Raw genomic sequence first — 62375 nt, forward strand, 5'->3', positions numbered from 1 at the left:
GTTTTAATGGAAATTTTACAAATTCTGTAATTTGACAGAGGAGAGAATTGTTGGAACCAGGTCGTGCAAACACTGTTGTTTCTTGATATTCCACAGTAAGCACAAAACGTATCCACCTGGCGAGATATTCCCAATATTTCCCCCAAATAAAATAAATTGGTTCATTTCACACTTGCACCGGATAAAGTCTAGACGGTGTGATATCTCTGGAGAACACAAGTCCTGCAGCAGAGGAGAACTTTTAATGACAAAATATATTAATTCTTCTTTCTGTCAAGTAAAAATCCAGATGCTATGCAGGAAAGACACAGCATCACGGTTTTATTTATTGAAATGTAAATAACCATTAATTCTGGTACAACCTATTCAAAACAGAGGGGATGGGGGGGGGAATTCAGTTATGAATTAGCTTTGCTTAACATTTATTTCATTTTTACTTCCACTTCTCTGGTGCTACTCTGCTCTCCCTCTCCTTCTCTCCCTCTCCTTCTCTCCGTGCATAGAGCAGGGATTAAACAGCTCCAGCTTCTTCTCGCTGACCGATATTGTTTATGTTTCGCTCGACTGTGATTCGCCTCCCACAGATGTTCTGGAACTGTCCAGGGTGTTAATCACGAGTAACGTCCTCCGTGGTGTAGAGGAGCCTGGCATGGTTTCAGTCTTCACCACACCTCTCTAGCAGGCCGGTGTGTTTTTCTCATCCAGAGGCTAATGAGTTCATTAGCACTTGAGACTGAAAAGGGGGGGGCCCTCGTGAAGTGTCTGGAGTAAGAGAGTTAGTGCAACCGAAACTGTCTCGGTCGCTATACATGCAGCATCCTCTGACCAGAGGGTGGAGGGTTGGATTCCAGTTTTCTCCATCTGCCTGCCGAAGTGTCCTCGGGCAAGATACTGAACCCCGGGTTGCCCCTCAGAGAAAAAAAGTGCTGCTCATAGATGCACTGTATGAATGTGTGTGTGAAAACTATGAAGAGCTTTGAGTGGTCATCGGGTTCGAAAAGTGATTTATAAATACAGAGTATATAATGTTTTAATTTCTGTCTGTCTGTCTGTCTGTCTGTCTGTCTGTCTGTCTGTCTGTCTGTCTGTCTGTCTGTCTGTCTGTCTGTCTGTCTGTCTGTCTGTCTGTCTGTCTGTCTGTCTGTCTGTCTGTCTGTCTGTCTGTCTGTCTGTCTGTCTGTCTGTCTGTCTGTCTGTCTGTCTGTCTGTCTGTCTGTCTGTCTGTCTGTCTGTCTGTCTGTCTGTCTGTCTGTCTGTCTGTCTGTCTGTCTGTCTGTCTGTCTGTCTGTCTGTCTGTCTGTCTGTCTGTCTGTCTGTCTGTCTGTCTGTCTGTCTGTCTGTCTGTCTGTCTGTCTGTCTGTCTGTCTGTCAGTCTGTCTGTCTGTCTGTCTGTCTGTCTGTCTGTCTGTCTGTCTCTCTGTCTGTCTATCTCTCTGCATAAATTACTCAAAAGCTGTCAAGAAGTTTAGTACAGGGGTGCAGACTGACCCAAGGAAGAATCAAAACTATTTGGGATTAGATCTTGATATTGCAGGAATATCTCTTCCCTTTCTTTTTTCACATGGTGAGATATGGAGTTCACCCTGACTGAGATGTGAACTCTCCAAGTGCCTTAATTCGACATTTTTCAAATGTTTAAATAAAAAGTATGTCTCGTCAGTTGCCTACTCATTTTCACAGTTCTTAATTATGTAGTTAGCCAAAGTTGTTGTTACTGAGGCAGCTGAGATTAACTGTATTTTTCTTTATAGATTACTGATTGTTTAGTTTGCTGCTTTTGGCTGTGCTCACCTTTTTTCTTTTACTTCAATTGCAAGATAAATACTTTTTGTTTAACTTCAATTTTTTCTGGCAGTGGACATCCTTGGAAGTGGGAAAGGGGAGAAGCCATTTATATTTTATGCTCAGGTGTCCTGTCATAGCAGTTTTTCTTTCAAATATATTAATTTGCTAGGTTTTTGTCTCAATTATTTCAGCTATATATTGTAGTTGTATAGATTTCATCTCCGAAAAAGTCTTAACTAGAAGGCTGCTCACCAGGTTTGCCCTACTTGTTGAAGAAAGTGAGAACAGAGATCACATGAGAAAAGAATCTGGATAGAGAGAAAGAGAAAAAGCAGTGATGAAAACCTAAGTAGGATTATTTGTAGGTCAGCATGACAGAACATTACATTACAACAACAATGTAACAGATTTAGAAACTTTTCAGAACCATTTAAAAAGTATAACCTCTTAAATGTGTGCAGACCCACAGATGGATCCCCATGCAAGCCTTGCAGACAAGCTTGAGTGAAACCAAATTCAACTCAATTCAAAGTCTTGTCAAAGTCTGATGTGTGTGCTTCTGGATAACGTCACAATGAGCCGACAATTGTCAATGTTGTTTCCATTTAATGTGACTTACAAACACATGGCGTGCTGTGTTCGAATATTTCACAATAAGCATCTCATTTCAGTTAAACACTGGAACACGCAGATGCAGTACAATGAGATGATATTTAACATTGTGGCTCTGGAGGAAGGAATTTTCAGATTTTCAGTCAGCATCAGTCCAAATAAAAGAACTCAAAATCTATAAAATAACAGCTGTAATGTGAAGATGAACTAGAGTTTCATTTGAGCTCTATTGTATCATTTCAAATTTGGCCAGTTATTGGGACATTTAATGAGAAACACCCCAATAAATAATCTTAGTCTCGGTGTTGACGAGGTGAAAGATATGAGCAGCTGTGTTTGTGTGGAACTTCAGCACCGCACAAGAAAACAACCAGAGTAATAAGGTTCCATTTAAAATGGCGGGTGGTGATGATGTCAGCGCAGAGACAATTCATTGACTGTATAACTTGTTACGCAACCTCCACATGTATGATGCTAATCCTGGTTGCGTGAGCAGTTTCTGGAAACCTGCTCTCATTAGGGAATGATTGTAAATAAAGATGGACTACTTGTCAGCTCCCAAAAAGTGAAGCTAAAACATCTGGATCACCCCCTGGTGTCTGGCTGCGGTATAGGTACAAGTGTCCTCCTCCATGTGAGTGGATAGGACTTGCGCTAAATTAAAAGGTGAGTTACGCGATACATGCATTTTCCTCAATGATGGCGTCTGTCTTTTTAGGTAGTTCTTATCACATTGATTTATCTTCAAGTTCTTATTTTTCCTTTGGGTATGGTTTCAGTTATTTGATGCCATAAAACCAGGGTGAAACCTCATGATTGACAGCAGAGACTGACTCGAGATTGGTCGGGTTTGTGAATGGGCGGGACCTCGATACATGTTATGAGCACTACTGTGCAGAGTCCAAATGACCTGATCAGTAAAAGATGGCCGCACTGTATATTTCGGCTTTAATTTTGTGCATTGGGAGAAAGTGGAGACGCATCATGTACAGTCTACTGGTTGAACTGGGATGTAGGGAACACAGAGGATAGATGTAATGGCTGTGGGAAACATAGGAAGACTGAGTGGATCTGCAGAAATATGTAGCTTTGAAATACATTTATTTTCTATTTAATTGTTTAACAATTAACTCAGGAGGGCTCCAGATGTGCCCATGTTTCCCCTTATGAATTTATTTAATTTAGAACCGGACATTACGTTACAGCATTGATTCAAGAAAAGATCAAATTCATCCGTCAGCCACATGTAAATACTAATTATCACATGCAAGTGAAAATGTGCGATCTATCAACAGCAAAGACCGAGGGAATAGTGTTTTGCTCTTTTGATGTTACACTCTGGACATTCTCAAATTTAATGTGACGTTTTGTTGCGTGTGAAAATTAGCCGTGTTGTTTAGCAGCTATTACGGGAGTTTATAGCCCGCAGCATGCATCTGTTCAAATTCAGCTGTGGTGCATGTCCTGCGCATTTCCAGCCATTATCAAATTGCCAAAAACCATTGACACTCCATAACTCTTTTATGAAAGAGATTCCAGATGGGACGAGGGCATCTGCAGCTATTTAAACGCTTCAGCTTGTCACATATTGTCAGTATCTTTGATACGATCAAGTAGGTCCAGCAGTATCTGCTGAGAAAACATCCAGTGTACTCTCATACTACAGAGCATGTATTCAATGGACAGTAAACGACAAAAGAACAGAGGTGGTGGGACATCTCATTCTGTTCACTCTGTAGATTTATGGCTCTTTAGCTCGTCCTCATGTGACCGCCTTTCCAAGGACAACCTGTTTGTTGTCACGTTAGGAATCTCCCCCCTATACATTTTGTTTTAATCCAGTTGCCGAGGGAAAAATCGTTCTTCTTGAGCTCCTTTCAGCTTTGACAGCGGACACACTTGGGGTTCCCCACTGGAGTGACAGTGATCTTTGAATGAGATATAGGTCTATCTCATCCTGAAGCACGTCTTTAGTTTCATCTTTAGTTTCACTCGTTGGGACGGTCTCGCCAATCCTGACTTTCATGATTTCTAGCCTAGTATTGTATTTCTTGATTTTCAGGTTCCGGTCGGGGTTCGATGTCGATGAATGTGCGTGTCAGTCCCAATGAAACTGGCCCTCCCTACATGTATAAAGCCAGATGGTTTCAGTTCTGATAGGCAGTGATGTGACACCCGGGTGTACATGCTAAACTTTGCCCTGTGACGTCTTTCAGAGAACACAAACACTGTAAACACACACCTGCCCAGTATGGGGCTTTTAAACCAGAAACTGTGACTACACCTATTTGTATAACCTTCAGTCCATAGGCTACAGACAGCATGACATGGCTACGCTGACAATAGTAGCCATGTTAGCTAGCTGCTAGCCACCATACATGCCTCCTGAAAAACACATGTACCAAACGGGGATCAGGCTGTATGGCAGCTAGCTCGATAGCTTTCTGTTGTCTCACCTGTGCCCGAGGTAACTTAAATAAGTTGTTCTTCTGGTTGTGTGTTTAGGGGCTGATTTCATATAGGCCACACGTTTCTGAGAAGACGAAGGTAAGAGGGAGGTCGATGGAGCATCTGTTTCATTTCAGAGATGCTGGTTCTTGTGCAACATGTAGTTAATATCGTAATTTAATGTTTAAAAACTGGTTAATGTCAAATTTTGAGTTGTTTATCGAAGCTGGCATGAGATGATAAGCGATTATTGCTCGTTTTTTTGCCAGGGACCAATGTGTTCCATTTTTTACAAGCAACTCAAGAAAACTATTTTTGGTTAAATGAACGAATGAACTGTCATCTGTTGTTTTAGGGATAAGTCCATCCACAGCTTTGGTCCAGAGTGAGGTGCAACAGCTATTTAATAAATTGCCGTGAAGAAGGAATTCTCGATCCCCAGATGATAAATCACTCACAGAGTTATTGACCCATGAGTCACGATGAAGTTGAAATTTCTAGTTCCAAGTGAATATCTCAACAATCACTATGGTAAGCATCTGACTTCTAACTTTGATGATCATCTGGTCACATTTTAAATTCATACAATACTCTAGGTTATGACAAAATACCTGATATCCCCTAATTGTAATTGTGCATGTATGACCTCCAATTACACAGACATTCTCCACATAAAAGCTAACTATTTATGAATAAAAGCATAAGAATTCGCTAAGGAAACAATTGCATCAAAAAGAGCGTAACCTTTATCATTTCTTTGTGTTTCAAGCCTCGGGGGGAAGGCAGCGGTGCGATATTTCTTCATTTATAACCTCAGCTGTTAATCATAGGAAACACTTCCCCTATTCACGCGTTGTTGATAATGTAGTGATAAGGAATGACCAACAGTGATGTGGAAATGGTTCCACTCACCGAGTAAGTTTCCCTGCACTTAGTCGAGAGGAGCTGTGAGTCACGTTAATGCTTTTCGCAGATAAGAGGGGAAAAACTAAATCGCTTCTCTGTGGGGTGATTTTATCCTTCCTGTCCAACGCTTTGATTTCCGTGCCCGCTGATGGTCACTGATAACACGCTCAGTTCCTTGCTCAAACATGCTAGACGTGAAGTTCCAACATTTTTCAGGCTGTTTTTGAGACACGTTGTTCTTTCTACGGTGAGGCAATGCATATTTCCGACCCCTCACATGCAATAAAACATCTTTCAAAGTCTCTGTTTAGAATCCAAGTGAACGCGTGTTTCTTATCTCCCATCTTCAAGCAGCTCTGAAGGCAGCACAATGCAATTTACCTGCGTGTTGCGTACTCTTGACAACTTGTTAGGATTGGAAAGGCCATCGAAGAGAACTCTCCAAAATAAACACATTTTTGTAAGTTAAGTCCTTTCTCTTGGTTGAGCCAGGAGCAGCTGTCCAATCTGGCTGATGAATCGAAACCATCTGAAACAACTCGTTTAGCCTTAGTTCAATAAATACACCTTTCAGCACATTTACAGGGAAAGCGTGGGGTCACTACACAGGCTATCCTTTTGGGATTTTCTCTACTTGTGACCTGCAGCAATATCAGGGATTAGGTTGCTTACTTATTCTGAAACACTTCAATTATTAAGAAGTTTATACATGTTTATAGATCTTTATTAGGCTTTTATACGATTTGTATTAACTGTCAGAGACATTTATTCAGATCTCCAATGACATTGCAACAGAAAACTTCTTTACAGAATATTTGTACCAACAGGAACATAATGGGTGGTGGTGGTGGTGGCTTCTCATGAAGATGACCTAGAAGTTAGTTCTTTGCTGTCAAGTACTTGAAAGTTTCTCCCTCTTCAGATCTGAGCCGTTGACTTCTAACTTCTCTCCTCCTCCGACACAGTTTTATCATAATATATATCACGTATTTGAGGTGTAAGAAAAAGGTTTTGCTCCACCCGACCAGACAACAGACATAAAATTTGACTGATGACTCAAAATTTCTGTTTCTAATATGACCACAGTCCTATTAGAGCAGATGGATCACATGTGCAACATTGAGGGCAGCAGGTTTAATTAGCATCTGTCACCAGCTGAATAACATAAAACTTTTTTAGATTTACAAAAATGTTTTGCTGTTTATCAGGTGTGTATCATTATCTACCCATGGAGAAGAGTTTAAAACCTCAACTTTCATTTGGCAGCAGAAATAAGTCATAAAACGTCCTAATTTGTTGTGATCATTTTCCGTATCAACCGGCTGATATTATGGTTATGGCTTAAAATGAACCTAACCTAAACCCAAACCTATACAGGGGTGCTTATTGTGACACAACCCCTGAGCTCATTACTTCATAGTCACTCTCACTGAACTCAAATACAGTTGAACAGTGTATATTCCCCCTGAAACTCCAGCTTCCTAAACCAGAAGTTTCATCGCTGTAATAAAGAATAATTCTTTATATTTTCCACAATGAATTTCAGGGATAAATGCTGGTTTTTATTGACATCTAAGTCTTTTTAAAGTATCCACATTTCGGCATTAAGTTTGAACTTGCTGAGGCTTATTCTTGCAGTTCAAGCCACAGACTATCATTTAGTTTCATACTTCTCACAGGAAGTCATACAACTTACATGGTGCAAGAACAGGCATTGGAGGTGGAGAACGGGAAGGAGAGAGGCACCGTGTTCCTTATTAAGCATCATTCTACCATCAAAACGATTATGAAACTGTAATTTTAAGGTATAATTTGTGCATAATATTGTATTAATGGGTTTTGTTTCCCATGTGTATGGAAATAAAACAGAAGAGGAGTTGCGTGCTGGATATCTGACTGTGTTAGTGATTTAGTATGTCACTGTGCAGTAAACACCATGACTCAAAATCCCCTGCCGCACAGAAATCAGAAATAATCACACACCCACTGGAGACATATGCGCCCCCGATGGCAGTTTAATAAACACGGCACATTTGCTCTAACCTCTCCTAAACGACCCTCCAGGAGTGACTCTGATTGGATTTGTGTGTGAGTTTGTGAGTAGAGGAAAGAAAGAGACAGAAAAGAGGAAAGAAAACCTCTGATAAGATTCGGTTTCCCCCGCAAAGGTCTTGAGAGTCGGTTAAACTGTCTACAAATTGCTCACAGCACAATAAGTGAGCTGGAGTGCGGCAGAAGGAGACAGACCCTATGGAGGATCGAATAACTGATTACTAAGGAAAAGAAATCGAGGCTGCCAGTGGAGATTTGTTGAGAAACCAAACGATATGGCGCAGACTGGGAATTTCTCTAAATCAAATCTTGGTTGTTTGAGATGAAAGTTTGGGGAGAAATATGTCGGAAGGATGCCATCGCTGTGGTTGCACATTTGGTTGCACAACTTCTGTCGAAGGCTAAAGACTAGAGAACGGTCAGTGTTCACCTCCTTTTGGTTCTTGCTTCTTCGGACAAATGCCTCATTGTCTTATTTTCTTTCTCCTTCAATGGAAATGTTGCGAGGGCGTCGTGAGCAGGACATTCAAACATCTGTAGAGGCCATTTTATTGGGGATGGTGGTCTTTTGGGGGGAAATTGAAGCATCGTCGACCCTCACGAAGATTATCAATAAGTGTTGATCATACAAGATGTGGCTCGGGCCTCTCAATCAACACAACAACTAAAGATCTAGTTTCATGATGTTGTGAAGCTGCATGGGATCATGGGAGTTGCTGTCTTCACCACCTTTACAAATGAAAATCTTTCAAGTGGCAAATTATTTCGACGGATGAGGTCATGTGTTTAAGTTTTATTCTCTTAATCGTGATCCATTATGAGTGAACAACAAAAGCAGCCGACTAGCTAACTGGCTAGCAGTGTGCGTCTCTGGGTTTGGACATTGTTGGAAACACTTTGGATAATGTTAGATCACAAGTCAACAAAATACACAATATAGTTAAAGTAATTTTAAAACATCATATTGAAGAATTGTTGCACGTTATATCTTTGACATCAGAATATTGGTCACAGATTGAACTGCGCAATTTTTTCATGCATTTTTATCAAATCAGGACAAATTATGTCTTAACGAGCACCAAGGACAGATTTACTTTGGAGAGGTAAAAAGTGTCCTTAGAGAACTTTTTGTTTTGCAGATATGAATTAGCAGATGTAATCACAGTCAACACAAGGAGATTGGGACATAAACGAAATCCCAGACTTGCACACAGAAGAACAACAAATAGGACACTGAGCTTGGTCTCTCGCAAAATGCATCCCAGCTGTCTCAAATGGAACCAGTATTCTGCTGCTAAAGACAACATTTAATATCCTGTAATGTGGGTTTGATAGACTGCGAAAGCATTCTTACATGTCACATGTGCAGACCCTTGACCCGGTGCTTCCTTTAGCATACATGTGTGCTGATGTTATCTGTTGGGTGGTCAGCATGGGTCAGTGAATTCCACTTCTTGCTCTGGTCACTAAAATCTCCTCTCTGGACGAAACAGTTCGGGACAGCTGTGAATCTGAGTGTTTTAATGAATCGTTGAAAGAAGACACCTCGTTATTGTTGAATTGAAAAAATTGGAATGGCTGTGCTTGCTAGGGGTTAGGAGAGGTTGGGTAGTGACTTTTTCTGCTTCCATTCCTTCCAAATAAAAACCTGTATGATATTACACATAAAGAAAATCATATTTCTCCTTGTAATATTGAATGTTTTTCTTTATTAAATGGTAATAAGGTAGAGGTAACCATAAAGGTCTTTACTAATGTTGGGCATTGGATCATCAGTATTTTTATCTTATTTGAAACTATGGATTAGGTTTTGATATTAAAATGTTGTGAAAATAAATGCAGAAGATTACACCCAGGGCATGTAATAGTCAGATTTTATTTTTGCCAGCAGTTGTAACATCAAGGCTGCATTATAGAACAAAACCATAAAAGCGTTCAAGCAGTGGTGAGAGAGAAAACAAGTTCCACAGATTCTTTCGTTTCACATTCCTGCAGTGCAAAGAGGTGTAGTTCACACATCCTATCTGCTCGCTCAATTTAAATATTTTTGCTGTGTTTTAAGTGCTTCTTAATTTTTCATGGCCCTTCCAGCTGATCCCTTCCAGATGTGATTACAGCGGGAGGTGAGTGAGGAAGCAGGGGCAAACACACTCTGCCCTTTACACGCACTGGGTACAAAGCTCATCCTTTTCTAATACAACAACCACTTCTGCTCAGAAACACATTCAAACACACAAAAGGACACATAAGCACAGAGGCGAGGGAATGGAACTCATGTCCAGTTTTTTCTCTTTTAACCTTAAGGAATCACAGATAAACAGAATGGATGGAAAAAGGAAATTGATTCCCACAGCGACTGACAGACCACAAACTCTGCTGCTGGGCCAATCACTGTCAGAACCGATGTAGACATGTCTTATCTTAATCCATCGGAGAAAACCTCCAGGCAACTTGCTGCAGTGTTCAAATCCCTTTTCCTCTAAATGGTCCTGGAACGACTGAATAGTGGGATGATCAGCTCAGAACATTGAGGAGGTCATGGCCACAAACACATGGAAATATCCTCACTCACAACCACAGCTTTATTTCAATACAGCATGAAAATGGATTGATATGGTGCATTCTTAACCAGCAAAGAATTTTAGGTTTGGTCAAAAATAAGTTGTTCTTCAGTCACAATGTTGAAAAGAGTCAAATAGATTAAAGAATAAAAATGGGCAACTTCCCATGATCCTTTTCTCAGTTTTCTTGTTTGCATTTTTCCGCCTTAGCTGTGATGGATTTTCTGGAAAACAAAGCGAAGGGAGTTTTCAAAACAGAATTTCTTGCAAATAACAAAACAGCATTTACAAGAATATATTACAGATATGAAATCTCTGAAAGCTGCTCTCATGTCCTGCCTTCACTGAAAAGCAGATCAATGTTGAGCTGAAAAAAAAATGTGTTTCATGAAATGCATGAGATGGTCTGATGTATGTTAACGGTAATTTTGAAGCTTCAGTGTCTCTGCACATCAGGAAGTAGTAACATATTCATGTGGCCAAATCACACGAGGATAATATGAGAAGATAAGATAGATAAAGAGGAAATGCTTAATGGAGAAACATTTACCCAATACAACCTGTTATTCTCCAAGATGAATGATGCAGTAGATGAACAGCTTTAATTACCAGATACTGCCAAAAAATGTCTTCACAAAAGTTGTAGTTATATTTACCTTCAAACATATTGTATAACCACACAGAAGAAATGCAGTCAACGTGTCAATACTGCATCCAGCATTAATCGACTGGAGTTTTAAATAATCTCACATCCATCGACACCGAATTTAATGATGCACAAATAACGGACTGTTTTTGAAAGTAGGTGAGGCGTGAGAGAGCCCATAAATAGGCGACCAGGCCCAGGATTTGGCGGAGTTTCAATGCAACACAACCCCAAAACAACAGAGGAGCAGTCTGAAGTGTCTCCTAATACAGAGCGAGAGGAAAGGCTTATCGAACTTAGTTACACCAAAATATCGGTGCAAAATTTACGAGACTCTGCACAGCAAGGAAGTCACGGGGTAATGCCAAGTCGGCTGTTCTTGCCCAGATAGAAAACACCATTAGGTCGTTTCAGTCAATTCATCAAAAAACAGGGGATTTAGGGCGAGTTTGTCTAAGTTACAGGCCTTATCATGAGACCAGAGAGTGTTGTGGTTGGCTCGGGATGCCTCAGCGCCAAAACCGCAGCCACTGGCAGGCCGCTCCTTTCTTGTCAGGTCAGGTCGAACTGAAACCTTCAGAGAGGAAGGGCAGGCCAGTAAAAGAACCAAGGTCAAAGTGCTCTTGAGAAATATGGCACTAATGAGCAGGCCAACGCCATGGAAACAGGTTTTTTAGTTTTTTACATCCTACAGACACATCAAACCCACTTGACAGATGCCGAGTCAGGTAGTTAACGGACACGAATCTTTAAAGAGCAGAACCTAATTTCCTCGGCTCAGTCGACGCAGGGAGTAGAGTCAAGCACAAAGACGAGTGTGGAGAAGGGAGGAGGAGGAGGGCTGGAGGGCGCAAGGGCTACATGGGAACTAATAATCCCCACACAAAGGTCTGCACGTCTGGGTTCCGATCCGCACCACAGAAGCTCTCTATGGTGTGGAACATTCCTTCAGACCCAGGTTTAGTTCCTCCTGGAGACAGACGCAGGTCGGCTCTTTATCCCAACTCCCCTGTCGAAGCCAATCTCTCAGGTCTCATGTAGCTCGTGGCAGGAGGCCGGCAGACTCACCGCTTATCATTTTCAGAACATTTTTAGACGACTATTGTGAGGAGTGACCAAGGCAGTCAATTAATTCACCGGACGTTTTCGCACCATGTGTTAGGGGAGAATTAATCTGCCCCTGAGGACCATCGCTGAAGGACTGACTTGTTAATCTGTCTTGGTGCCAAAATGTTATCTCTACATTCCTTTTTTCTACCGTATTTATATATAATACTCAAGGCTCCTACCAAGATTATGTAGAGGCAGTTTGGGATGTTTTATGGTTCATGCCACTTTGACTTATTTTGTGAAGAACAGAGGAAGACTGGTCCAAAAGTGAACTTGAGAAAGCTATGCACCCAAACCCGTAAGTTCCTCTGTGAGAAAATTTAAATTTATTTTAGAGTAAAGATTATTTTGACCGCGTGGAAGACGTGAACTTTCTGTTCATATATATATAAAATTTGAAATGTGAACTAAATTAACTAACTGCAGTGGGAGGACTCACATCAATGCTTTTGTTGAGACCAAAGTTGTAAAAATTTGGATTTAAAGTTTTTGAAAATATTTTATCCACAGTTTTAAATCATCCCAAACCTTGCAAAGCCAACACTCACAAAAAGTCCAACGTTTGGGACTCATTCAAGTGATACATTTTTAATTCATAAAAAAGGAAGACAACACCCCTTTAATAAGATGTGGGCAGCCCACCTCCCTGAGCTCACGCCCTGGAGTGGGAGCCGGTATAACCGCACTTATTTTCAAATGCTGATCATGACTCATCTTTCCCAGGATTTGACCATTCTTCAGTTTTGACGCCAGGGTTTGGACTTTTGACGACTGTTGAACAGCACTGGAAACTTTTGTAATCAGCATTTCGCCTTTCAACTCAATACTCCAGGTTTGGGCATTGCTGGGGCTGGAGCCAACGTCTGGAATGTATTCTGCCTGGGACCACCATGGTCGTCCACCACACTGATGTTCAATGCAGGTGATTCTGTCTGGGGAAAAGACCCCCACTGCAAAAGTCTCTCTATGGAGGGTTACCTGCACTTCCTGTGGCCTGGAAGTGTCACTGAGCAACTCCTGCCTCACACATCCAAGCCCCCAGACCCCCTCTAAGGTCCTAGCTCACTTTCTGGTGTTGGCTCAGAGTTGAAGTTACACTTCATAAAGCATTATCATCATTTAGTAGAATCAAAATTCAAACACATTTGTCTCAAACGTGGGTCCAACTTCGCTTAATGCACAGAGCCTACTGATAGGCTTCAATGTCTCTGTATCATTTAGACTTTACTTAGCCCTATCTTTGGTCCCCTATTTGTCATCCAGCCTTTCGACACATGCTCACAAATATATGTCTCAGCAGATCAGGAGGAGGTCAAAGACTGCTGTGTCTGTTTCAAGGTGCTGGGGAGGAAATAAATCATCTCCAATGATTGTTGTCACTTGATCAGCTTCAAGAAAAGCCTCCGCAGAAAGGCTCACTTAGGTGGGATCATAAAAAAAACATAGAAATATGGTGTGGGCTAAATGGATGGTCTTGTAATTTTCAATGAACAACAGGTTAGCACGAAGATGACATTGCTTTGGTAAACATGTCTCAGAGCTATGTAAAATGGCGCCATTGAAGTGTTGTTGCTTTCTCTTGTCTTGTCTGGATCCAGCACGTTAGAGACCGGAGACATAGGATGGAAACTAGCGCTGATACTCGTCCTGAGCTGCTTTCGCCTTTAAAGGTAACATTTGAACGGCGGTGACACTGTTGAGTTTGCCAGGGACACACTGTCGGGGAACAATCAGATCCAAGCAAGAAAATTGGGACACAGATCATTAACGGCCCGAACCGATGGAAACAAACATCTCCACGTCTGTTTCCGTTGATAATCTTTGAAGATGTTCGCTTGTGTCCAGTAACACAAACCTAATTTGCCATCTGCCACAGAGTCATGAACGAACGCAACGGAAACATAAACAAAGAAAGTTTTTCTAGACTTTTTCCTGGATGCACCTTTTTTGATTAATAAGCTATTAACTACTCGTTATTGTCCTTGGACTTAAAATTGAGATTACGTGTATGCGTAGCAACAACCCAAGCAAGAAAACAATACGATGAATTAGACTTGTTGCTTGACAGTTGAGTATGGCCTTAATAAAAAAAGAATTTTTCACAGTCATGTAAAAGCTATGTATACCAATGGCATGTGTACAAAAAATTGCCCATATGCATGCAATACCCATTTGGGTGTAGTCATATTTTCAGACCACTGGAAACATTTTTTGCATTCAATTTTTTGTGTATCTTTTATTCCAATCTGCAGCTCGTATGCAAAGACCTCGGCCACTTACTGCTCACAGTCCCACCCTGGGATTCAGCACCAAATGGATCCTGTCTTTTCTCATGCACTGAGCACACATTCGGGTATGTTTGTCATTGGGTAGAAAAGAAGGGATAATGTGTCCGCCAAACCACACTACTGGCCCATAGATAGGAATTTAAGAGCTAAATGGTCCAACATTTTACTCTAGTTACGTCCCTCTGTGATTTGCAGTATTTCGCCCTGTTTCTTCACTTTCACAGCATTTAATGCACTTGGGTGAAATAGCTGTGAGTGTGGAGTGCAGAGAAATTTAAAATGCAATTATTCTTGCAATTATCCTTTCTATAGTGCAGTTATAAATGGCGCTAGCAGTGTAATGTCTATGTACTCAAATGATCATTGCTTAAAAAAAGACCAAAAAAGCTGATATTCTTACAAATATGAAAGGAAAGAAAATTGTGATTACTACATTAGATATTTGAGCTTTGGGACTTGAGTTTGATATATGGGTTCTCTGTATCAGGTCCTAACAGATTAATCCAGCTTCCATGGGGGTCCAGGAAGACCAACCAGGATGATGAGGCCAAAGAGGTCAATTGTTTAACTATGGCAATCTGCCCCATTCAGCCTGAGTCTACTTAGATTATGTTAGAATTGGGCCGTGGAGCAGTGAGGCCAAGCTTTCCATGCTGAGGTCTCAAGATGTGTCATTGAACTGTATCCTCTTCACCCCAATCACACATCTTTATATGTTTGAATGTGACACTTAATGCTTAGAAAAATCTCATTGGAAGCGAAGGAGGTTCCTCACTCAAAGAGCCAGTGTTCTCACGAAGATCAGGAGGGGCACAGCACTTTTGCTTCTTTTTTCCCAGAGCTTCTTATGCCTCTACAGGCCAAGTCCACTGCCAAGAGAAGTTCCAGGTGGTCTCCAGGCTTTCTTTGATCCCCACCAACCAGGGTCTCTTGGACAGATCAGTCAGTGTAATCACTTGTGTTTCAGAGCACGCAGGGGAAACAGTAGTGCTCCATTTCCTTTTCATGGCATGACCTCAGCAGTGGCAACCATAGTCTTGAAGTGACACAGACCTCTGTCCAAATAGGCTCCTCTGTTGCCCCTATCTAACTGAAAGGGCAGTAGATAAACATTGGAGACAAGCTGCCTTGGTGAGCCACAGGAAAACAAGCAGAGAGAGGAGAGAGGGTCGGTGGTGCCCACCTCCGGGGAACACTATTTCGATTCAAGTGGAGAAAATTGTTGGCAAGGAGCTCAGTGGCACACAGCCCACCTAAAGCTTGCCATGCACTGCTTATTTGTAGCTGACCCTTTACGTTTACATCACGGCCGTGGCCATCACAGTCCAGTTACTGACACTCAAAGTGCTGTCGACGTCCAATCCATATTCGCACGAACACCCTGTGCTGGCGAGGTTAGGCCGGTGCTGCGGACCAGATGCACAGGCATGATGCAAAGAAAGGCCTGGACTCCATGGCAGCTCATCTTTGGACTGTGGATCAAGAGGAGTGTGTTTGTCTTGGATGAGCTAGAGACGGACCTGCTGCCAGCTTCTCCTTTGAGCAAGTGCTCAGGCAGCAACTAAATGGGGTCGGTACATCAAGACGGGGGGTGGGGGAGCAACCATGCATTTCATTTAGTTTCAATATCAGGTTTCTGTGACACTCTTGACACATATTTCTTAAGCAAAGGTAATTATTCTCCTAAATAACTTGGGATTCTTGGAAAAAACGACAAGATCGGTTAAGGTGCTTCAACTTTTCTTTTAAGTGCGGCAGAGCCCTTCCTTGATGCTGTGTTGCATCTGTTTGGTCAGTCATGTGCTGTGGTTTACCATTATAGAGGCCCTTAACATTGTTCCATTAAAATCCCATTAAATCGTGGTTATTTAGACCTTTTAGGTCTATTTCCATGTAATGGTTCCCACATGTTTCTCGGGAGATATCAATCTTATCAGGCGAAAATACTAGCCAAAAGTGAAATAAATTGTTTCAGGTAACCAAACGACTTCTTGTAAAACCCCATATTTCCATAAACCACGTTCAGTTATTACCTTCACCTGGAGGCCTGGCAGTGGGATGCATTCTTGCCTTCCCCCTCTGAAGTAACGTCAGAGGTGGTTCAGCGCTGTGTGTCAGTGATTACGCGCCGATTATGCCTGAACTTTCACCAAGTGAAAAAATGTTCGTGTTAGGGTTTGTAAACTTATTTCTGCGTTGAGGTTCTCGGTGACGTCGGAATATAGTAAATATTTTGGCCTAAGATTTATATTACACCCCAAGCTGAAGGTCACTGATTATACAAGTGGAAACCGACCTGTGAGCCAAGTTCAGTGAGTGTACAGTCTGCTCTAAGCACACTGAGAAATACATTTTCACATTATTGTGGCTTATCTCTACCAAAAATGGTGGTTTACATGCCACAGATTAGCACTCATAAACACCATTCATTAGACGACACGGAGAACACCTCCCAAAGGCCCATGCCAACAGATTATGATATGATTGATGTGGTGTGAAACTTGTGGCCGCGACAAGCCGTGAACTCAGTAAGTGGAGGATTTCGGGTTGGTGAAAATAAACACAGAGGATATTACGCATTAGTGAAACATACTCTGTTGAAAAACAAAGTATTCTATCACTTCACCTCCAGCTGGGTTTTTCCAACACTATTTTTTTATTTGGATCATGATTAATGCTTCAAACTTCTCATTATTCCTTCTCCTGCCCCTGTGTAATGTGAAATCTGTCTAATCCCCCTTGGAGGTTGTCAATAGTATCTCTATATATAAATGAGGTGTGAGTGCGATCTGGAGACAGGAGCTTCTACCTAGAGTGCTTTGCTCTCTTTGGTGCCTTGAGATGGAGGAAAGTGGCGTAATCCACAGAAGAGTCCAAATCTGTGATCAAGACCATAAATAATATTCATTTTTTAATGTCATCACAACCTAAATATAGATATATCTATGGATATATATCAACTTAATAGTTCATGCTACATAGCGTTTGCCAAGAATTCACTTTTCTATACAAGGTACTTGATGTGTCAGATTAGTGAGAATTGAGGTGAAATCAGGCTGCGATGTGTCTTTGCATTATGGTTATTGCAGTAGTGCCCCCTTTATTAAATACAGAAGAACTTGATGAAATGCCTCTCGACAGCCTTAAGCACATCAGTACCCCTCCAGTAAAGCTATGAAATACTCTCAAGGGAAATGTTGGGTTTCCATTGCAACCTCTCTCAACAGTGAAGCTAAAAAGGAGGAGCAACTTTCAGGACTTTGTCGATTTTTCTCTTTTTGTTTAGTCCACATGACGCTGCGCTCCGTCATCTCACTGCTGTTCCAGATTTGACTCAAAGCAGAGACTCGCCATGTGAGCCAGGTTGAAATATTATCCACAAATGCACACGTTCACATGACGGCTGTGGGGAGCTTCAGTGCACCGGTGCTAAGTGGTGAAGCAGCATCTGTCACACTAACCCCATTTAGCATATTCCCATTTTACTGCGTGTTGTAGATTTGAACTTGAGTACCTTCACCCACATCTGGTGTTTCTCACTGCACGAAGAAGGGATGTGGGGTTGTGAAAAAGTTAAGGAACCTCCATGTTATGGCCTTGCTGAGCAACAGTGAGGAAGTAAAAGCTTAATTGTCTTGTTTATGATGAAACTTTATACTTTGGGGTGTTTTATGAACCACTTTAATGTGTTAGTGTTGTAAACTTATTAGATTTTCACTGTTTGCCATTAAATAAATCTTTAAACACAATGTTTGTTTCTTTGGATTTTATTCTCCTCCCCTAATTCTCCTAATACATGTTGAATTGTTTTATTCAAGTCTGTTACCCCTTGTCAAAGTTACAATATGTCTCCTTTGATGATTTTTATACCATCAATCACTTTGGAAGAATGTTTATATATTCTTCCTATTTCTTTTTCTTTTTTTTTTCAGCCAGCGAACATCTCATCATTTACTTCATTTTGGAATGAACATTTTTAGTCGAAAACGTAAAATCTGTACAACACATGGGGCCGAGGTATCAATCTGTGCAACGTTCTGTTATAATCTTATTAAACACAGGTGTTCCTCGTGCTGACGTGCCACTCCTTATAACTCCTCAGCTGTCAGTCACAATCCAGTCTGGACTGATGGGCTGAATGGGTATCTGCCTGAAAGATGGACGCGGTGACGTGAGTGGCTGGCGCTCATGGACAGAAATAAACAAGTTAAACCTGCCATGCTCCACGGCTAGAAGACCAAAGAGAGGAGGGAAATTTTCACATCATCTGTCAAGCTTTCTCACTCCAGCACCTTTATGGGAGGCCAGAGGACACGGAGCTCCGCTCTTTTCAACCTTTTCCCAGTTATATGAGTCTATAAAATGTAGTGCATAGCAGAATTGTGTGTTGTAATATAAACCTGCTCCTTAAATCTGCTATTTATTGCAGTTGTTTAATTGAGAGCTGCTTTATATGTGTTTTTTTTATGTGTTTTTTTAAAAGAACAGAGTACCTGACTGCTAGTACACAAAGTGTGGTTCAGAATTGTCATATAATTGTCATAAATTACCATATTTTATTGCTTCAGGGAAGCAAATCATTCACTTTTTCTTTTTGAATAGGCTGGACATGAGTCCTGTCCTGTTATAAGATTAATTGGGCTAAAATAAAACAATCCTCACATAACTCTGTCTCTCCTGTTGCTGTGAAGACCGACCGGATAAACCTACAGTCATTGCATGGCAGAATGATGGAGACTATATACTGTAAACTTTGATTAGTCTCTCCTCTAATTGAAGAAGTTGACTCGTGGTGGGTTTTTCTTTTTATGAGAGGAAGCTAAATTTCCTCAGGCCAAGAAAAAGTCAACTTCCTTTCAGTCTGAGAATAAGGATTTCATGCTCTCGTGAACTTGTGTTGAACTTAAGGAGAAGGACGATTATTTAAAGACGTTCAAAAAAGTTCCGTCAGTTTATAAAAGACATGGAGAGGCAACAGCTAGGCAGGAATGGCTTTATATTTGATCTCGTATCACATAGGTGCTACATTTTGTGATATATTGATATTGGTAGAATTAAAGATAAAGATGGTTAGAAACTGGACAAGAGCATTATGTCTGTCTCTAACTAGAAGTAAAACAGTTTGAGTGTCAATGACTTGAAATAAAAAGGAAAACTATTTCTCTCTTCATTAAAATGCTTCCTATGGAGGATTAGTAGATTATGAATTTAGATTTCCAAATGAAGGAAGTTTAGAACCTTCACAGCCTCAGTTTATTTCTTGTGCTTGGATTTTCTTCGGCCTAAAAAAGGAGGAGAAACGTCACGTTCTGATTTTGCAAAATCATTTATTGCAGTGGATTGCTGATGCAGTCAGTTCCAATTTCATCTGTATGAAAATGAACAGAGAACATTCTTTGGTCTCCCTGCTGTGTAAACTGAATACTGGATGGCGCCTCTCCAGACCGGAGTCTCTACGAACTTGCCTATTGGCGCTGTGCCACACTTGTGTAACATACCATACACTTTGTGAAGGCGGCTTCATCACAACCACACAAACGTGGCCTTTTCAATATGTTGTGGTGTCTAACAGGTCTGCATCAGGTCTGCATTCACAAAGATCCCTGAGTGAGAAAGGCTTAATTTCACAAGAGTGCTGTTTTGTTTTCTGTTTGCAAATGAGCTCCTGGTCTTGCAGACTGCAACTTTCAAAGTCCCTTTAAACTTATACATAGATAAACTCAATTAACAGTGGAGTTACACCAGTTTAATGTGAAATTACATCGTGCATTTTCGCATTTAATGAGCAGCAGCCACCACTGAGGACACTGAGGTCATGTCTCTGAAACTTTAAATTGGGCAGCACTTATAAAATAAAACGAGTCCTGACAATTTTAAGTTTTCTGTAGTGACCACATTATTTCCACAAATTCCTGCCACATTTCTGTGGCTTCTGTTTCTTTCTTTCCCCTTTTGTCATAAAAACACATTTATTCAACCACTTTTATTTTGCAAAACATGCTTTATTTTCAATTCTATTGCCTCCTGTGACCTTTATCACTCACTGAAAACTGCAGACAGTAGCCTCTCAGGTGCTGAAGGACTAAGCATGACAGATTATGAGTTTTCAGCAGGACATGTTCGCTTATGGCAACTCCCTGATGGAAACTGTGTTGCACCCTCTTCTGGGATAAAACGAGAATAGCAATGAAACTTTTTCACATAAACTGAAGTTACTGTGACTGAAATGCAGATTCTGTTTGAATATGTTATGCAACTTCTTTCAAAAAAGTCAGTAAACATTATTGTCAATTTAGCCATATGCACAGGACGGGATTGAAATGCTGTTTCTCTGTGAACGCCGGTGTAAACATATAAGTTGACAGAACATATAAGTACGCAAAAATAGAACGTATAAGTATGTAAAAAGTACTCAAAACATAGTACACAGTAAGACTTAGTATGCAGTTATAAGGCACGCGGTGGATAGAATGAGAGTAATGCTTGGGAAGTAATATAAAAGTAAATTGCAGCAGTTGTAGTATAATAAATCAAATACTTGATTTACTGTCCTACTAATGACAGTAAAATTGGAGCCAATATATTTAAATCATCAAAATACATTATTTGTGGAAATTATTCATTTCAGAATGTTTTTTAACTATTTCTATTTACTTCCATTCACCATAATATCAATGGAGACTTTGTACATTTATGACGTCAAACTCTCAGCCTCTCTGATTGGCTCTTGTACTCTCGCTTCCCCCGGTGACGTTCTTCCTGTCTCGCCGTACAACACGTGTGCGCTGCACAGTTTCCAGCTCACGGAAACAACAGCAGCCGAACTCCAGCTTCCTCGAACCTTCCGAGGGTTTCTACTGTTTCCTCGCTTGTGCAGGGCTTCGCCGACACAGCCGCCAAGATGGTGAAGCCTCAGTTCAAGGGGAGAGCCTCCATCAACCCCGGGTCGTCCAGCAGCAACCCCGGTGAGCTAACCCCAGCTAGCCCCAGCTACACCGTTTGTTTACAGCTAATGCTAACGTGTGCTAGCTGCCTCACCGTGAGCTCTGTACAACACACACGTGGATTTACCCCCCTTTGTTAAACTAATATAGTTTATCATGTTACACGTGGAAAGTGTCAAAATGATTCACACAACTCTGGGTGACTTAAATTAACTTTAACTAATGCTAAGCTAATGCTGCAGCCGCATTGCTAGGCCTTTTAAATTTGACACCTCTAGTGTCACTGTGCAAGTACAATGACATTAAGTGTGGAACAAGCCTGTGGGTGCTTACTTTATTATACTAACAAATAAAGACTTTAAAGTAAAAAACAATATTATTAACAGTTGAAGCCTAATACTAAAAACATAGGGAAACTTATGAAAAGATGTAGAAATACATGCATACATACAGTGAATTTAAAATGGAGACAAGCGTTCCAAATAGAAAGACTAGAATAGTAATAACGGGAATTTAATAGAATAGAACACCTTAATAGATTCAACTTACATGGAGGGGCAATGTTCTGCATTTATTAAAACAGTTTCAAACACAAAATATTGTGAATGTTAGATGGATACTTTATTGATCAGGATGAAAATGTAGGCCTCCAGTATCACATAAACCAGTCAAAACTCAAGAGCATAAGAATAATAAAAGGTCAAGATGAGCCATGAATGATTTCACTGCAGTGAGATGAAAGTCTAGACACAACTACTACAAAACTGTCACTGTAGAGAAATGTGTGCTAATGAAGATAGTGTCAATACAATAGTTTAAGTACAAGGTGATTGAAAGACACAAGTAACAAAGGTGGAGTATTGAAGCCAAATATAAATACAGATTTAAAGATAGCCTGTGAAATTATGGTACCGCAGATGTAAATGCATTTTTAACAAAGTGAAAACAGTACAAGAGTAAAACTTAAATACAAGACTAGAGATATAAAAAATATAAACTTAAATAACAATAAACATAGGCAGTAATGGTGACCGCCTGGCAGCTTGGTGACAGTTAATCCAACAGTATTCAACAGAAAAAGGTATTGCAGTTTATAGGTACACATACAATGTTGTTGTAATTCAATTTATTTAAATTTTATATTAGCTTGGTGTTTCTAACCAAACTGGCATACCACATTCAACTAAATACAAGTTGTGTATTTTTAACAGATGAAACATTCAATTAACTCTTGTGTGTTTCTCAGATCGGGTCAAAAGTGCTGTTGCGACCAACCTGAGGGACCGAGCCACTATCAAGCGTCTGAATATGTACAGACAGACACAGAGATGGTGAGTGATGATGAAGATCTGAGTTTTTCCCATGTGAGCTACTGAATGACAGATTATTCTTAGTAGAATTGAAATGTAACAGTGAGTGTTGAGTTCACGCTGATTTTCTGATCCTCTGATTCCAGTAATGACCGTGGAAAAGTCATCAGACCTCTGTCGTTCCAGTCCACAGTGGCTCCGGGGACTCAAGCCAGAGTGGAACCCAACATCAAATGGTTTAGTGAGTGCATTTCTTCACTGTTGAATATGACGTATGTCTTAAAGCAGGGTTGCCTGTGGTAGTTGTCAGCAAATCATATTTTCTGTGCCTGTGAATTGACCCCACTGTCGTTACAAACCCGGATTACGTTGACAATATCATAAAACATTTGAAGAGTATTGTGTTAATGTATGACATCTGCTATCTGCCATTAGGTCAATTTAGCAGGATAACAGGGGCAGCAGTGTATTACTAAAGAGTTGAAAAGTTTGAGTGCCCTATAGTAACTCGTCAGTGAGAATTGATGAATCAAGGAGTTGTAAATATGATCGAAGATGTGATGTCTAAATTAATTGTGTCACGCTTCTTCTTCTTTTCAGCAAATACCCGTGTGATCAAGCAGTCATCTCTCCAGAAGTTCCAGGAGGAGATGGGAGCGATACAGAAGGATCCATATCGTGTGGTGATGAAACGAAGCAGACTCCCCATGTCTCTTCTGCACGACAGAGTCAAAGCCCATGTGAGTATAACGGGTCTAAACCTCTTTTTCTGTACTTTTAAGGAAGATTTATTTCTGTAGGGGTCTTCTGCGGTCTACCCTACCCTGTGATATGCCTCGGTGGTCTGAATTATATTTTACTATGACAGCACAGACATGTAAAACTATGGTGTTTTGGTTTGGCTTATATAAAGCAGTGAGAGTCGTGGCTCTGTTTCCTCAGTAGCGCATTTCAAGGAATTTTTTGTGTTGAAATTAACACAAGATCTCACTCTTATTCTCATTCTGCTCCCCTGTGACCCTGAGTGGCCACTGTGCTTAACACCAGAGAGTTGTAATCAGTCAGGCTTTATCTGTTCCACCCCCAAACCAGCATGATTCCTAATATCATCCAGGTCTTCTCATCCTCTTCCTTCTTTTCTGTCCATTCCACAAGGGTCGGGCGATGTCTAACAAATAGGCATATGGCGATGGTACAGTTATACTTTCCAATGGGAGATGAAAACATTGTGGGGAGGAGGTTCCCAGAAAATCAAAGTGGTGTGTTCCTAACAGGTTGAAAGCCCAAAGCAAAATTTATAAAGTGGATCATCTGAAATTGAATTTAAGAAAGAGGCACTTGACTGTTGGATCCTTTGTTTTAGTTTTTGCTGGGCAATGCAGTGCTCAACACCGTGATAACTGTCAGCTATTGACGATTCTTATTTATAGTCGAATTCAAACGTCTGACTGTTGAGTGACCAGATAAATGAGGTTGTGGTTCAGTATTAGTTTTTTTTACCCAGGATTCCCTTGTCAAAGAGCAGATTTTCGAAGCAACCCGAAGCCTTTAACATGATTGTTTTTGACAAAGCTGTAACGTGCCCCGTGCTCCGCATGGCAGCGGTGCAGGAGACGTATGGCTTGAGTTTCAAGATCACTGGAACATTTGATCAGCATAGACACGGACTTGGCTGTTTCGTTGGCTCACATGAAGTGCAGTGATGAATTTGGTAGGAGTTGGACACGCAATCTGTTCAATATTAATACACTTTTGAATAAATGGGTGACCGGAGCTCTTTAGCATGGATCTGCGTACTGAGAGGAGTTTCACTTCACTTTGAATAAAGAGGTGAACAGATCTTTGTGCAGCTGCAGCATCAGCGCTGCTTCAGATCGTCTTTACTCGTCTTGGCTCAACTGCGTCAGGTCATTTTTACAGTTTCAAAAAGAAAACTACAACCAGAATCACCACAGGCTAAGCAGGCGGGTTTAGAACAAGCACTACTCTAGTTATTTGAATGCACATCCCAAGCCACTACCTAAAGTAAAGAGCTTGTGCTTTTGATGGAATTAAACAATAATCGCCGCTGTAACACTCATCTCATATCTTCTCTCTTTATAACGCAGAACTCCAAGGTGCATATTCTCGACACAGAAGGTTTCGAGACCACGTTTGGACCCAAGGCTCAGAGGAAGAGGCCCAGTCTCATGGTGGGGGACGTGAAAGACCTCATCGAGAAGGCTGAGGCCTCGGCCCTGAGCTACAGCGCAGAGAAGGACAGAGACCTGGTGGTCGAGGACACAGGAGTCCGGTGAGTCTCTCAGTTTAGTCACTACATCTAACTGGTCAGGAGCAGAGATGCCGAATTTTCATATTTAAAGGTCTGAATTTATTGTTTGCTTGTTTTCTCTTTTGGCATCAGGGACGAACCACGTGAGGAAATCTTCAAGAAGGGTCAGTCCAAGAGGATCTGGGGAGAACTTTACAAGGTTTTTTTTAATTTCATTTGGAGTTGGTACACTAAAGAGTTATGAGACATCCTGCATTCCTGACTGTTTTATTGTAACAGGTGATCGACTCGTCTGACGTTATCATTCAAGTGCTCGATGCCCGTGATCCCATGGGAACACGCTCCAAAAGTATAGAGTCGTACATGAAGAAGGAGAAACAGTGGAAACATCTGATCTTTGTACTTAACAAGTGTGATCTCATCCCCACCTGGGTCACGGTAAGAAATTCTGAAATGTTGTTTGATTAGAGACATGTCAGTGTTTTATAGTATTAAATTACATTAATACTTTTTCTCTTCCCCTCAACTTTGAAACAGAGACGGTGGGTTGCTCTTTTGTCCCAGGAGTACCCCACTCTGGCTTTCCATGCCAGTCTCACCAACTCCTTTGGTAAAGGTTCTCTCATCCAGCTGCTCAGGCAGTTTAGCAAGGTAAACACATGCTGGAATTAAAAAATGTCAAAAACAAATTTCATTCAACATCTGCAACAGAGCCATTTTCTTAGTCTTAAGGTTTTGGCCGTGGACATGGAGATTTCACCTCTTTGTATTTCTGAGTGTGTTTTCTATACTTGAAAAAGATTTTTATTATATTTATAAAAAAGACTGCTGGTAAACCAATTTTCTAATCATATAATTCACAATACTAACCGGATCTAATATTACATTTAATGTTATTAAAGTTTTGGTCTAAACCTACTTGAACTAATAATGTGACATAGACGCTGTGGAATGAAGCTTGTTCATGAAAGTACAGGACTGAGAACATCTAAAAGGTCAAGAAATCATAAGGGAATTACACTAACAAAAATTTGATATTGTGTTTTTTTTTATTATTTTAGCTTTCATGATAAAGGCACAGAAACTCTTGAGTTTATTTCTCAGTAAAAGTTTCTCTCTTTTCCATATCCAAAAACAGAGTTAACATCCCAGGATAAACAGAAGATGTTTATCATGGGTTAAATTGACCTTTTTATATAAAAGATTGTAGATTTTCATGATTCCTGTTCACATAAATCCTTTTGTTTTGTTTTGAGCCAACTACGTTGTTGTTCTGGAGCGATGACAAGTCCACCTGCTTTATTGCAAATAGCAACAGAGCCTCGTCCAAATGACCTCCTTGAACCGATGACAGAGTAAGACCGTTGTTTAGGAAACACAACACTCTTGACTTTTATTTGTTTGTCTCCTACAGCTCCACACGGACAAGAAGCAGATAAGTGTGGGTTTCATTGGTTACCCTAATGTGGGAAAGAGCTCGGTCATCAATACACTGCGCTCCAAGAAGGTCTGCAATGTGGCACCGCTCGCCGGAGAAACCAAGGTAACGTCCATGTTTCATATCAATATTACTGCTGGACATGATCAGCGTGATAGTGTGTTAGCTCTCTGTTTTTAAAAAAAATCATATATAGACCTTTAATCCAATGGGAGGGTAACGTGAGGTGAAAAGACGCATGTTACCTTTCTCAGTAATTGCTGATAGCTGCAACAACAGAAATGGTCGACTCCGTGTTCTTAACTATAAAACAAACTGGGACAAGAGAAAGAACAACAACAGCTTTTATCCTCAATTTCCTCTCTGGGGCTGCTTATCCTGTTTGGAAAAGAACAAGGGTCTAAAAACCCAAGTGTCCAAAGAAGGGTCAAGGGGAAAGAAAGGGAAAACATATCTTTTTCATCCTTGCAAAATTTGTGAACTTGGACCACAAACGGGGGATAATAATGTTCACACCTTCTCAGTAGATCTGTGGCCAGCACGCCTTTATTTCCCACCTCGTCTTTTGACTCTCACCACACACGTGAGGCTGTTTACTGACGGCCAAACATGCTCACAATCTGCAGCCCTGTGGGGACTCTCGTTTATTTATTTTTGAGTATATGTGAATTTTTGCTCTTAAATTCTGCTAGATGATGAACCAGTCATTGGGGGGAGTTTTTTAATATGAAAAGAAGAAGCTGTGCTTATGATCTCATACAGACTTGATTTCGCAGTTTTTTTCCATCTCAAAAGATTCTCAGCTCACTCATCATATTAACTCATTTGAAAAGAATTTTATTTTTCACTCAACAATTATCTTTTTCCATCGTAGGTGTGGCAGTACATCACTTTGATGAGGCGCATCTTCCTCATCGATTGCCCCGGTGTTGTCTACCCTTCAGAGGATAGCGAAACCGATATTGTCTTGAAAGGAGTGGTAAGTCGTGGTTTTAACATTTATGCGACTCAGTCCATCACTGACAGTTTTCTGTTTCATATTGTAAATTGGACATCTTTCTCCCCCACCCTTACCTAACTTAGGTCCAAGTGGAGAAGATCAAGAACCCAGAGGAGCACATTGAGGGCGTGCTGGAGCGGGCCAAGCCAGAATACATTCAGAAAACCTACCGCATCCCGACCTGGGAGAATGCTGTCGACTTTCTGGAGAAGCTGGCATGTCGCATGGGGAAACTTCTCAAGGTCTGAATGATTCTTTCATTTTCCTGTGCAGGACCTTACCCTAACTATAGCTGTACTTAAGGCGTAGTTATTTCAGTTAATGCATTTGTTGCAAGCTTTCAGTTAAAAAGTGAATCACAAGTTAAGCTTAAGCATTGTATCTCTGGATTTGTGCAGGGTGGTGAACCAGATATCCAAACAGTCTCCAAAATGGTGTTGAACGATTGGCAGAGAGGACGCATCCCCTTCTTTGTGAAACCCCCCGGAGTTGAGGGGGATTACGAGGTATTGTTTTACAGAATTTGACTTTTTTTTTTTTTTTTTCAACACCAGCCTATAACTTGTGTGTCAACTTGTATTTTGTTGTGGTTATTTTTCTAAGGGACGGTTGCTAGCTGAAGAAGCCGCAAAGGTAGCTGAGGCTGTGCAGGAAGAACAACTAGAAAATCCAGATGCCACGGCAGAGGAAAAAGAGAAACACCAGCAGAGACAGAGGGAGCAGGTCCAGAAGATTCTCTCCAATGTGCGACAGAACTTTGGAAAGATCAACGTGGCACCTGAGTTCACAGAGGAAGACTTGGTTCCCGTGGAGATACCTGAGATGGAAGACTTCTCTGGCTCTGAGGACGACGAAAATTGTGAGGAGGAAGAAGAAGAAGAAGAAGAAGAGAAGGGAGAAGAGGACACAACCGCAGTTGAGCAACCTGATGGAGAAATCAAGGACTCTGATGCAACAACCTCTCAGGCTGGCGAAGCAAGCGACAGTAAGAATTCACGCCAGGTCATCCAGGAGCTGGATGAGAAGATCGCCAAATACAAGCAGTTTCTGGACCGCGCCAAAACCAAGCGCTTCTCTGCAATCCGGTGAGTCTGCTCTCCCCATAACCATCTCTGCTCTCATGCCATTCATTTAAACCAGTCTTAAATCCTCTAAGGACTTAAATTGATCATTTTGACTGTGATCTCCTGAATGTTGAAAATTCGTGAAATAAGTTGTTAAGCTGCACTGAGCTTAATTTAGTTGTTCATTTCAGCAGATCCCAACAGGAGTTAACAGTTTTTTTCTTCTTTGGACAGGATACCCAAGGCAATGTCTGACAAAGCACTCGTAGACATCAAGGCGAAAACAGTGAAAACAGCAGCAGATCTGATTAAAGGTAATAAGCATGTCATAACTTTGTGGGGTGTTTAACAAAATAAATGATTTTAGAAGGATTAACAGATGTGGTTAAAGATGCGAGCTGTGTCACTCCTGGGATTGAGGTACTTTCCCATGTTTGACACACAAATAACTTTCTGTCAAACTATATATCTGTACCTGCACAAATGAAATGCGTATGGTTTGGGTCGGGTTGACCTTAAGAGCTAAATCTGAAACTGACATTACATCTTTGTTTGATTTCAGCGAGAGTCCATTTAGGCAAGAAGAGGAGAGCTGAGGAAGAAGAGCCGGCACAGGCGCAAAGACTGAGTTCTAAACAGGTACGTAGGGTTTCTGCTGTCACACAGTAGATCAGTTTGATGAATATATGTTCCTCTTTCTAACGTAACAGGAATGAAGATAAAAGCTCAGGTGTTTTGTGGCAGAATATTTAATCAATTGTTTTCTCCCTCTTTGTCTACGTCCACAGAGAAGAGCGATGGACCGTGCAGGGAGGATTAAGAGAGTTGGCGTTCGCTATTATGAAACGCACAATGTGAAAAACAAGAACAAGAACCGAAAGGCCCCAGCACCGGCCACAGAAGGCCAGAGGACCAAGCGATCAAAGCACTAAAGATGGAGTTATATAACACAACATGTGTAATAGATCTTTATTTCATTTGGCTAAATAAGGCCAAGTTTTGATTGAAAAAGTACAGTTGATAAAAGGTGGAATTCTAACTTGAGTGTTTAAGGGTCTTTATGAAGTGGCCACGTGATGCCTTATTCAGACTGTCACTCAGGACAATGAAGTCATTTTTGCCTTTTGGACTTTCTTTTTCCTTGGACCCCTCTGTGTTTGAATGACATTTCATTCGTCATTTACAGGTGTAATGCTCTCTTGATGCTCAAGAGATATCTACAGTGATCGTTTGAACTGTACTTGTCATAAAGAAAATGAAAATATTTGCTAATTACACTCAGTTGAGTTTTCATAATACAAATGGGGAAATGGTAACTCAGGGTTTTTGGGTTTTCAGTTATTTCTTCGATGTGATGATCCCTTCCAGTTGGGCCTGAAAAAAATGACAAATAGCTTGATATGAAGCTTAACAAGGGCAACACAGTTACTATTGATGCTTGGAAAACATTTACTTTTATATGTGAGGACGAAACCTCACCTTGAGTTGCTGATTGGTTCTCTTTAGGAACTGAATCTCCTCCATGTGCTTCTTTTCCGCCACCTGTCGCTTTTCAGTTTCTCTCTGTTCTATTACGTCACATTTCGCTTTCTCTTCGTTCAGTTGCCTCTTCAGGTCGTGAATCTCATTCTCCAGATCAGCAGTCTAGATTCATACATGCATACGAGACACTCATGAGCAAGTTACAGAAGCAGGATCCGTTCTGTAAAATGTGCTGCCACCATCCAAGTTTTCTTAAAGAGAAACGGCGCTCCCTGCTGGACTCCTGAAAAAACTAACTAAAATCCCATATCTTAAAATACATGTCTAAATTATCTTTTAAAATGCAAAATTTCAGATTTTGGGGTCATGTTCCTCTGTTTTTGTAATTCATAATAAATGAAATAAACTCAATGCCCTCACGCTTTTCTCCATGTCAGCTTTCCCCTGCTCAGCCTGCAGTGCTTTCCTCACGCCGAACCCTACGCTGCTCTCATACAGGGTCTGGTGGGCAGCAACCGTCATTTTAATCTCATCTCGAACCCTCAACAGCAGCAGACCCCTCTCGGCACAATTGATGGTCACCTGACGGATGAGCTCATCTGTGGAAACAGAAAATCAGGATAAGTGGATGTTGCTGTATAGGAAAAATGTGACATAAGGTATAGATCTAGTCCATAGAGTCTAAAAACATAACCATAGTTCACTAAGTTATGTATCTTCCACCAATGTAAGTACAGTGCATTGTGTTTACCAAAGCACTGGGTGTAGAGCTCCCTGCGAACGGGACAGATGCCCGTCTCTCTGGCCTGCCTCTGCTGCAGGTTTGTGTCCAGAAGTTCCTCGAGGCGCACAACATCTGTTCTGGTACAAGGAGTGCTGGACACCTGCTGCAGCCATTGTTGGTTCTCTACCATCCATTTTCTGTAAAGAAGCAGATCTTGAGATACATACCACAGTGGGTTAACCCCTCTGAGCCATGATGGAGATGAATGTACCTTGGTGGGAAGATGGTGTCCAAAGTGGCCTCATTTTCCTTCCCTGTGGCATCAGTATCATTGGGTTTAGGTGGAGGTGGAACAGGGCAGGAGTCAATGGGCTGCTGAGGACACGCTCTTAAAGGTCGCGCCTGTGGTGGAAAGTATGAAGTGTTACATGTGGTATATTGCAATAACTTAACTAATCCTTATACATTTCTTGTATTTAAGCTGAATACATGGTGTAAATGATCTTGTTTTGAGTTGAATTTGAATGTCGGGGCTTACAGACACTTGGATGACACCACAGGAGCAGTAGCCTATGGAGGCATTTTATGTTTCTTTTTCCAGTTGTTTTTTTATGTTTGAAGACGTTATCCCACTTTAACTACATTTGTATTGGATTTGTCTGCAACACTATTTATCCCTAAGACTTCAAAATTGTTTGTGGCCTCAGACACTTCACCAACCCCTCAATAGGCATCGTGCTGAGTTGATAATCAGATAATTGACTTTTTGGGGGTGAACTATCCCTTCAAAATAAAGTTGAGTTCTTTATCTTCTTTTCTCTTAACTACATTTCACATATCAACAAATAAACAGGTTTAACACTTTCTCTTTATTCCCCACTTCCCGTTGTTCAGTGAGAGAAGTTCCTTTAAACAACTATGACAACTGACCTTAGGTGATTTCCTGTCTGTGGTCTTGCTGATCAGAACCGGGTTGTTGTATTTCAGGAGCGAGTCTGTCGGTGGGATCATCGTCTCCTGCTGTGATGACGCTAACAATAGAATCTGGATCTTTAAGGTTTATGCTGCAGATGTGTCGGTGCTGTTAGAACTTAGCACTGTTTGCGTTGTCAGGGCAACAGCGCAAACGGCGGAGCGAACTTCCGGTGGAATCACAGACCAGGATGTCATGCAACGCCGAACCACGCCCACTGATATCACGCATTAGCCATCAAGTGTAGACCATGAAGTGAAAAGTTTAATGTAAATCGTGTAAAACGAGGATTACTTCCTGTTGCCAGTAGGTGTCGCTGTTATCACTACATACTGACTAATAGATCTGTCCATGTAGTTGTCAACCGGGAAAATGATCATGTGACAGAATTGTGGGGCTGATTGGACAATGTACAGCAGAGTTATGGCATCTTCATCTCCAAGGCGAAACAAGCAGCAGCTCAGATGAAAGGTAATAAGCTATCATGACTTTGTATGGTGTTTAACAACAGAAATGATTTTAGCAGGATTATCAGATATTGTTAAGGATACAACTTTGTGATTATGTCACTCGTGTGATTATGTACTTTCCCATTTTTTACACAAATATATTTTTCTTTCGAAATATTTATCTCTTTACTCTTGAAATGTGTTTGGTTCGGATCGGGTTGACCTTGAGAACTAATCTGAAGCTGAAGTTACATTTGTTCATCTCTGTTTGATTTCAGCTGCAGTCCAGAGAGGCAAGAAGAGGAGAGCTGAGGAAGAAGAGGAGAGCTGAGGAAGAAGAGCAGAGCTGAGGAAGACGAGGAGAGCTGAGGAAGAAGAGGAGAGCTGAGGAAGAAGAGGAGCCTGCAGAGGCGCACACACTGACTTCTAAACAGGTACGTAGGGTTTCTGCTGTCAAACAAAACAGTAGATCAGTTTGATGAATGTATGTTCCTCTTACTAACATCACAGGAATGAAGATAAAAGCTCAGGTGATTTGTGGCAGAATATTTAATCAATTGTTTTCTCCCTCTTTGTCTACGTCCACAGAGAAGAGCGATGGATCGTGCGAAGTTGGCGTTCACTATTACGAAACGCACAATGTGAAAAACAAGAACAGAAGGCCAGAGGACCAAACGATCAAAGCACTAAAGATGGAGTTATATAACACAACATGTGTAATAGATCTTTATTTCATTTGGCCAAATAAGGCCAAGTTTGGATTGACAAAGTACAGTTGATAAAGGGTGGAATGCTAACGAAAGGTCTTTATGAAGTGGCCACGTGATGCCTTATTCAGACTGTCACTCAGGACAATGAAGTCATGTTCAACCCCTCTGTGTTTGAATGACATCTCATTCATCATTTACAGGTGTAATGCTCTCTTGATGTTCAAGAGAAATGTACAGTGATAGTTTTCCTCATACAAATGGGGAAATGGTTACTCAGGTTTTTTTATTTTGCAATCATTTCTTCGGTGTGATCCCTTCGAGCTGGTTCTGAAAAGAAAGACCAATGGATTGAATATTAAGACGGGCAACACGGCTTCAACAAGGCAGTTGATGCTCGGAAATAAAACACTTTTTATTTTATTTGTGATGCTTAAACCTCACCTTGAGTTGCTGATTGGTTCTCTTTAGAAACTGAATCTCCTCTGTAAACTTCTTTTCTTCCACCTGTCGCTTTTCAGCTTCCCTCTGTTCTATCACGTCACATTTCGCTTTCTCTTCGTTCAGTTGCCTATTCAGGTCTTGAATCTCAGTCTTCAGATCAGCAGTCTAGATTCAAACATACAATGAGCCACTCATGTGAGCAAGTAACAGAAGCAGGATCAATTCTGTAAAATGTGCTGCCCCCATCCATATTTTAGGGTCTCTTAAAGAGAAATGGTGCTCTCTGCTGGACGCCCAACAGCAACCTGTAATTGTAATCCCATATCTTTAGATTACTAAATTCACTTTGAAATCCAAATATCAGATTTGGGGCTATTGTTCCTCTGTATTTGTAATTCATTACAAATTAAATAAACTCAATGCCCTTACGCATTTCTCCGTGTCAGCTTTGCCCTGCTCGGCCAGAAGTGCTTTCCTCATGCCGAACCCGACGCTGCTCTCATACAGAGTCTCATGGGCAGCAAAGGACATGTTAATCTCATCTCGGATCTGCAACAGCAGCCGACCCCTCTCGGCACAATTGATGGTCACCTGTCGGATGAGCTCATCTGGGGAATAAAAGGAAAGCAGGATGTAAATAAGAGTTTATGTTGCTGTTTATGAAAAATGTTACCAACAAGGTATAGATCTAGTGCCAAGCGTCTAAATACGTAGCCATAGTATCTTCCACCATTGTAAGTACAGTGCATTGTGTTCACCAAAGCACTGGGCGTAGAGCTCCCTGCGAACGGGACAGATGCCCGTCTCTCTGGCCTGCCTCCTCTGTATGTTTGTGTCCAGCATTTCCTTGAGGCGCACGACATCTTTTCTGGTACAAGGAGTGCTGGAAACTTGCTGCAGCCATTGTTGTTTCCCTACCATCCAAGTTCTGTAGAGAAGCAGATGTTGAGATAAATACCACAGCGGGTTAACCCCTCTGAGCGATGATGGAGATAAATGTACCTTGGTGGAAAGATGGTGTCCAAAGTGGCCTCATTTTCCTTCCAGGTGTCCTCAGTAGAGGAGAATTTAGGTGGTGGTGGAACCGAGTCACTGGACTGCTGAGGGCCCGCTCTCGAAGGGCCCGCCTGGGGTGGAAAGGATGACGTGTTACATGTTTCAATCACTTAACTTATCTTTATAAATTATTTCTGCTTCACACCTCACTCATACATTCAAACTCAGCCAACCACAGATTGGTCACATGGCTAAACTGGCAGACCTGCTCCACAAACAAGCTTCACCGTGTTGAAGACCAGACAGAACAGTGTTAATGCTGTGCCACAGACGGGAAAAAAATAACAGCTTCAATTTCAGTGCTTGCACTATTTGCACAAAATTTTTTTTTTTTAATAGCTGTCATTGTCTATGTGTAAGCACACCAGGTTTTTAGCCTAAATGTCCCAGTTATCCTCGTCCAGAGCCGCGGTCTCCAGTAGATAACAGAGGACACTTTAGCTAAAAGCACGTTGTAAATTATCTCGTTTCGAGTTGAATTTGAATGTCGGGGCTTACGGACACTTGGATGACATGGTTGTTTTTTTTACGTTTGAAGAAGTGGTCCCACTTTACTTCAATTGTATTGGATTTGTCTGCAACACTAGTTACACCTCAGACTCAAAAAGTGTTTAGTGGTATCGAACACTTCACCAACTCCTCCATCGGCATAGTGCTGAGTAGATAATGAGAGAATTTTCTTTTCTGGGTGAACTATCCCTTTAAGATAAAGTTTCCCTCTTTTCTTTTTTTTTTTCCTTACTACATTTCACATATGAACAATTTCAACAAATATTAAATACGAAATAGTTAACTTTTAACACTTTCTCTTTGTTCCCCCCTTCCTGTTGTTCAGAGAGAGATGTTGGTTTAAACAACTATGACAACTGACCTTAGTTGATTTCTTGTCTGTGGTCTTGCTGATCAAAACCGGGGTGCCGTATTTCAACAGAGAGTCTGTCGGTGGGATCATCGTCTTCTGCTGGGATGACGAAAAAATAAAATCAGGATCTTTAAGGTTTATGCTGACAAACTGTTAGCGCTTAGCACTGTTTGCATGCTCACTGATCACTCATTACGGTCCATGCCATCAAGTGTAGACCACACTGTGAACATTTTATTGTAAATCGAATAAAGTTGTAAAACGAGGCTAACTTCCTGTTGCCAGTAGGTAGTGCTATCACTATCCCTACATACTGACTAATAGAGCTGGTCAAGTTGGGGTTAATCCAATTGGTGCGCCATCTACACAGGAAGTGAAGTGTTTATCCTTCCTGTGTTGCACAAAACGCATGCAACGCTCTATGTCCATACATGCCTAGCTGTCTATCGACCCTCTCTTTCTAGTACACACTAATGCTATAGTTTTTTTACACTGAGAACTTGAAACCCCATGAATATAACTATTTTCTACCACATCATTTGCCTCTTGTATTTTCTCCCATTATTTGATGAATATTCCTTCCCCATTTCCACAAGGCTCCATCATTAGCAAAAAGGGTCCCTCCCCTCACCCAATATCATCCTGAACTTGAGAAAACACATCAATAATCATAATGGAAAACAATATTGAACTAATGATTGAGGATTACCATTTTTCACCATATACCTTCCCGATAGAGATGTCCCAATTCTTACTCGAATGAACGTATCAAATATAAAGTCTCTGTTACAATTATAGACATATAGCCTACTGTGTCTTCTTATTCTTTTTCGTTCCCTGTTTTCCTTTATGATGATGATATCAAAGACCGTTAAGGTGTCTATGATATTGCAGCTATCCGAGTCTACATAAACAAATAAAGTGACTTAAAGGGGTAAATGGATTCACGGATTGATGGATTAAAGGCAATGCCTTTGACCTTGATTAGAAGACACCCCAACAGATCCAACAGATTCCGACATTATTAGAAATCTGGAAGAGAAGGCAAAGGAGCAGATCAAGCTTTGGACTTGGAGATCATTAAAATCAACAAATGTTGAGAAGCTCTTCAAGGATGCGTTTAAAAACCTGCAAAGAAATTTGGCTCTGAGAGGGATGTTCTGGAGGCCCTTGGCTGTTATCCTTATATAGGCTGAAGAAAGACGTAAAAATAAAGATGACAAAAATTTGACATTGAAGACAACGTGCCTAAAATATTATGAATAATGTGTTGGTCAAATCAGTCTCTATTCCAAATGTTATAATAACCTAAGTGGAAGAAAATGTGGTGCCTTGCCTCTAAATATCTAATAGTAATATCAAACTGATTCATCATTTTAACCCTTATCTAGAGAAAAATAAAAAAAGGATATTAATATGTTCTAGTCTTTTCTGGTTCCAGAAAATATCTTGTTTTGGTCGTGTCCCACTCCTCTGCCCAACCACTTTACTACCTCCAAAACAAATCAATATTAATAATATATAAATTCAATACTAAAATCCCAAAACAAGAAAACTTTAAGTTCTGTCAATGAGACTCACAAAAAATAATAATTATGATCACTCGGTTATGGAAGTGTTGTCGTTTCCTATTTTTTTAAACATATATTTATTGGTTTTATATAGTTTTATACATTTACATCAATTTACATATATACAAGACCCTTCCCCAACCTGAGCATATGGCAGCATAAATGGAAATAAATATTACAAAAGTCACAGAAATTGCTAAGATATTATTCCAACATAAATTCAAATACAAAACATTACAATGAAACTACTAATTTGTTTAAACTAAATTAAAACAAAATTGAATTTGTAAAATAGATTTCAGTCACTAACAAGAAACATAGCACAGCACGCATTCCTCACACCAGATTAGTCACTTCACATCTCCAATGCCTCTTCAATGTCACCATTCTTAACAAAGTCCAAAAACATCTCACAGATACTGTAAAATTGAGAAGCTGTCTTCCTAACTACATATGTTAACTTCTCCAGAGCCAAACTCGGCGTTAAGTTTTTTAACCAGTGGCCTAGAGAGGGGCAGTGTTGTCGTTTTGTCGTTTCTGGCCGACGATCACTTTTACGCACAACACCGGAACCAATATCACGACTGTGCAGCGTTTACGTCGGGATAAATACGCGGCGGACCACCGGAACCGGAAGAGCGTGGTGCTATTACGACAGTCGAAGTTTGCGCTGGTTACGTTTGGGACTTTTCCTTTGTGTCGTGTTTACTTTCTCGGGCTCGAACATGTGCGTTTAGTCGCAGCAGCGGTCGAACTGATACATGTTTAAAAAGATGGCCAAAGAAAAGCGACACCGGAGAAGAGAGTCGCCGGAGCGGGAGAGCAAAGTGAAGATAAAGGAGGAGAAAGTGAGCCCCGTTAGGCCACAGACCTCCAGCGGCACCTCCAGTCCCCAGAGGAGGAGAACCAGCAGGTGTGTTAACCAGTAACCTCCCATCGTGTTGCTACACACGTGTAATTGTGTTATTTAACCCCGGAACACGTCCGCCATTAACGGGCTAGCATGGTTTGATTGTTAGCATTTGACGTCACATGTACAAACCCGGCTGGTCGCGTTGACCGGAAACAGTGTTATGTGTTTGTAGGACCGGTGTTTATTCTACACCGGTGTTTATTCTACACCGGTGTTTATTCTACACCGGTGTTTATTCTAGACTCATGGCCGTGTTCTGCTTGCAGGTCCCCGGGCAAGACGAGGGATCGCTCCCCGAGAAGAGGCAGCAGATCCCCGCGGAACCGGAGGAGTCCCCAGCGAGCTGCAGCCGATGTCAAAATAAAGCGGGTGATTTATGTTTTTTTCCAGATATCTGACCAGCTGAGTTGACGAAAAGAGGCTTCAGGGTATTTAACACATTTACAGATATATTGCGTTGTCGAAAACTGGCCACTTCCTCTGCTGCTGGTTTGTAGTTTGTGCTAATACACCCATTAGACACTGGTGTTACACTGGGTGCTTGGTTTCTTACACTCAAGCCAGTGGTTTGTTGTGTTTTAGGAATGGTCAGCACCATAAGTTGACAGTAAGGAACTGTAAAATAACCAGAAAACACTTTTCAAATGTAGTCAAATTTGATCTGAATCCAACAGGCTCAGCTTGTTGTTGTGTGCAGAGACAAGGTTTGCTAGTGTTGTGTTGTGACTAGAACTGTCAGGGCTGTTATGATGCATCAAATCCACAGTCTTGATACCTCGGTTTAATATCTTAAGACTCAGGGGGTTGTAGTTGGTGCTTTAGAAAAGTCCGTTGAAACACCAACATTTGGATCAGTGCGTGTGTTTTCCTCCCACTGTCTCAATGTCCAGAGTTCAGTTCGTAAAAAACAAACAAACGTTCCTCTTTGACCTGCGCAATTATTTCTCTGAAGAAACTAGTCCCTTCCGTGTTGGTGCCGATTATGTGTTGTTGTGATTGGAGTGTGACTCACACGCACACACGCAACAGGTGGCAGCGCGTGGGAGGAGGCAGTGAGATTTCGCAGATCTCTCACCAAAAGAGACAAATAACAGAGCCCTTTGGTAAATTTAGTTTTATTACACAATAACATTAGAGTAAAGAGTAAACATCCAAAGTAATAATAAAAAGGCTAGAACTCAGTAATATGTTCCAGCGCAATGTCAGTAACTTGTAGTTGTTTTTTGAATGATTAATAATCTCTCTTCTGTTTCTTTCCAAATGTTTCTCAGGAGCGGGATGAGCACCGGGCTGCTGATGGTGGTGCGGGTGGTGGTGCCTGTGGTGGTGGTGCTGGTGGTCGGAGGAGGAGACAAAACGACCAGCCGGAAGAGGGGCGGAGCCGGTGGGAATCGGACAGGCCGCGGGAGAGAGAGCGCGGCGGTGGAGACAGACACCGAGACCGAGAAGCGCTTTCCTCTCAGCAAGCCGAGCGGCAGCAGCACAACGAGCGGCGCCGGGAAAACCACCAGCGGCGCGGGGAAAACCAGGAGCAAGATTTCGGAGCGCCTGACGGAGGGGGTGACGGTGCAGATGCTCCTCCCGTCGATAAGGAGAAGCCCGACTTTGGGCTGTCGGGGGCGCTCACCGAAGACACCAACACATTCCGAGGGGTGGTGATCAAGTACAACGAGCCAGCCGAGGCTCGGATTCCCAAGCGCAGGTGGCGACTTTACCCTTTCAAGAACGACGAGCCCCTCCCGGTCATGTACGTTCACAGACAGAGTGCCTACCTGTTGGGGCGGCAGAGGAAAATCGCTGATATCCCCATTGACCATCCATCGTGCTCCAAGCAACATGCAGTGTTCCAGTATAGGTAAGAACAACAATCACCAGCTGAGGTCTTTTAATTTGTACTTTAATCAGTATAATTTAGGCCGATACATTCAAACTTTGGTACTTTTTTGAATAGTGTTAGATAGATAGATAGATAGATAGATAGATAGATAGATAGATAGATAGATAGATAGATAGATAGATAGATAGATAGATAGATAGATAGATAGATAGATAGATAGATAGATAGATAGATAGATTGATTACTTTATTCATCCCCGAAGGGAAATTAAGTCGTCATAGCAGCCGGTATATTTGAATACAATACAATAGAATAAAATAGAAAGTATTGAGGTAGAAAGAATAAAAAACAGAAACACAAGATAAATAGGTAGATAAGGTGCAGTGGCAAGAAGATGGTAATAGTACTGATGATATGATGGTAATGTTATTGTTAGACAATATATAAAAATAGTACAGTATATATAGTATATAATATAACATATATATTTATATATGATAGTTATTATACCAATATAATAGCAGTATATAGTAATAATGGCAGCAACAGTATATATAATAATAATAGTAATATAATAATTATAACATGTACACAAATATGTGTATATAGACTTATATATACAAAGAATATACAGAGAGTATGATATAATATATGATATATAGTAGTACTACTGATATAAAGTAGTGTTTTACTTGATAATGAGTAAACGTGTCTAATATGTATGTGTTTCCTCAGACTGGTGCCGTTCACACGTGCAGATGGGACCTCCGGCCGCAGGGTGAGGCCTTACGTCATCGACCTTGGCTCCGGCAACGGCACCTACCTGAACAACCAGCGTATCGAATCCCAGCGCTACTATGAGCTCAAAGAAAAGGACGTTCTCAAGTTCGGCTTCAGCAGCCGCGAGTACGTCCTCCTGCACGAATTCTCAGACACGAGCGAGGTGGACGTCAAGCAGGATGAGGAAGACGAGGAAGACGAAGGCCTCGACGAGTGAATCGCTCCCATGGACTCTGTTGCCTCGGTTTATTCCGGTTAGACAGCATCGTCATCGATGATCAACAAAGAGCTGTTTCTGTAGGGAATGGAAGGATGAATTAAACTGTGGGACTTAGCTAGAACAATGGAACAAGGCTGGTTTGTGTATTCTGTAATTTACCGAACTCTTGTTTAAACCTGCCACAACTGTCTCGTAGAAGACTTATACTCTCAGGTTGTTTGTGCAATGTCTGTGTGATGCATGACCCATCTCTCATCTGACAGTGCCCATCATTTACAAAGTGCTCAGTGCCAGGTAACGATATCTTGCTAGATACAATAGTTAAATTTATATTTTTGGATCTCAGCACTGAGTACAAAGTATACCTGAAGACTTATCTTTCGTCTGTATTTCATGTGGAATGTGAACTTTACATTCATGTTAAATAAGCACCGCTTATTGCCAGAGAAAACATACATACAACTTTTAGTCATATTGCCTTTTTGCTTTTGTAGTGCAGGGACAATAGTTGATGTTGTGTGTATTTAAAGACTCCCCTTTTATTTTTGTCTGTTCGGAGGCCCACAGCATTCATAGTAAGATTTTCATTTTTCTACTGTAAATAAAAAAAGAAAAAGTCCATTGTCTTGGTTTTGGTTTTAATGTAGACACCTCTTCAGATCTGTCTTTTTTTTATTGAGCTTCATTTTTAGATACATTTTTAAAAACCATGTTGTGTGATAAGATTAAGAAGAGTGAATCATAATGGACATGTATCACCTAGAAAGACCCGCTTTGAGAATTGCTTAAAGTTATAAAGGTTTTGATGAACTTTAATGTTTTGCTTCCAAATTCAGACAAAACTAGACTGTTGAGTTGTTGGCAGGATTTCTCAAAAACTACAGGTTCCACAAAACTTGGTGATAGATGGGGCGTGGGTAATACAAAAAATGAACTATACAATTATAGGTATATTTGTCTTAATATCGAATCTCAATGTTGGAAAAGGAAGGAGAGTGTGGCGAGTTTACAGAGAGCGGAGTCCCAGTATAACCACCTGTATATTATTAAGTTTACTGACATTTAGATTTAAATTTCAATTGATTCGACATTTAGCCTCGTATTACTGTTCGACATACTGTACATTCAGACTCCACCAAATATAAAACAAGGGCTGTACTACGGCATTCTTTTTACCTATAGAATCAGGGAAGTTTGGAAAAATTACACATTGTAACTAGTAAAATAAAAATAGAATTGTGTGTATTACACAATTTGTTATTTAATAAAATTGTAAATATGTCAGGGGGGAAATTAAAAGGAGGTTGTGAGTCTTGAACAAATAAGTAATAAATGAAGTGTTGGGTATCAGTGATAAGAGACAGGAACTGTAACCATCCCACTTTATAACAATACATCCTTGTCTACATTGTGATCTGATATTAATGACGTTTTTTATTATTTAATTACCCACACTCATGGAGTGTGTCCCAGAATGTCTCAGATGAGGAGGTGAGTCCAGCACAGGCTCAGATCCTCCCTTTGCTTCCTCATCACAGATCCTCTATGGATTTGTTTGGGAAAGATGGCTCACTAGTTGGGTGAAAAGCTGAACTGAAATATTAGGAGAGATCCTCGATGGTTTTGTATTGGTAAGAGATCTCCGTCATTTAGATTAAAAGCAAAGTTGGCCACTTTTCCATAAAGTCACTTATAACTTACTCATATTAAACATGTATATGTATTAATCCTTGAGAGGTGACACAGATATTTCATCTCACTCTTGTTCATGGTGACCAAAACTGTCTGCATTTCAAGTTTCAGAAGATTTTACCATATAATTTATGAGAAAGTTAAAGGCAAAGTTGGCCACATTGTCATTATGGTAAATGGCTTTGTATTTATATAGCGCTTTTCTAGTCTTTATGACCACTCAAAGCTCTCTACATTAAGTAGAGAGCTTAAACATTAAGTGCATCTATTAGGGAAGACTGGGGATCAAACTGTCGACTTTCAGGTTGGAGGACGACCGCTCTACCCCTCAGCCACAGCCCATTATGGCACTCACAAGCTGCTCTTATTAAATATTGTTTTTTAAATCCTTGAGAGGTATAAACATATTTAAAAAGCTGAAACAATTATATTAGAATAAATAATACATCATATATAAAGATTTTCTGCACTTGTTACTTTATTTACTTATATTGTGAGACTGTTTCTGTGGAGTTGGAGTTAAGAACAATTTGTTTTGATAAGCTGACATTTAATGAGGAAAATTATTATTAATTTTTATTATAATTACATATTCCTTGTATTGTTTGATTCAGTAATGTACAGTGGCACACTTGTTCATGGTGACCAACCCTGTCTGCATTTTAAGTTTCAGAAGATTTTACGTTGGAATTTATGAGAAAATTAAAGGCAAAGTTGGCTACTTTTTCATTATGGCACTCATAAACTGCTCTTATTAAATGTAAATCCTTGAGAGGTATATACATATTTAAAAAGCTTAAACAATTATATAAGAAAAAAATTAATAAATAATACATCATAGATAAAGATTTTCTCCGCTTGTTTCTTTATTTACTTATATTTTCAGACTGTTTCTGTGGAGTTGGAGATAAGAACGATTTGTTTTGATTAGCTGACATTTAATGAGGAAAATTATTATACATTTTTATTATAATTACATATTCCTTGTACTGTTTGATTCAGTAATGTACAGTGGCACACTTGTTCATGGTGACCAACACTGTCTGCATTTCAAGTTTCAGAAGATTTTACGTTAGAATTTTTGAGAAAATTAAAGGCAAAGTTGGCTACTTTTTCATTATGGCACTCATAGACTGCTCTTATTAAATTTAAATCCTTGAGAGGTATACACATATTTAAAAAGCTTAAACAATTATATAAGAATAAATTAATAAATAATACATCATAGATAAAGATTTTCTCCACTTATATTTTGAGACTGTTTCCGTGGAGTTGGGGATAAGAACAATTTGTTTTGATTAGCTGACATTTAATGAGGAAAATTATGATTAATTTTTATTATTCTATTATAATTAAATATTCTTGGTATTGCTTTGATTCAGTAATGTACAGTGGCAGCAGCAGGGGTCATGTGAGAGTCGAGGCAGTGGCGTTTGGTTTCAGTCTATAACCGGAGCTCGGGCGGGAGGGCGGGCGGAGCAGGAGCAGCCGAGGGGGGCGGGGTCGAGCGGAGAGAGGAGCAGCAGCAGGAGGAGGAATGTGGCAGGAGGTGAAAGCTGAGGCGGAGACACACCTGGGAACTTCCAGAAGCGACGAGCCCCGACCCGGGCAGGAGCTGAGAGAAGAAGAAGAAGAATAAGAAAAAGAAGGAGAAGGAGAAGAAGATGTTCACCACGGAGCGCCGGAGGATGAGCCGGCGCATGAGTCTGCACGAAGTGAAGAGGAAGGATCCGGTGCGCGTGTCCGCGGGCAGCTTCTGGCAGGACGCGCTCGCCATGGACCTGAGCTCCGGTCCCGGTGGTGGGGGGGGAAAGCAGCTGGTGTCCCCGCGGAGCCGCACCCGGGACGTGTCCGTGGCCTACATCGTGAACGAGGACAAGTCGGGTCCGCAGCCGGAGGAGGACAACCTGTCTCTGAGGAGCCTGAAGGAAGCGTGCACGGACGCACACGCTTCCTTCAAGACCATCCCGTTCGAGCGGATCTCTCTGGGGACCACCGACATCCTGGACAGCTTCTACAACGCAGGCAAGTGCAGGCACGCAGAGACACATACACGCACACGCAGGCAAACTTTACTCAAACTTTTCCTCACTGACTGTGTTTGACTCCTCCACAGACGTAGCGGTGGTGGAGATGAGCGGCTCCTTCTGTCAGCCCTCCCTCTTCTACCACCTGGGAGTGAGGGAGAGTTTCAGCATGACCAACAACATCATTCTGTACTGTTACAAGCAGGACAGTGACCTGCAGGCCCTCAAGGTAACATCTACTGTCTGTTCTATTCTGTTCTATTCTATTCTATTCTATTCTATTCTATTCTATTCTATTCTATTCTATTCTATTCTACTGTATTCTGTTCTACAAACAGGACAGTGACCTGCAGGCCCTCAAGGTAACATGTACTGTCTGTTCTATTCTGTTCTATCCTATCCTATCCTATTCTATTCTATTCTATTCTACTGTATTCCATTCTACAAGCAGGACAGTGACCTGCAGGCCCTCAAGGTAACAACACATCAACCTACTTGCTGTTCTATTCTATTCTATTCTATCCTATCCTATTCTGTTCTACAAACAAGACAGTGACCTGCAGGCCCTCAAGGTAACAACACACCCATCTACTGGCAGTTCTGTTCTATCATATTCTGTCCTATTCTATTCTATCCTATCCTATTCTATTCTACTGTATTCTGTTCTATAAACAGGACTGTGACCTGCAGGCCCTCAAAGTAACAACACATCAACACTGTCTGTTCTAGTCTGTTCTATTCAGTTATTTTCTATTCTATTCTATTCTGTTCTACAAACGTGACAGTGAGCTGCAGGCCCTCAAAGTAACTTCACACCCATCTACTGAATGTTCTATACTGTTCTATTCTATCATATTCTATTCTATTTTATTATATTCTTTTCTAAAAACAAGAACGTGACCTGCAGGCCCTCAAGGTATCAAAACACATATCTAATGTCTGTTCTATTCAGTTCTATTCAGTTATTTTCTATTCTATTCTGTTCTGTTCTATTCTACAAACAAGACCTGCAGGCCCTCGAGGTAACCTCACATCAACCTTCTGCATGTTCCATTCTATCCTATTCTGTTCTATTTGAAATCTGTCCTATTCTATTTTGTTCTGTTCTGTTCTCTCCTATTCTTTTCTATTTTATTCTAATCTTTTCTGTACTGTTCTATCCTATGCTATCCTATCCTGTTCTATTTTGTTCTATTCTATACTATTCTGTTCTATTCTATCCTGTCCTATCCCGTTTATATGCTGAAAATGAAGAAGATATTATATCGATGATAAAGGCCAAAGATAATTTGAAATCAGTAGTATGTGTGTAAAATATTAACAGAAATAGTATTAAAAGCAAAACAACTGCCAGCTGATGTGTGTGTGAGTTTGTCCCTGTGTGACGTCACGTGTGTGTGTTGTCGTCCTCCAGGAGCAGTGTGGGAGTTACACCTTCATCCCTTACGTAGTGTCACCTCAGGGGAAAGTGTTCGCCTGCGACACCACGATGATGACCGGCCTCAAGGAGCTGATTCAGCCGAGCTTCCAGCTGGAGCCTCTCCTCAAGCCGCTGGTGGAGCGGCTGGTGCATCTGCTGAGCAACGTCCACACTCAGTCCAGGTCAGGCGCTCGTAGCACGGCTCTGTTCACCCACATGTGCTTTGCCAAAAACATCATCCTCTCAGATTACACACGCACCTGCACATACCGGAACTGGCTGCTTGGTTTCCGAGAGGATCGCGACAGTGCATGATGCTAAATGACCTTTCTGCTCTTAATGCCGACAGCGAGTACTTCAAGGAGTCGATCCGGCACGAGATCCGAATGGCCCGGGAGCGCTTCAGCGGCCAGGCCCTGAGCGACGAGCTGAGCCACATCCAGAAGCGCCTGGACAGCGTGGAGCTGCTCACCCCCGACATCGTTATGAACCTGATACTGTCCTACAGGGACGTCCAGGTGTGTATGTGGACATTTATATATGTTCAAGATTCAAGATTCAAGATTTTTTATTGTCAAATGAACAGAGATAACATGAAGTAGTCACTGTCAATGAAATGCTTGGGTCACACACTCTCTTTAAGCAATGCTCAGTAATTTCAACCCCAAAAAATAAAATAAAAATAGAAATAGTATAAAATAGAATAACAATGAAATAGAATATCAAAAATTTAAAATAGAAAATAAAATATATACATCTAAATATATACCTTTACAGATGATGTGTGTTTGTTAGCAACTGTGTCGGAGATAAAGGCAGAAAATAATTATTCTTTATTGTGGAATAATAGTTGTATATTTACAATGATATGAAAATGGAGGCTGTATAGATGTATCACCACTGAGGTTTCAAAGGATCTCTTGTAATAGATTTGAATATTGCATGCCATCAAACGTGAGCCTGGTTAATAATGCATGGTAATTCTACACCGTCTCTTTGCAGGACTACGATGCCATAATAAATCTGGTGGAGACTCTGAAAAACCTGCCCATGTGTTTGGTAGCCAGACATCAGAATATCCAGTTTCACTACATATTTGCCCTCAACAGGTAACGTGGCTCCTATTGTTTCATAAGTAAACAGCTGGAATCTCTCCTTCTGTCTTTTTAAGTATTTGTATAACCATCACCCTGAAGTCTTTATTCAGCCTTTTTTTAAGTATCAAGGGCTTTTCCGTCAGCTGATACTTTCCCATTTGACCCCATGTCAGGAGGAATCACCCTGGAGATCGCACCAAGGCTCTGAAAGCCATTCTGCCCATGGTGGAGTCGGGGGGGAAGGTGGCCTCAGATGTGTACTGCCTGTGTGGACGCATCTACAAAGACACATTCATGAGCTCTGCGTTCACCGATCAGAACAGCAGGGACCAGGCGTGCTACTGGTACGACCCCTTTCTGTGTTATTTGTACCTAGGGTTGCAAGGGGCGGAAAGTTTCTGGTAAATTTCCATGGGAAGTTTAGCTCGCGGCTTTTGGGAATTTTGAAAAAAAACAACTATGCAAATTAAACGCTGAGCAATAAAAACATCATTCAAAACTCTATTTTAAAGATGTATGGAATGCAGCACACGCTGCACGTTGCATTTCAACCCTCCACTGTGCATTCTTCCATCACATGCACAGATAATTCCCAGCATCCTGCACACTACAGCAGGGCTATTGAGGCCTGCTGTAGTGTGCAGGACTAGTCAGGTAAGTTTCGGTGATATTACTGGGGAAAATATATTAGCATGCTGATTGAGGATTGTTCATCTGTTCATCTAGCCTATTTCCATTCATTTATCCATCAATTGTAAAATATATTTACAGACGATTCCAATTGTTTGGCTAACTATTTATATCTCTGGCATTGCATTAGTGTTTTTTTACAAACTTTTTTCTCATCTTATTCTACAGAACAATGCCACGTGCACTATCTCATGTGAGGAGGCATTTCACCCCATCCAATGTAGAAGGAAAGGCTGTGTACATTTGCAAATACTGTGCAAAGACCTATGTTAAGAATGACACAAAGATGCAGAAGCGCATAGACAAGTGCCCAAAGTTTCCTCAGGGCTCAAATCAGCTTATGACAAAACAAAATGTTTATATTTATGTCTGTATATGACAAGGTAAATACAGTTAGTATAAATACCCACAACAATTCCCGTATATTCCCGTTTATTCCCGTATATTCCTGTTAATTCCCATGGAAAGTTTCCAACTTTGAATATTCCCGGAATTTTGCAACCCTATTTGTACCTAATGAGAACTTAAGTTATTTAACATCTTCCTGGTGTTATTATATCTGCAGCACGTTTACGTTGCATTATTTTTTGTGCCCCCTTTGTGTTGGTGCAGTGGTATATTCCAGGTAGTGTTTTACATCTTTGTGTTGTTTCCTCAGGTATGGACGAGCTTTCGAGACGGAGCCCACTCTGCACTCGGGCATTAACAACGTGGTCCTGCTGATGGCGGCCGGCCACGAGTTTGACACTTCCATCGAGCTGCGTAAACTAGGTGAGACACAGAACGGGTCACAAATGTGCATCACATGATCTACGTGGGAAATAAACATGATTTTCAAATGCATACAATGATTGAGAAAGAAAATTCAAAATATACACAAATTGTTTGGTATTTGTTTGTGTGTGTGTGTATTTAAATGCGCAGTTGTGAGCACGGAGAGTTATAATACGTTTTGTTCGGATTTGCAAATGTTGTTTTTCAATTGCAGATCATGTGATGAGCATTTGCATATTTTCAGTCAAATACTTTTCCGTATTTCTGTTTTGTTTATCTGAGACGATTAAATGCAAACACAAATCTTTGAGCATGTGGACACAATACAACTTCATGGTCTCTAGTTCGACTCTGACATGAAACATGCAATTAATGTGTTATAGAATATGTGATACACAGATTAGCCTTATATTTGCTACACCTATCTTTTTCCAACTCAGTGCAAGATGAATGAGCTTATAGCTGCATCATGTGTTTTCCTATGTTCATCCATTAATTTGTGTTTGTAAAATGATTTCTGCTGATTCATTCGGTTTATATATTGATTTGTGCCGTGCCCATGCGTTGCTGTCTAGGTGGGACGTTAAGCTCCCTGCTTGGTCGGAAGGGAAGCTTGGAGATGATGAGGGACTACTGGGATGTCGGCTTCTACCTCGGAGCCAACATCTTAATTACCGAACACAGGAAAGTCATCGAGGCCTCGGAGAAGCTCTACAGGCTCAAGGCTCCGATATGGTGAGGTCTAACCACCAGATCTCGATAAGCACTTATCAGGGTGTTTCATCATCATCATCAGGTTTCAGTCACAAGAGCATAAGTGTTTCATTTTGACTGGTTGGATTAAAAAGTTTAAGAAAGACAACACTATGGATTAGAAATATTCCTCAAGCCTTATTTCCACATCATCTAATGTGGATTAATGAGAGTTGTGGTTTCCTCTTGAGGTACGTGGCATCTATTATGGAGACGTACATCTTGTACCGTCAGTTTGCCAAGCCGCCGGAGGTCAGGGCTCCTAAACAGGATACCGTGGACTTCTGGATGGAGCTGCTGCTGCAGACCTGTAAACCCACGGTCTCCACAGGCCGCTGCCCGGTAAGACCACATTTTATAGATAACAAAAAACTGACAACTCTCTGTAAGCTGGTATCTGGTCAACACACACACACACACACCGAAGCCGGAGTACCCAGATAAAGAAAAACACACACGGGGAGAGCATGCAAACTCCACACAGAGACACCCCGGCTGAAACCAGGTCTCCAACAGGGAACCTTCTCTCCATGTTGCCCTGTTCTAAATGATTTGAAATAGATTTTATATTGTGAACTGCTGGTTTCCAGGTGCTGATTCTGGAGCCCAGTAAAGTCCTGCAACCTGCCATCGTGTGCGTGAGTGAGGAAGATCAAAGTCGCACTGTCCAGTTGAAACACGTCACAGCCTTAAAGGTATGTAGACCCTCTGTCTCCCCCTAGCCTCCATCTTGACTGATGAGTGACCTGCAGTACACTCTCAATAGGACAAGGAAGAAGGACATTTTACTACACCAATTTATGATCCGGTGAATGTTTAATCCAGGAAGGATGTAGGTGTGTGTCCTTGAGTCACCGTGTGCGAGACACATTTATGATCCTCCTTCCTCCCGGGAAAGTTTATTTGCTTTCCCTTTTTCTTGCACGTCTGTGCACACATGCAAAACCTGCTCCTTTCGTTTCTTTGTTCTTATGTCATCTTTTGATTTCTACAGAAAGGCCTACACCAGTGGACTTTCCCGGCCTCTGCAATCCGCGGAGTGAGGTAAAGTGCAGTGAAGCATCTGCTCTCAGTTCTGGGTGTGTCCCGGCCGACAGCAGCGCCAGAGGACCCAAAACACAGGGGTTGTCTGGGAAACCTTGGCTGTCGGTCAGATTTTTGCTCTGTCAATATGATTTTCAGGCTGCTGTTTGCATGCAGCTTTTTTGTTCATTCACTTTGTACTTTGGACTCATCTGCAGATTTGCCACAAAGGGAGTTCATCAGCATTACCCCCAAAACACTCACCAACACTCAAACATTTTTTTTCGATTCAATCATTGGCGGAAAAGACAAACACTGCTTTGATCTTTATCTGCATTTACTGAATGAATCCATTCCTTCCCATCGTTTGTTGACCTAAAGCTGATACTGATATTTTAAACAGTAGCTATTGCTTCCCTGCAGCAGAACACGGGTTGATAGCAGAGCCTTTAAATCGGTGCATGCATCCTTTTTAGTAGTAAGTAAATTCAAGTTACAATCCACAGCTCCAGACAGCCAACATGGAGTTGCATTTTGAGACTATTTTTGGAGACCCTGTGACAAAATTCTTCATATCACATGAAATACCAGCAGAGAGGATTTGTGTGTGTGTGTGTGTGTGTGTGTGTGTGTGTGTTTGTGCTCCCAGACTTTGATTCTGAGGAGGCTGAACAGATGAACAGTCTCAGGGCAAAAGAGCTAAAAGGCGCAAATACAAAGGTCGGCCTCAGAGGTGCCAGATCCTCGAGGTCCTCAGGGGCATGTGCTCTAAAGAGGGGGGGGCATTCTGTTAGAGGAGGTTCCTTTTTACTTGTTTACTTGTTGTGCTTGTGCTGTAACGACAGTAATAACTGATCATGACGAATCACCAAAACATTTATTAGTAAAACAGTAAAGATGGGAGAAAATATGAATGTGTTGCACTGTTTGTGGTTGTGAGTTGGTTCGCCTAGATTTGTGCTGGTGCTCCTAAGCTTCTCAGTCTTGAGTCCTGTCATTTAGAATAATTAAAATTGTGTGTGTTCTTCCCTCTAAAGTGCTTCCAAGATCGATGAGCGGAGCTGCTTCCTGTACGTCCACTACAACTCCGATGACTTCCAGCTCTGCTTCCCCTCCGAGCTTCACTGCAAAGGGTGAGCGACTAATGAAGGTTCAAAGATACAGCAAGGCAGAGTGTGTGTGTGTGTGTGTGTGTGTGTGTGTGTGTGTGTGTGTGTGTGTGTGTGTGTGTGTGTGTGTGTGTGTGTGTGTGTGTGTGTGTGTGTGTGTGTGTGTGTGTGTGTGTGTGTGTGTGTGTGTGTGTGTGTGTGCGTGCGTGCGTGCGTGCGTGCGTGTGTGTGTGTGCGTGCGTGAGAGGCAGTGACGTGTTTACTGGCCCACTGACTGTGCAGATAAAGACCTGCAGCCTGGACCCTGCAACAGATCATTACAGGGCCCAGGAAGTTCATCAGAGGTCAGCAGAGTAATAGGTAATCAAGCTTTGCAGACTGTCTTTGCTGTGAATTCTCCGGACATCATCCTGCTGTAATCACACACGGGCTCATTAGGATATTTACTCGCGGGCTGGCAGAGAAACGTTCCTGGAAACTTTCTCACACGGGATAATTTCCAGAGTTCATTCTGAAAGCAGCTTAAAGCTCTATGGATTTTATTTACAAAAATGAATTCTGCACACTGGGTTTTACACGTAAAGGCTACAGCTGCGTCTTATGTAATTGTTGTTCTCTTTAGTTTATTAACTTGTATTTCCTGAAACACATTTCAACCACACGCTTCACCGAGAGCACATGTTCACCCACGTTCTTCTTTCCCACTGTCCCAGTTTCTGCGAGCTGGTGAACTCTCTGCTCCAGCAGGCTGAGGACTCGGCTCAGGACAGGAATCATCAGACTGAAGGAATCCTCGAGGTCTGTTTGTTCACTCCTCTGACGCAGGGTGCGCTCTGTTTGAGGCCTCGCTTGCCTCAACAAGCAGGAAAAAAAAGGATTGTTTACTTCTGGAGAAAATGTAATTCTCCGAAAACTGAGACATTCCTTCTGATAATGATCATAATTTGGCACCGTCTACTGTTTTTGGTTAGTCAACTGATTTATCAATTGATAAATACACCAAAATATAACTTGGTTTTTATTCCTAAAATACGGGACTAAAATGAAACATCTGTTCTCGTAACATTTCCTCTCTTACACCACTTGTGCAATCTCATTCATACCGACCTCCTCTCATCCCACAGTACATCTATGAGACCAATGAGAACCGGGACAAGGTGGTTCTGGGTAGAGGGACGTACGGTGTGGTCTACGCCGGGAGAGACCTGAGCAATCAAGTACGCATCGCCATCAAAGAGATCCCGGAGAAGGACAGCACGTACGAGACAAACCTCTTTCAGTCTGAGTCGTGTCTCACTGGGAGACACCGAGCTCCAGTGTTTCTCACGTTAATGTTTTTTTCCATAATGCCATAATGGGACAGGATTTGGCAGACGCCACGCTCACTGGCACGCTCTGGATCCTCGCTGCTCTTTAGGGAACTTTTGGGGGGGGGGGGTGGATGCGTGTTTAGAGAGCTCAGGCCTGCGCTGCAGTCAGTGGCACATGGGAATGATTCAGTGGAAGGGAAATATGATCTTTAAATGACTTGAGATGCACTTGAGCCAAAGCTCTCTGTGTCCAGGATGCAGCAGAGTGTTTGTTTCTATCGCTCCTCTGATGTGGTAATCATCAGGCTGAGCGGAAAGTGGTGAAGATCCCGAAAACAGAAGGGGGGGGGCTTTCAGTGTGGCGCAACAGCAGCTGTCATGTGACATGGTGCACTGGTTTACGATGGGTTATTCAGGGGAAGAGTGCTGAGAGTATTTTTAAATGGTCAAGTCCTCTGTGCATCAACTTATGAATGGAAATTTGACAAAAGAGCATCATTAACAACATTGGCTGCACGTCTCAGCAATGTAGTAATAATTTGGTCTGAGATAGAAATGGTTTATATTACACGTGGTAGGCAAGGCAATAAGGCCAAAAATAACATCAAATTAAAAATGTATCGGTTGATATTGATAATTATTAAGATAAAGGTCTGTATTATTATTTCTCTTAAGTTTAAACAAAGATTTTTGCTCCTGAGTGAAGGTTGTAGTTTAAAACTCTTACGTGTTATTCCTCCTTTCTGTGCTCACACAATGCATTAAATATAATGATGAATTTAATATTGCTATAATTATTATAATTGTTGATATTGTCTTACTGCCCTGGCCTGACACGTTGTTATACCCTGCCATTACAGTTGTCACTTTAATTTCCATATGATGTTTTAAGCAATGCAGAAAGCCTTCTCTCAAACCTTTTCTTGTGTTCCAGGTACTCCCAGCCCCTGCATGAGGAAATCGCTCTGCACAAGAGGCTGAAACACAGGAACATCGTGCAGTACCTGGGCTCCGTCAGCCAGGACGGCTTCATCAAGATCTTCATGGAGGAAGTTCCAGGAGGTAGTGATCCCAACAAGTCAACAAACCTGTTTGACCGCCTTGAAATATTTAATGAAAGATCACACCTCGCTGGATGAAACCCAACGCGTAACCTAACCCTAAAACATATGAATTTGCCCTCTGTCCTTTGTGATGTGTTGAGATATTCAAATGCATGTGTGATTATGCAACATCTACTGGAAACCGGTTTAGGGAAGTTGTTGGTTCCAGAGAAATCCTGCCCATGGGAGCCAAGAGTCAGACAGTGACCAAAGCTTTGTCTGACATCACCGGGTGTAGCTAAGAGTTGAGAAATACACCCAATGCCACGGAAAGAAACATTTATATCCTCCAGTGTCTTTTATATTTGGTTTCCCCTCCGCCCCTGTGAATGTGCAAGAAAAACTTCTTTACCACAATATTCTTTTGAAAATTAACCAGCTTTTTTTTGTTTCACATTATTGCTTGCAGGCAGTTTGTCGTCCCTGCTGCGCTCCAAGTGGGGGCCTCTGAAAGACAACGAAGCCACCATCATATTCTACACCAAGCAGATCCTGGAGGGGCTCAAGTATCTCCATGACAACCAGATCGTCCACAGAGACATTAAGGTGAGCTGAACACCCAGAGACTCTGTGAGGAACACGTCACATGAGAGGTTTTATTTTGCATAATAGAACTTGTGGACCATCTTAATGTGAGACTATGAATCTGTCTTCCAGGGTGACAATGTATTAATCAACACGTACAGTGGAGTATTGAAGATCTCTGACTTTGGAACCTCCAAACGTTTAGCAGGGATCAACCCCTGCACTGAGACATTTGCTGGTAAGACGCTGCTTATATATAAGGATATGTTTTATTTGTGAAGTGATTTACAGTCGCTGCATTCTCGTCATTTTCGTGATTTCTCACCAGGAACTCTTCAGTATATGGCCCCAGAGATTATAGACCAGGGGCCTCGGGGTTATGGGAAGCCGGCTGACATCTGGTCCCTCGGCTGCACAATTATAGAAATGGCGACAGGCAAACCCCCCTTTCATGAGCTGGGAAGTCCCCAGGCGGCCATGTTCAAGGTAAAGAAGGGAAAGTTTTTCTGTCAGATAGTTAGAAATGGGATTTTAATGGATTTGGACTGAAATACTTATAATTGGACTAAATCATTAGATGGACTGAAAAGTGTTTCACAGACATTCGTTATTCCCAGATGATGCATATGAGAGTTGTCTGTTTGTGCATGTCATGGTGATATTAGCATTTAGCACATAGTATTGTTGTAGTCTTGTTTTAATGAAAGTTATAACTTCCACCTTCTTAACTTTTAAAATGCACGTTCTAAAATGAAAGTTGAATGGACATATAAACTATTTCCTTTACAGATGAATGATGATAAACTCTGACAGTAACCTGTACGCATTCCTGTCTAGGTTGGCATGTTTAAGATCCACCCCAAGGTTCCTGAGTGCATGTCAGACGAGGCCAAAGGTTTCATCATGAACAGTTTCGATCCAAACCCGGACGACAGAGCCACGGCGACAGAGCTGCTGGCGAACCCCTTCCTCAGGTCGTCCCCCAGGAAGAAGTCCAGGGCTCCGCAGGAAGCCGAACCCAAGGACTCCCTTTCTAGTAATGAGACTTCACTGCACTTTAAACTCACACACTGCTCTTCTATCACACCTTTTGTCATCTGTCAGTTGATCTTATTTTCATATCTGTTCTAAATGTTAAAGTTACGTCTCTGTATCTGATTCTCTTGTATCCTTTCTCACTCTAAAGGAAATTTTTTTTCAACCTTTATTATTGCACATATTTTGTGTGATATTATCATGAAACCAGGTAGTTATCAGATTTTAATCAGGGACACAAAGCCACTAACAACCATCTTGTGCTTTGCAGCTGACTATCAGCGCAGCCTGTCCGTCCCCATCTCCATCCTGGTGGAGGACACTGATTCATACTCAGGTTCTATCGACCTGTCCTGTTCCCTGGACCTCCGGACGAGCCTGTACACCCTCAGAACACGTGAATCCTCCGAGAGCCCCCCCAGCACCAGCAGCTTCCTGCCGTGAGTTTGAAAAGTGCCCAACAAAAGATAAAAGCCTTCTAATCTCTGCGTCTGGCAGAATCACACAGGATCTTACATATGTGGCAAACCACAGTGAGGTTTCAGTCATGGTCTCTGTTGAGGCTGCATCCTTTTGGTGTAACATCCCCGTGTCTAGTGTCCAAATAACCCATATACTGCCTGTGAAATATATAGATATGATTTATTCATTTAAATATCTTGTTGCTGTCGTCATGTGTTTTAATTTCCAAGCATTTCAACCACTTGTTTTCTTGCCTCTCTGTTGTTAACATGGTGTGCTTTACCTCTCTGTTGCCCCCTGCTGTCCAGAATACCAGAGGACTCCACATTAGACATGTGCAGTCCTGCCGCAACAGAGGAGAATATGGGTCTGTTCATGCTGAGGAAGGACAGTGAGAGGAGAGCAACTCTGCACCGAGTTCTCACCGACGACATCGGTCACGTCATCGCTCACATACAGGAGTCAGTGCCTCAGGTGGGTGGGGGCAGGGTTTATAAAGTTACAGCAGAACATTGTGTTGAAATCTGTTAACTGTAAGTTCTTTATCAGACTGATTATTGGTTCATCATTAAGTATTGGTTAGTTATTATATTTCACAGAAGCTTTTGATCAGAGTAAGCAAAGTCTGAGCTAATTGGCAAAGACGTGTTTCCTCAAACGAGCTCTGAATATTTGGAAAGATGTTGCTCAAGATGCTCAGACATGTTCACACAGTATTAGGACGTATGTGTGTTTGAGCAACCGCACGGCACGACTAGTGCCAAGTGACAAGTGATAAGTGGAAAGTTAATATTAAAGTTGGCATGCAAGTTAATAACAAGACAATAACCTAGAGCCTGCAGGCATTTCACCCTCTTTTTTTTACCTTGGCATTGGCCTTAAAAACACTTTTCCACAGAACAAACACTACAGTTGTATTTGCTTTCCTGTCTATGACTATTTCCAGTATGAGAACAAAAAAGAAAACTGTGTCACTATTTCTATTTATCTATGCATTTCTTTTTTTCTGTCCAAAGGTTGGGAAGGGGTCATCGCTCTCTGCAGACCACATCACCAAGCTCATTGGTTGCCTGCGAGACAACATCCACTCCCCGGACAGGAAGCAGCTGACCGGTGGTTTGCTGGAAGTCCGGGCCGCCCTGCTCGCTGCCACAGTACCTCTGAACAGCCTGCAGGCGGTGCTGTTCAGCTTCCAAGATGCAGTGAGTCAGCTCACAGACTTTTCTTCTGGTGATTATTCAGATGTTCAGATGTCTTCTCATGGTCGAATTAAACCAACCGATGTGCACGCAGGTGAAGAAGGTGCTGAAGCAGCAGCAGGTGAAACCTCACTGGATGTTTGCTCTGGACAATCTCCTGAGGCAGGCGGTACAGGACGCCATCTGTGTGCTCCTACCAGGTAGAGCTCCATCTTTTTCTACATGAGTGCAAGAATATGGGTAAAAAATCTAAGAGAGTGACAACGAGATACTCAAGGAGATAAGCACGCCAATGTCATCTAGTTGTGTTTGTGTCTTCCTCTCCTTGTGGCACCAGTGTGAACACTAAACTGACAGAGTAACTGACTTGATTTGGGTGTTTTAAGGTCACAGTGGCCTCACAAAACATGTGTTTGGCCTCTTGTACATTTCAGCTCAAGTCTGTCTTTAGGGAATTTCCTCAAATGTTGTAGTGACTGCACTGGTCGTGGAAAGCAAACATCTGTTCAGCAGAAGTTGTTGTTTTTTATGTATTTATTTAGTTGTTTATTCCTGTGAGTGATTTTTTCCCCTTGTCATTGTTGCTTCTGTTCATCTGCCCCCCCCCCCCCCTCTCTTCCTCTCAGAGCTGAAAATCCAGCTGCAGTCCTCATTTGAGAATGACTGCACTGCTGAGGATCTGAGTTCTGACCCAGACACTCCTGTGCTTCTCGTGCCTGACCAGCTGGAGGCGCCAGCATACCTGGAGGAAACTGAAGAGATAAACGACATCACGCCCACTGCCGACCCCTACTCTACCACAGACCTGGTCCTCAGCACCAGCTGTCCGCTCAGCGAGAATCTCAGAGAAATGCGACTTGAGACCCAAAGGTGAAACCCAGCTTTTCTTTTTTATCATGATGCCGTGCTATGTCTATTTCTGATGGTTTTAATATGTGTCCAACAATAATCATCAGTTGAAGTCGTGCCAATAAAATGGCTTTTCATGGCCACACAAACAGACATCTATGCTTAAATGAGACATTTCTCCTGAGTGATGATGGCTGTTTTTGTGTTTCAGACTGCTGAGTCAGCTGAGTGAGAAGGAGAGGGAGTACCAGGATCTGCTCAGGAGCTCAGTCCAGAGGAAACAGGAACAGATAGATGCACTGAGGAAAGAGGCCATCACTGATGGTAATGTTTTCTTTTTTACCACACAGACACTATGGTCATGGTCATACCACGAGATAAAGACGATATTCTTTTCTCACATGAACTGTGGACATTGTCAGGTGAATCACTGTCAGCAGTTGGTCTTTCTCACATGTAGAAGACAGCAGGAGATCCCCTGTGTCAGATGCATTCTCACCTTTGGTAAAGCCGAGTGTTGGAACCTGGGGAGAGCGTGAAAGAGACAGGAAAGACATGTAATCATCACTTGACTTTGCTCGATGTGAATTCTATACACAAATAGAATAGTAGAATCAGTAGAGCACATACCTCGGCCAACTGTCTCCATATGAAACCACAATAGACTCTGCACACACTTATAAATATCAGTCCCCTAAACATGCCTGATTATTTTCATCAGGATTCCTTAATTATTCCCAGGGAAATTAGAGAAGATGTAAAAAACAATCCACTTACTAATTCCACAAACATCTGTATGTCTGTCTGTAACTGTTCATCTTATCGGATTCACACTTGGCAAACATGGCCCAGGGGAAGTGCAGCCCATAGGTAATTAGGAAACACAAATAAGACAGCAACATTGGAACACACCCTCTAAATATTATGTTTATGTTATAATATAGACTGGGAAAATTCCAAATCTTTCCCTTTAAATAATTGTTATGTGGACTTTTCAAATAATCTGTCTAAAAACCTGGATTCCAGGACACTGAGCAGGTTAAACCAACATTCAAGCAAATGTACATTTTCTGGGTCAAGTGTCACCATGAGGCACCTTGATCTATAAAAAGAAACTCTTTGTGTTCCCCCTGCTGGTAATATGTGATAAATAACATAAACCACAATAAAATGGAGGATAATGAGAACACTTTGATAAGTTATCTGCTTAGTCTTCAGCCTTTTCCTAAGAGTTAGTCAGAACTAGTCTGATGATCAGCCACACAAGCAGCAGCATGATTACACCGAGGCGACCAAGCCCTCCGTGGGTTCATCACTACGCTCTGTGATGTTCCATTATTGTTTCTAAACACTTGCACCAGAGGAGGCCAACCACACCTCAGCTTCAGGCTCTGGATATCTGCTCGACTGGTTCCTGGAAGAGGCGTAAACCATCGCATCATCAGCTAATGTGCTCAAACTTGACTTGTCAGTTCGGATAATGATTTTAGAATCTGGCCGTGGAAACACAATGAGTGTTTCTGTCTGTGTGTAACGCTGATACCTTGACATATTCAATGTCTCTAACTTGCACCAAGTGTCGGAACAGGAAGCCTGAGGGTGTTTTAATGTCTTTACTTTACAGGAGTTGAATCGGCTTCACAGAAAACACACAATCCAGAGATGAAGGCGTTGGTGCATTGGCTCAAGTCTGTCCCTGTTGATCAAAATACCATTGATAAGGTAAACTCTGCCTTCCTTGTTCTACTTCCTGCTGAGGCTGGTATTACTCATCCACCCGCCGTTAATCCACACCTGCATGATCCTGTTTTTTCTAGTTGCTCGCCCACGAGTTCACCTTGGACTGTCTCCTCCACATGGCCTCCAGGGACGATTTGATGTATTGTGGAATAAGGTGAGTTCCCTCCACACCTCACCCTCACAGAGATGTTAGAAGGGAAGTGACTCAGAGGTGGTGGGGGTGAGGAAAGAACAGTGTCAAAGGTCAAGTTGATCTTGGAGGTGATTCATGTGGACACTGTGAGATATAACATAAGGTAATTGGGTCATATACCTGTGGCTTTGCCCGTCTCTGCTACAGCATTCTTGCAGTGGCAGATCTATGATTTTTCTAAATCAGAGGCCATAAAGGGGCCACAATTTACTCACAGGGTCAAGTACATGTCCAACATCCATGCACAATGCCTGATTCAGTAAGGTGCACATTGAAATCATAACTTGTTTACCATTAGCTCTATAGCTTCAAGCAAAGCAGATTGTCATGTTTATTATGCTGCTTCACAATATCACCAAACTAGGTATTTTGTCATTGTTGTAATCAAGAAACCCCCCTAGAGGCTGAAGTTATGTGTTGTATGTTTAATTCTATTTAAATCTCTTTTCCTCTGTGCGATGTTGCATGTTCAGAAGCGGCATGCTGTGTCGACTCTGGGCCGCCATCACACTTCGCAGAAAGACCGAGCTCAGCAAACACAATGAGGACAGCGAGGACACTCTCCTCTAATGGACGCTGATGTTGTACATCAAAGGTCAGACTTATTGACAGGCCGGTCCTGTGCTGTTATCTGGAGGAAGAGAAGCAGCGATGAACACAACTGATGTACAGCTGAAGAGTTTCTGGACCTCGTGAATGTATATTTTTGTGCATGTACAACTATCTGGACCCAGAAGCTTGCTAGCATTTCTTTTTTCACATTTTCTCAGGGCTTTGGCAAGTGGGAAGTTATACCTTCATCATAAAGCTGTGTTGTAGTGTAATGATTTATGTGCAAAGTAGCTCAACTTTATTTTAAAAATGCCTTCTCATGAGGCTGTTTTACAGAAAACTTAGCCGGACCTAAGTTTTTCAGGGTATTCTGTATTTAAACTGCGTTGTTTTTACTACAAATCCTGTTTAAATCTCCTCAAATAATAAACAGGAACATCGAATCCATCTGACTGGCTTCTTATCTGCATGCAGCTGTTTGTTTGCACCAGGGAGTGTGTGTGTGGTGGGGGGGGATTGTGACGTAGCGGCTGGAAGAAGTGATGAAGTGGTGGACAGTCTTTAAATTCCACACGTGTTTCCTCATCTGTTTTCACTGTGTTGACATCGCCTAGGAACTGTGTGTGCGTGTGTGTGTGCGTTTGTGTGCGTGTGTGTGTGTGTGTGTGAAAACATAGATATGAATGCACATTTCTATCCACTTGTCAAACACGTACATACTGAGGTAGACAGTTCTGTGGTTAAAGGGAATGTGCAAATCAGATATTGGGGATTTATTTGTGTAATTCAAAAACACTGTAAGAAGACGTTTTCAGTCAGTAACTGATTTATTTACCTTAGTTGGTCTCGCTGTGTTTTCTCAGGAGTCGTGTGTCGGATCAGGATGTTTCATTATCATGATGAACTGCACAAATACTTGTTAACTTCCACTCGAATGTCGGCACCAGTGCTCTGTTAATAGAGACATGCCTTCATTGAGAGACGGGGCGTTATGGCACTCACTCATATGAGTAATGCTTTAGCCACTATCTGGTTTTCTGTAATGACTATGAAGTGTTCATATTCCTCTGACATGGCCTTGTGTGACAAGATAATTGGAGCGTGATGATGTATGACTAACAAATATGATATTCCAAGAGGATGTTCTACAATTTTAATTTTATTAAATTGTCAAGCAATGATTGAATTAGTCTTCAACATGCTGCGGCCCACAAACAACAGCAACCCCTGCTATTCGGTTTATGACCTCCATTATTCATCAGCATCACAAAGTCACAAAAATCTGCCAATCATTTTTATCCCCCTGCATCCAAACGATTGATCAGGCTTCTCACAGTGAAGATGGCAGCATTTGATTTACATCCTCTAGAATCTAAACAAACAAGAAGGAGGGAGGCCGATAAATCAAGCTGGGAATCTTCCTCTCGTGTCCTTGGAGGGTGTCAAAAAGAAAATGAACTCACGTCATCAACCAAATTCAATTTGGCATCATCCTAATTGAATGTTGTTCCACTCTGCTGCTTCACTTTTATTGTGATATATATATATATTTCTGACATTACTACATGTTTTAAATGAATAAATAATAGTCCTCTTATATATAATATAATGATATAATGTTAAAAAAGACTAAGTGTAATATTGTTCGGTGGTTATTTAAAACACATCTTCGTTTCTCTCTGTTTCTTTAATGTAAACTCACATAAAGCAGCTGTTGTCGTTGACAACTGATTCTAACGTGCTCTGTTTACAATGAGTCCCATTGTCTTAGAGATACACAGATAGAAGCTGTCACCTCGAGCTCATGTCTTATTACAGATAATTGAATGTAAAGTAAGTGCAATCCCCTTGAGTTTTCTAATAAGCTTTGTAACAATAGCATTAGGATTGTCCGGCTAATGGGAAGCAACCTGATCAGACGCTGCGATGCACAGAGTGAACATGGAGGACAAAATCTGTTCATAACGGACAGAAGCTCAAAGTCAAGGTTACAGTGTCTTATCGTTCAATGGAGCTCATGTCCTGAAACCTGCATTGATCTCCTTGTCCTCATTGTAATAGATTTTTGATTTCTTTGTCACATTCTTTAGTTTTCCACATTTGTTCAGAAGAAATATGGGCTACAAGGAAATTATATGTGTATTGTCATACATTTTCCTCTGTTCTTCCTTTACTACTGAACTCTCCCTCTCTGCTCTGCGTGGAGGTGGAGCTAAGCCAGCAATAGGCAAACAATGAGGACTGCTGTCAGCAGGATTTTGTCGGGGTCTTGGGGGGGGGGGGGGGGGGGTTGTGGGTGCCACACTGGGAGGCCCAGGACCTCATGGGATTAGTGAGCTCACCCTCTTCTTCCTTGCCAGCTCCTATG

At 41.5% G+C, this 62375-nt stretch overlaps 5 protein-coding genes across 5 annotated transcripts; 3 read left to right on the forward strand and 2 right to left on the reverse strand.

Annotated features, from left to right (window-relative positions):
• Positions 1 to 21179: 21179 nt before the first annotated feature.
• gnl2 (G protein nucleolar 2) lies at positions 21180 to 30338 on the forward strand. Its single transcript, XM_061081197.1, has 16 exons — positions 21180 to 21373; positions 22599 to 22683; positions 22809 to 22903; positions 23263 to 23402; positions 24771 to 24955; positions 25067 to 25133; positions 25214 to 25372; positions 25472 to 25585; positions 26349 to 26477; positions 27247 to 27351; positions 27456 to 27614; positions 27771 to 27878; positions 27976 to 28457; positions 28671 to 28750; positions 28999 to 29075; positions 29225 to 30338. The coding sequence occupies exons 1-16, from the start codon at positions 21310 to 21312 to the stop codon at positions 29366 to 29368; spliced, it is 2193 nt and encodes a 730-aa protein (XP_060937180.1). The 5' UTR covers positions 21180 to 21309; the 3' UTR covers positions 29369 to 30338.
• On the reverse strand, positions 29775 to 31653 carry dnali1 (dynein, axonemal, light intermediate chain 1). Its single transcript, XM_061081198.1, has 6 exons — positions 31573 to 31653; positions 30914 to 31044; positions 30670 to 30839; positions 30339 to 30517; positions 29916 to 30080; positions 29775 to 29810 (listed from the first exon to the last, which is right to left on the reverse strand). The coding sequence occupies exons 1-6, from the start codon at positions 31651 to 31653 to the stop codon at positions 29775 to 29777; spliced, it is 762 nt and encodes a 253-aa protein (XP_060937181.1).
• Positions 31654 to 33068: 1415 nt separating this feature from the next.
• Positions 33069 to 35223, reverse strand: LOC133014751 (axonemal dynein light intermediate polypeptide 1-like). Its single transcript, XM_061082012.1, has 6 exons — positions 35143 to 35223; positions 34218 to 34342; positions 33974 to 34143; positions 33645 to 33823; positions 33216 to 33380; positions 33069 to 33101 (listed from the first exon to the last, which is right to left on the reverse strand). Exons 1-6 carry the CDS (start codon positions 35221 to 35223, stop codon positions 33069 to 33071), a joined length of 753 nt encoding a protein of 250 aa, XP_060937995.1.
• Positions 35224 to 37335: 2112 nt separating this feature from the next.
• snip1 (Smad nuclear interacting protein) lies at positions 37336 to 41073 on the forward strand. Its single transcript, XM_061080975.1, has 4 exons — positions 37336 to 37617; positions 37884 to 37986; positions 38889 to 39472; positions 40190 to 41073. Exons 1-4 carry the CDS (start codon positions 37466 to 37468, stop codon positions 40449 to 40451), a joined length of 1101 nt encoding a protein of 366 aa, XP_060936958.1. The 5' UTR covers positions 37336 to 37465; the 3' UTR covers positions 40452 to 41073.
• A 2610-nt stretch (positions 41074 to 43683) lies between these two features.
• si:ch211-1i11.3 (mitogen-activated protein kinase kinase kinase 5) lies at positions 43684 to 60454 on the forward strand. Its single transcript, XM_061080677.1, has 28 exons — positions 43684 to 44171; positions 44263 to 44402; positions 45588 to 45775; positions 45943 to 46111; positions 46596 to 46702; positions 46864 to 47034; positions 48039 to 48151; positions 48730 to 48889; positions 49099 to 49249; positions 49498 to 49602; positions 49902 to 49951; positions 50968 to 51063; positions 51753 to 51837; positions 52164 to 52297; positions 53284 to 53411; positions 53862 to 53998; positions 54110 to 54215; positions 54306 to 54463; positions 54815 to 55013; positions 55284 to 55452; positions 55783 to 55948; positions 56491 to 56676; positions 56768 to 56873; positions 57300 to 57543; positions 57734 to 57846; positions 59147 to 59244; positions 59340 to 59416; positions 59929 to 60454. The coding sequence occupies exons 1-28, from the start codon at positions 43811 to 43813 to the stop codon at positions 60023 to 60025; spliced, it is 4014 nt and encodes a 1337-aa protein (XP_060936660.1). The 5' UTR covers positions 43684 to 43810; the 3' UTR covers positions 60026 to 60454.
• Positions 60455 to 62375: the final 1921 nt, after the last annotated feature.

This window comes from Limanda limanda, chromosome 11 (assembly GCF_963576545.1).
Source record: "Limanda limanda chromosome 11, fLimLim1.1, whole genome shotgun sequence".
In the NCBI taxonomy this organism is placed as follows: domain Eukaryota; kingdom Metazoa; phylum Chordata; class Actinopteri; order Pleuronectiformes; family Pleuronectidae; genus Limanda; species Limanda limanda.

Excerpts from the sequence above, each read along its gene's own strand:
- dnali1 (XM_061081198.1), bottom strand. The coding sequence starts at position 31,653 with ATGATCCCACCGACAGACTCGCTCCTGAAATACAACAACCCGGTTCTG. Across the intron at positions 30,840-30,913 it reads GACACCATCTTCCCACCAAG|AAAATGGATGGTAGAGAACC; the intron begins GTACATTCATCT and ends GCTTCTTTACAG. Across the intron at positions 30,518-30,669 it reads GCTCTACACCCAGTGCTTTG|ATGAGCTCATCCGTCAGGTG; the intron begins GTAAACACAATG and ends CTGTTTCCACAG.
- si:ch211-1i11.3 (XM_061080677.1), top strand. The coding sequence starts at position 43,811 with ATGTTCACCACGGAGCGCCGGAGGATGAGCCGGCGCATGAGTCTGCAC. Across the intron at positions 53,412-53,861 it reads CATGGAGGAAGTTCCAGGAG|GCAGTTTGTCGTCCCTGCTG; the intron begins GTAGTGATCCCA and ends TATTGCTTGCAG. Across the intron at positions 56,677-56,767 it reads TGTTCAGCTTCCAAGATGCA|GTGAAGAAGGTGCTGAAGCA; the intron begins GTGAGTCAGCTC and ends ATGTGCACGCAG.
- snip1 (XM_061080975.1), top strand. The coding sequence starts at position 37,466 with ATGTTTAAAAAGATGGCCAAAGAAAAGCGACACCGGAGAAGAGAGTCG. Across the intron at positions 37,618-37,883 it reads CAGAGGAGGAGAACCAGCAG|GTCCCCGGGCAAGACGAGGG; the intron begins GTGTGTTAACCA and ends TTCTGCTTGCAG. Across the intron at positions 37,987-38,888 it reads CCGATGTCAAAATAAAGCGG|GAGCGGGATGAGCACCGGGC; the intron begins GTGATTTATGTT and ends AATGTTTCTCAG.
- LOC133014751 (XM_061082012.1), bottom strand. The coding sequence starts at position 35,223 with ATGATCCCACCGACAGACTCTCTGTTGAAATACGGCACCCCGGTTTTG. Across the intron at positions 34,144-34,217 it reads GACACCATCTTTCCACCAAG|AACTTGGATGGTAGGGAAAC; the intron begins GTACATTTATCT and ends GCTTCTCTACAG. Across the intron at positions 33,824-33,973 it reads GCTCTACGCCCAGTGCTTTG|ATGAGCTCATCCGACAGGTG; the intron begins GTGAACACAATG and ends TTTATTCCCCAG.
- gnl2 (XM_061081197.1), top strand. The coding sequence starts at position 21,310 with ATGGTGAAGCCTCAGTTCAAGGGGAGAGCCTCCATCAACCCCGGGTCG. Across the intron at positions 21,374-22,598 it reads GTCGTCCAGCAGCAACCCCG|ATCGGGTCAAAAGTGCTGTT; the intron begins GTGAGCTAACCC and ends TGTGTTTCTCAG. Across the intron at positions 23,403-24,770 it reads ACGACAGAGTCAAAGCCCAT|AACTCCAAGGTGCATATTCT; the intron begins GTGAGTATAACG and ends TTTATAACGCAG.